The sequence below is a fragment of the Oryza sativa genome, chromosome 7 (assembly GCF_034140825.1).
Source record: "Oryza sativa Japonica Group chromosome 7, ASM3414082v1".
In the NCBI taxonomy this organism is placed as follows: Eukaryota; Viridiplantae; Streptophyta; class Magnoliopsida; order Poales; family Poaceae; genus Oryza; species Oryza sativa.
Window position 1 is genome coordinate 17,011,009 of NC_089041.1, and position 70,074 is coordinate 17,081,082.

General features: G+C 42.6%; 5 protein-coding genes and 1 long non-coding RNA gene across 8 annotated transcripts; 4 read left to right on the plus strand and 2 right to left on the minus strand.

Moving 5' to 3' along the window:
- The first annotated feature begins 11,537 nt into the window (after nt 1–11,537).
- On the plus strand, nt 11,538–17,035 carry LOC4343195 (probable plastid-lipid-associated protein 12, chloroplastic). The gene is made up of 11 exons (XM_015789721.3): nt 11,538–11,891; nt 11,971–12,024; nt 12,627–12,701; nt 12,834–12,953; nt 14,541–14,732; nt 14,964–15,047; nt 15,137–15,226; nt 15,802–15,855; nt 15,976–16,055; nt 16,493–16,603; nt 16,677–17,035. Exons 1-11 carry the CDS (start codon nt 11,622–11,624, stop codon nt 16,753–16,755), a joined length of 1,209 nt encoding a protein of 402 aa, XP_015645207.1. The 5' UTR covers nt 11,538–11,621; the 3' UTR covers nt 16,756–17,035.
- Nucleotides 17,036–17,317: 282 nt separating this feature from the next.
- LOC4343196 (uncharacterized) lies at nt 17,318–21,644 on the minus strand. The gene is made up of 6 exons (XM_015789889.3): nt 21,379–21,644; nt 20,231–20,323; nt 18,914–19,049; nt 18,437–18,707; nt 18,232–18,286; nt 17,318–17,744 (listed from the first exon to the last, which is right to left on the minus strand). Exons 1-6 carry the CDS (start codon nt 21,511–21,513, stop codon nt 17,670–17,672), a joined length of 765 nt encoding a protein of 254 aa, XP_015645375.1. The 5' UTR covers nt 21,514–21,644; the 3' UTR covers nt 17,318–17,669.
- Nucleotides 21,645–23,466: 1,822 nt separating this feature from the next.
- On the minus strand, nt 23,467–24,975 carry LOC4343197 (uncharacterized). Its single transcript, XR_001547735.3, has 3 exons — nt 24,856–24,975; nt 24,543–24,703; nt 23,467–24,228 (listed from the first exon to the last, which is right to left on the minus strand). It is a non-coding gene; the product is annotated as an uncharacterized lncRNA (long non-coding RNA).
- Nucleotides 24,859–29,725, plus strand: LOC4343198 (serine/threonine-protein kinase/endoribonuclease IRE1-like). 2 transcript variants are annotated; one of them, NM_001422147.1, is made up of 7 exons: nt 24,859–25,408; nt 25,999–26,194; nt 26,279–27,612; nt 27,895–28,067; nt 28,227–28,473; nt 28,569–28,863; nt 29,386–29,725. In NM_001422147.1, exons 1-7 carry the CDS (start codon nt 25,119–25,121, stop codon nt 29,530–29,532), a joined length of 2,682 nt encoding a protein of 893 aa, NP_001409076.1. In that variant the 5' UTR covers nt 24,859–25,118; the 3' UTR covers nt 29,533–29,725. The 2 variants fall into 2 exon arrangements, with proteins under 2 accessions (NP_001409076.1, XP_015647365.1); XM_015791879.3 differs by having other exon boundaries at nt 24,962–25,408; nt 25,999–26,189; nt 29,386–29,715.
- An 11,589-nt stretch (nt 29,726–41,314) lies between these two features.
- LOC4343199 (protein SET DOMAIN GROUP 40) lies at nt 41,315–44,593 on the plus strand. Of its 2 annotated transcripts, none has more exons than XM_015789317.2 (6): nt 41,315–41,511; nt 41,608–41,761; nt 42,720–42,851; nt 42,934–43,074; nt 43,441–43,698; nt 43,827–44,593. In XM_015789317.2, exons 1-6 carry the CDS (start codon nt 41,393–41,395, stop codon nt 44,460–44,462), a joined length of 1,440 nt encoding a protein of 479 aa, XP_015644803.1. In that variant the 5' UTR covers nt 41,315–41,392; the 3' UTR covers nt 44,463–44,593. The 2 variants fall into 2 exon arrangements, with proteins under 2 accessions (XP_015644803.1, XP_066168688.1); XM_066312591.1 differs by having other exon boundaries at nt 42,748–42,861.
- Nucleotides 44,594–47,723: 3,130 nt separating this feature from the next.
- Nucleotides 47,724–54,594, plus strand: LOC4343201 (protein argonaute 18-like). The gene is made up of 21 exons (NM_001422151.1): nt 47,724–48,887; nt 48,969–49,312; nt 49,414–49,544; nt 49,641–49,762; nt 49,847–49,953; nt 50,074–50,206; nt 50,312–50,428; nt 50,530–50,637; nt 50,729–50,800; nt 51,432–51,554; nt 51,641–51,803; nt 52,110–52,234; nt 52,325–52,459; nt 52,544–52,647; nt 52,742–52,804; nt 52,900–52,963; nt 53,156–53,288; nt 53,384–53,457; nt 53,573–53,667; nt 53,769–53,800; nt 54,171–54,594. Exons 1-21 carry the CDS (start codon nt 48,021–48,023, stop codon nt 54,323–54,325), a joined length of 3,267 nt encoding a protein of 1,088 aa, NP_001409080.1. The 5' UTR covers nt 47,724–48,020; the 3' UTR covers nt 54,326–54,594.
- The last annotated feature ends 15,480 nt before the right edge of the window (nt 54,595–70,074 follow it).

Genomic DNA, 70,074 nt, shown 5'->3' on the forward strand with positions numbered 1-70,074 from the left:
TGGCGAGCTCGAGGGGGGGCGGCGTTCGTGGCAATGGCGACATCGTCGGCGGCGGCGGCGGCCGCGTCGATCGTCGGCCGTGGAGAGAGAGAGAGATCGAGATCGAGATCGATAGAGATCGAGAGAGAGAGGCAGCGGCGGCTCTCACCCAAGAAGTGCGGCGGCGGCGTCTGCGGCGGAGGCGGCGAGGACCACCGAGCGACAGCGAGAAACGACGGCGGTGTCGGCGCGGGATTGCCCTAGGCATGGTGGCGGCGAAGGAGAAGCCGAGATCGAAAAATGGCTAAGTGTTGGTGGAGAAGATGAGGGCGCAACCGGAATATATATACCCCCGGATCTTTAGTCTTTAGTCCCGGTTGTTGTCAACAACCGGGAGTAAAGATATCTTTACTCCCGGTTGTTCTCACCAACCGGGACTAAAGATCTTTTCCCGCTATTTCCAAATTCTTTTTAAACCCGGTTAGGGTTAGGAACCGGGAGTAAAGATAATAGCAGTTCTACATATGTGTTTCTATAATAGTAAATAATGTATTAAAATTATTTAAATTCGAACAATTAATGATAAAACCTTCGAAAAATTATTGTTGTATGTAGTAGAATACGTGGATAATATATAATAAGCACATGAATGATTTAAAATTGTTAAAAATTCTAATTAACATATGTAAATAGCACATGCATGATTTAAAATTAATACAAAATCTAATATCATATATAACTAGCATATCATGATATTAAATTGTTAAAAATTCTAATTAACATATGTAAATACCACATGCATGATTTAAAACCTTTAGAAATTCTAATAATCATATATATGTAGCATATGGATGATTTCAATTTGACTAAAATTCTAATAATCATACATAATTAACAAAAAATCTAATAACCATATATAACTAGCATATGGATGATTTCAATTTGATAAAAATTCTAATAATCATACATATTTTACATATGCCATACAACAATTGATTAGTATAGATATTCGGTACATCCAACGTAGTTTACATCGTGTACAGAACAATTACGGCAATACATCGGCGGTGACGGTTGACCGGACGTACTTTCTCCTCACTATTGTTCCTTCCTTGTGATCGCTACGTGAGTAAGGGGTGTCTTCATTTGATAGGAGGATGCTAGGGTCAATTGTCATCGTGAAAGGGGGTTGCCCATCAAACTAATCGTAATCCTAGTCAGTCTTGTCCTCTACTCCGACGATTTTTCTTTTTCCCGGGAGAACCACGTGGCGCTTCGACTCGTCAGTCACTTTGCCCTTTTTTCCTTTGCTAGACATGTTCTTGATGTAAAAAACTTGGGTTACATCATTGGCAAGGACAAAAGGTTCGTCCGAGTATCCAACCTTGTTAAGGTCAACCGTTGTCATCCCACTGTCATCAATCGTTACGCCTCCACCAGTCAACCTAACCCATTGGCACCGGAACAGAGGGACCTTGAGAGGTCCATAGTCAAGTTCCCATATGTCCTCGATGGCACCGTAATACGTGTCAGTCGTACCATCGTGTCCCATGGCATCGATACGAACAGCACTGTTCTGGTTCGTGCTCTTCATGTCTTGGGCCCTCGTGTAGAATGTGTACCCATTGATTTCATATCCCTGGAATGTCGCGATCGAGCTAGATGGTCCCCTCGCCAGGAAGGCCAGTTGTTGGTTAATCGTCTCGTTACCCATGAGATGTTGTCGCAGCCACGTGGAGAAAGTATCAATGTGATGCCTTGTAATCCATGCATCGGACTTACCGATGTTTTTGGCGCGAATTAGAGCCAAGTGCTCTTCGATGTAGGGAGCCACCAATGAAGATTGTTGCAGAACCGTGAAATGGGCTTTACGGAATAAATTGTTGTCTACCGTCATTATTGCTTTCCTTCCAAAAGTCCCCTTTCCCCGTAGTCTCCCTTCATGGCGTGATTCAGGTACCCCGATTGGGCGAAGGGCTTCGATAAATTCTACGCAGAATTCAATGACCTCCTATGTTCCATACCCCTTGGCAATGCTTGCCTCTGGACGAGCACGGTTACGAACATACTTCTTCAGAACGCCCATGTACCTCTCGAAAGGAAACATGTTGTGTAGGTACACAGGACCGATAATACCGATCACTTTGACAAGGTGACAAAGCAGATGCATCATTATATTGAAAAAGAAGGTGGAAATATCAACTCAAAGCTGACAAGACATTGCACCACATCATTCTGCAGGGCTTCTAATCTATCAGGATCGATGACCTTCTGCGAAATTGTGTTCATGAAAGCACATAGCTTTGTTATTGTTGCCCGGACATTATCTGGGAGGATACCCCTTATTACAACTGGTAGCAGCTGTGTCATCAACACGTGATAGTCATGAGACTTTAGATTTGTGAACTTCTTCTCCTTCGTGCTTATTATTCGCTTTATATTCGTGGAGTATCCAGACGGTACCTTGATGCTCTCCAAGCATTCAAACATACTTCCCTTCTCTGCCTTGCTAAGAGTGTAGCTGGCTGGACTCAAGTAATGGCTTCCTTTCTCCTTTGGTTCCGGGTGAAGGTCACCGCGTTGTTCCATATGCTTCAGATCATTACGTGCTTCTAGTGTATCTTTCGACTTTTCATATACACCTAGGAAGCCAAGAAGGTTTACACAAAGATTCTTAGTGAGGTGCATCACGTCGATTGCGTGGCGGACGTCCAAGAATTCCCAATAGGGTAACTCCCAAAATATAGAGTTCTTTTTTCACATCGCCGCGTGACCATCTTCGCTCTCTATAGGCTGGCTGCCAGGCCCCTTTCCAAACACTACTTTAAGATCTTTAACTATAGCAAACACTGTTTTCCCGCTGCGATGTTTAGGCTTCGTACGGTGGTCCGCCTTATGTTCAAAGTGCTTGCCTTTCTTCCGTACCAGGTGGTTTGCTGCAAGGAATCGAAGATGACCCATGTACACAACCTTCCTACAGTGTTTAAGATACGTACTTTCTGTTTCATCCATACAGTGAGTGCAAGCCTTGTACCCCTTGTTGGACTGCCCGGATAGGTTGCTAAGTGCAGGCCAATCGTTGATGGTTACGAACAGCAGCGCTCGTAGGTTAAACTCCTCCTATTTGTCCTCATCCCACACGGAGACACCTTCCTTCTTCCACAACAGTTTAAAATCTTCGACCAGTGGTCTTAGGTACACATCGATGTCGTTACCAGGTTGCTTGGGGCCTTGAATTATAATCGGCATCATTATGTACTTCCTCTTCATGCATAGCCATGGGGGGAGGTTGTAGATACACATCGTAACGGGCCAAGTGCTATGGCCGCTGCTCATCTCTCCAAAAGGATTCATGCCATCCGTACTTAAACCAAACCGTATGTTTCGTGCGTCCTTTCCAAAGTCTTTAAATTTTCTGTCGATGTTTCGCCACTGCGAACCATCGGCGGGGTGTCTCAGCATCCCGTCCTGTTGACGCTCTTCAGCGTGCCACCGCATCATTCTAGCGTTCCCCTTGTTCTTGAACAAACACCTTAGCCGTGGTATTATAGGGAAATACCACATCACCTTAGCAGGAATTCTCTTCTTCGTTAGCTGCCTGTCAACTTCTCCTGTATCATCTCGTCTAATCTTGTATCGTAGCGCTTTGCAAACAGGGCATGCTTCTAGGTTCTCGCACTCCTCACCGCGATATAGGATACAATCATTCGGACATGCGTGAATCTTCTGAACTTCCAGTCCTAGAGGGCACACTATCTTCTTAGCCTCGTATGTTGTCTCGGGCAACTTGTTTCCCTCCGGAAGAATGTTCTTGACGAGTTTCAATAAATCGCCAAATGCCTTGTCACTAACACCATTTTTTTCCTTCCATTGCAAGAACTCCAGAGTGGTATCCAACTTTTTGTGCCCCTGCTCGCAACCTGGGTACAACAACGTTCTGTGGTCCTCTAACATCTTGTCCAATTTATGGGCCCCCTTTTCACTTTCGTAATCCTCCTTGGCGTCCTGCAACATCTGACCAAGATCATCCGCAACGTTGTTACCATCAGCATCCCTTTCCTCCTCGCCCGTTTGATTTCCTTCAAATCCAGCGTACTGAGCAAAGTCCGGAATATTGTCGTCTTCCACTTCATCTTCTTCCATTTCAACACCTTACTCTCCGTGGGATGTCCAACAATTATAGCTTGGCATGAACCCCGACTCAAACAAGTGAAAATGAATAGTCCTGGATGCAGAATACTCCTTCTGATTCTTACACTTATTGCATGGACAACAAATAAAACCCTTTTGCCTGTTAGCTTCGGCCACTCTCAAAAAATAATGCACGCCGTCAATAAACTCTTTGGACCACCGGTCAGCGTACATCCATTGCCGATCCATCTACATGACATGAAAAAAAATCGTACACACATAATTATTCGTACAATAATGACAGTCATACAATAATTATAAAATAATTACAAACTCTTTCAACAGTCACACAATAATGACATATCATTATTCATACAAATATTATGAAACATTACACCGAATAATTATATATTTACTATTTATAAAGTTTTAAACTAATATTAATGTGTTGTACTTATTTTAATTTTTCATTTTACTTTGTTTTCTATTATTCAAGATTAACTTTCACTATATTTTCCTTCTCAACTTTTTTATAAAACATTCTTTACCAAATAAACTAAATTTCTATATATTCTTTCTTCTCCACACAAATTTTCTCTCTCATCAACTAACAACAAAATTTTGGAGACAAAAAAGTGTGCAAAACATAGCTCCAAATGTAATATGAAAAAAAAATATTGGAGGATGAAGTTGCTAACCTTTTAGGCACCTCCGATTTGTATATAATCAACACAATAAATTCACTAGAAATTTTGGCATGACCTCCCCTCTTTTTTGAAGAAATTTTGAAGCTTGCTCGGGCTGGAGGAGGAAGAAGACATATATATAGGGGTGGGACTTTAGTCCCGGTTGGTGTTAGGAACCGGGGCTAAAGATCGCCGGGATCTTTATTCCCGGTTGGTAACACCAACCGGGACTAAAGTTATGATCTTTAGTCCCGGTTGGTGTTATTAACCGGGACTAAAGATCCCGGGGGGGCTGACAGGCCCTGACAGCATTTGAACCGGGACGTGTTACCAACCGGGACTAAAGATCAAATATGTCTGTTACCCTTTTTAACCGGGACTAAAGATCATCTTTAGTCCCGGTTTTTGTTGCAACCGGGACTATTGTGGAATTAGCCCGACCGACGAAAGATGGTTTCTCCACCAGTGATGATAGACATAGTTGTATCTCTAATATTGAAAACAGCCTAAAACGAGTAGAGGCGGTACATCATAATTACCTTTTGGTGTTATTTTCTCTTACAGCTCTATATGTTTGCAGAAAAACTTACAGAAAATAACATTTCTGGGTAAACAGCATGAACCGACACTTAGTTGAGAATGGGTGGCGATAGGAATACATACCAAAAAAAGATGTGGCTCGAGGTTAGTTACAGAAGAGAACTTAGGGCGTCATTTGCTGCCCTCCATAGCTAAAAACTACTCGAGAGGACCGGAAGGATGCATCATGCATGGTTGAAGAACTCTCTTGTGTTGCTTTCAAGTTGCAACGGTGGGGATGGGTGGGGATGGATCATCCTGTTCAGTCACACATACATTCATTTCGTTGTAATGGGCGTGTTTTCATGGGGCAGCCCTCACTTTTTGCTTGCATGAAGTACCGACGCTGTAGCAAGCTGCACCGAACATATGCCCAATAGGATTATTTACCGTCTTTTCTCATTAATATTTTCTTCGACTTTATGCTTCTTTGCCGAGTTTGATCAATCTATGTGCACAATGAGCTATACCCAAATACTGTCAAACAGAGCGGCGGGTTGCAAAAAAAATAAAACCTTTATTTAGTACCACACCAAATTATATATTTGCGACTTACATATTTAACTTTTTCCCCACACGTTAATTATAAATTATATATGTACACAAAATGAATAGCCAGCTGCTATATGTAAGGTATACTATCAGTATTTCTTTATGTGCTGTCTTTGGCTACTCCTAAAGGGAACACAGAAGAAAGAAAGCTAAAGCTGGGCCAAAGCTTAGCCAATATTACTGCATACTCGTGAGTCGTGACCGCACACAAGTTAATTAATGGACATATTTGTGCTGTTCTCCTTTTTTAGATTTTTTATTTTTTATGAGTGAATTTAGGAGAATTAATTTCTTAGCTTTTTGCTTGGCAGAGAATGGGTGGCACCAGGAATAATCTTATCATGTTGGCATCTCAAAAAATGGCAACAGTACAGAACGTACCAACAAAATAGTCCTGTGTACGTCCTACATCAAAATTATAGCAACAAGAGAGTACGGTGTAGCAAAAACACAGTTGTGATATTACCCCTTATGGCTATAGGGATCTTATATATCCCTTCATACTACATAAAGTTATCACCCACTAACTGTAATTATGATCCTAAAGCTCAAATATCAATGCTCCACATCATCGTCAATTCTCAGCCGTTGGATAAGTAGATTAGATCGGCTCTAAACCGTTGGATGGAAAACCGCAGCATATGATCAGATTAAACACAACCCAACCCATCTCACACACAGCCACCATGTGAGACCCATGTATAGCTTCGACCACGGGAAGCCCATCTCATTCCATCGCAGCCCAATTTAATAGTGAGGGATATAGGGTTCAGTGGGGTCTCTGTTGGAAATTTGGTCATAATTCGGCATATTTTTATCCAAAATATTAAGAAAATAAACATGGCATTTGCAATTTGAGTATATCTAGTGACAGTGGTGGATGTAAATAACTTGAGCATGCTTAATATAAAATAAGCATCAACATAGATATGAGAACGCAATAACATTGCGCCTGACAGTAACAGGAAACGAAGAATGAACAGTAACAGTAAAGGATTGTGGCAGTATTGTCTCCGTTGGTATTGACGGGAACCTCCTTCTCCTTATCTCTAGTGTTGTTGTTGTCTCCGGTGTTCAACATGTTGATGCAGAGGAAGAACAAGAGCAGGCGAAGACGAACAAGAACGAACAGTAGGAGCAGTCGCGCGCGTAGCGCTCCCCAAAAACTTGATCGCCCGCCTACCCGTGCAGGTTCTCAAGCGGACGGAGTTTTGGAAGCATGTACACCTGTGCATGCAGGTGAACGGAACCGGAGAAGCAGTAGCAGCACAAGAACAAAGGAGTAGGAGGAACCTGAAGTGCAAGAGTCTGCGGGAAGAACTGATGAACTGCCATCCCTCTGCGGAGTTTGTATATGAGCGAGAGTAACGTTCGGATCTGTTTAATTCCGTAACCAACGCGCTCATGTTAACAGTGAAATTTAGTAAGCCCCTAAGAGAATTATCACGTCGCCAATAGCCGGATTCCTGCTATATTCGGTTAAGGAAATTAATATGTTAAAAGGAATCTTATCTACAAGTGATCGAGTTCAAGGAGGATGCGGCATGGCAGTTTATCTATTAATTAGGCAGTATTTGTTAGTTTCGTTTTATCTTTAGGAAAGTGTGTTTAGTGTCCTATAAGGACTTTATGTTCTCATTTTTATCTTTTAGGAAAGTTTATTTCTTATCCTACGAGGACTAGTATCTCCACATGGGTATAAATATGTATATCCGTGGTCATTGTAAAATATATCCACGATCAATACAATTCGGCGCATCGCCACCTTTTACCTTTTCTACCTTTTTATTTATCATCCGGCGGGACTTAGCACCTGACGCGGGGCTGCATCGGCGTTCGATCTCCGGCGAAGGGGTAAGTCCAATGTTCCGTTGGTCCAAGCAATTGTCTCATCTACGTCGGCATCGTTCAGGGCTACATCAGTACATTCGACCTCTTGGATTGCTCCGATTTGGATGATATATGTGTCTGCCTATTTATCATATGTCTTAGTTAATTTAGTCTTAGTATCTCAATTTAGCTCTATCGGTTGTCTCTCGCTTTAGGGTTTCTACCGGTATCGGCTAAATTGTTTTACTAGATTAGATTAGCCAAGGCATCTACCACCCTAAAAATCAGTCAACGGCTTGATTCTCTAGATATTGTGTTTCTTTTTATACTTAGTGCCGCATCAATTAAGTTTGATCTACTAAGTTGTGTTTAGACCATAATCCCTAGCCTGCTTTCTGACAGCCAATAAGGGTTTCATCGGGGTTTCAGCTAATGAGGTATCTAGACGTTGCATTGGCTTACAAGGATTGCATATAAGTTGGATTTAGCCGATGGTAACAAAGATTTCACCGTTTAATCTAATATGTGGATTTTATGACATCGGACCTCCAGCCGATGTATTCTTTAACCTTCAGATCAATACTTGTTCTATCATATCATTGTTAGCCGATTGGTTTCTACTTGATTATATTGCTATTTTATTACATCAGTATCAGCCGAGCGATTGCCTCTATATTGTTATTTACATCATGTCAGAATCTACATTGGATGTATAGCCGATAGCTCAAAACCCTATCGATATCGGCTGGACTACTTCATCGGCTTGTCAGTCGATCGGCTCGATCAGCTCACTGGTCTTGTCAGTTGTAGGATCAAACTGACTGGCACGCCCGCACCTCACCAAGATTTGGACCTGCACTGGAGCTAAGCAGATCTCCCAGGCCAGTGTGTATTTTTCGCATCAACAGCTCGTTAACACGAAATCAATCCACGGCGATCTCTGTGTTTATTGCCGTCCGTTATAAAACGAGCGAGAGATAGATAGATAGATAGATAGATAGATAGATAGATAGAGAGAGAGAGAGCAGCCGCCGCCTGCCTTGCCTCGCCCTCATCGGCTCGGCTCGCGCGCGCATGTGGCTATCCGCTCACCATCTCAACCGGTTAATAGAGATTCTCCACTATCTCCATATTTAAGTTGAAACCTCTTCACTTAGAATTCCAAGATAGTATTATTACCCATAGCACTAATGTGGGCCAATGAAATTTATTAGGATTTGATTGGGCCTAGCCCATTAATGTAACAATCCCCATCAAATTTCATGGCTCACAGGAAATGCTCTTGATTCTGATCCTGTTTGTTATACCAGTGTTTCGGTGGAGACAGTTAAGTTGAACTTCCACCTAGGAGAAATTCTGATCATGTTTGTTATACCAGTGAAGAAGCAGTAGCAGCGCAGGAATAGAGGAGTAGGAGGAACCCGAAGTGAAAGAGTCTACGGGAAGAACTGATGAACTGCCATCCCTCTGCAGAGTTTGTATGCGAGCAAGTGCAAGAGTCTACGGCGGAGTTTGTATGCGTGCAAGTGCAAGAGTCTACGGGAATAACTGATGAACTGCCATCCCTCTGCGGAGTTACAAAACAAGAGAGAGCCGCCGCCTTGCCACGCCAAGTCGGCCCGGCTCGGCGCGCTCGCGCGCGCTTATGGCTGATCGCCCACCATCTCAACCGGTCAACAGAGACTCTCCACTAGCTCCATATTTAAGTTGAGACATCTTCCCTTAGAATTCCAAAATGGTATTAGTACCCATAGCATTTAATATGTGCTAATGGAATTTATTAGGATTATTGGGCCTAGCCCATTAATCTAACAGTCTCCTCCTCCCGAGTCAGAGTGGCAGCGGCGGTTGGTTCTCTCGGTCTCTCCATCGGCGGTAGGCGGGGCCGTAGCGCGCACCACGCGTGGTGCAGCGCTGGCTAAGGGTAGCGCACAACTCGTGGCTAGCTCTGGAGCGCCGCTCATCCGTTCAGGAGACAGCTCGGTTGCGGGAGGGTTTGAGCGCGCGCGCTATGGCGAGCCCTGGAGCGACGCGCCAATGGAGAGACACGTGGATGTTTGTTTCTTTCTCGGCGCAGATCCGTGGAATGCCTAATGTTGAGCCACCTATCAAGCCATCATGCAGTTCATGATGGATTGCAAGTTATGGTCTAGACTCATGACCAGGCCGGTGAGGTACTTTGTATAAAGTTTAATCAGGAATCTAAAGAACTGATTTCCAACAACTAGATCAAAAGACGTTTACACGACGCTATATTCATATTTCTAAAAAACCTTGAGAGTCATGATATATTATGGTCTCCTTTGAAATGCATGAAAATTTATTGCATTTTCATAGGGAATAGTTTAAATCCCTTGCGATGTTCCTCCGCTGCAAAGGTGATCAGGATTAAGCGTTCAATTATGCTATTTCAAGGCATAAGACTTGACTCCGACATAGTTATGTTGTGCCTCCATTCTATTATGGATGACTTTATTCAATTTGGAACCTAATAATGATTGAGTAGTGTTTTGCTGTTAGCCATGGTTCTGTCCAAGCACTTCTGGTTGAGATATCAAAGAGAGAAACGATATGCAAATAATGTGAAAAGTTTTCGATCTACGGATGTTTGCTTAGGGATGTTGCACCATGCGTGTGAAGCACATAAAGCCAAAGGTATTGTTATATTGAGATATATATAAGGTTCTCTCTCTTTTTCTGGTTGACAGTCATTTAATAAATATATTGGTTACAACTTCAATATTGTGTGCATTATATTCCATATCTCTTTATTTCCTTCTCTATAGGTTTTAACCATTACATCTTGCATGGTTGGCTACAATCAATTTTTTATTTAATTTGTGATTTCTCATCATTGAATATGATCGAAGAAATAATTTATAAAAGCTCTTTTACCCCCAAAATGTCACAAATAGAACTTTTATCATGATTGCTTCTTAGTTCTTACAATTTCCGCAACAACGCACGAGGTATCATTTAGTCATCTTGATATTAAGGATCCATAATTTTATTGGGCAGATAGACGAAAACTTTTACTGGCATGTGATACTTAATAAATAATTAGCATGTGATTAATTGAGTATTAATTATGATAAATTTAGAAATAAATTATTTGTAAAGAAACTTTATATATTTTATCAGAAAATACATTGTTTAATGGTACAGAAAATATGATCTACCACTCTAAAAGACTCCAATGGTGGTGGTGGACCACCACTCACTATCACATGGGTCCTTGTTGCAGTGTACCAATCGTATGTTCAAAATTCAAACAACTTTAGAGTGATCAATACCCAATATACTTATGCATAACTTCTAAATTTTACATGATTCTCCAAGATAGCAAGTGACCGTCCCCTCCGTAAGGAATGAGGTCTCTTAAAAAGGTAAATGGGTTATTTTTTAGATAAAATAAAGTTTTCCAACTATAATATCTATATTGATTAGGCACATAGTCGAATTAAAACTGATGTATGTATCAACTAACAACTCTAACATGTCCTAGTCAAAACTCCTACGATTTAGTCTATAAGAAGACACATATATTTTTTCTTATAGCTTTGCTGGGTAAAATTTTGCACTTAGTCAGCATAGATTTTCAAAATATTTCCAAATATCTGAAATTTCCAAATCTCATTGTCCTCACAAAAGAAAAGAAAGAAACAAAGAAAACCAACCAAGCCAAGGATCAGCCACAGAAGTGCAAATTAACAGGCGCGTTGGCGAGAGACCAGACAGAGGCTAGAGGGGATAACGGTCGCCGAACTATCCTCCATCCACGTGGCACTCACCTATTGGTCCACGAATCGGCACCGCTCATCCATTCTCTCTCTCTCACCTCTTCGCTCGCCGCCGGCCACCGTCATGGCCGCCGCCGCCGCAGCAGCAGCAGCAGCCGGAGGCCTCCTGCACCTGGGGGCTTCTCGCGTGCCGTCGCGGCGGCCCTCCGCTGGCGCTGCGCCTCGCCTTCGTGGGGCCTCGTGCGCGCGGGGCCGCCAGCCTCGGCGGCGGGCGCCGCCGCCGCTCGCGGTGGCGGCCGCGGAGGAGGCGTACACGGGCGCCGAAACGGAGCTCCTCGATGCTCTCGCCGGGGTCCAGGGCCGCGGGCGAGGCGTCGCGCCGCGCCAGCTCGAGGCAAGCATGGAGCGCACTAGGTGCTTGTTGAAATGCTTGTGCGGTGTTGCTGACATTTCGAGTTGTTACGTGTGCGCAGGAGGTGGAGAGCGCTGTTCAGGCTCTGGAAGCACTGGGAGGTTTGCCCGATCCGGTGGGTGCACGGTGCCTTTTCTTTTCATTTGTATTGTCTGAATTATACTAGTATTTAACTAGGTAATTGTTGGGTGGCTAGAGAATATAGCAGTAGTTAATATTGAATTAACGATTTTATAAGGCGAAGATTTTAGGTGAGGTGCATGCATCTCAATAGTTAACGATCTGAATTTAATTGAGAAACAAGCTGTTTTGCATCTTGATCAGTGCAAGGTAAGCTTGAGTTTCTTGCTGAAATAAGTTGAAGCTAAACAGAGAACTTCTGGAGTTTGAATCGTAAGATTATATGATAAATATGTTACAAGTGAAGCTTGCCAGTTGCCATTGAAGTGATTCATAGAGCATAGTAGAAAGTACTTTCTGCTGAACGAGCTAGATGGCATCTTGGACTTACGGTCAGAAACTCCATAAATGTGATGATGTTAGGGTGTTACTTTTACTTACTATGGGAAAGTATGTTCTTATCAAAGTTTGATATGATTGGCTTATCTACAAAATTGAACATAGCTAGTGCTCCCATTATCATACATGTATTTGACGTAGCTGGAAAGTTTCTATGCAACAAAGGCTGTCGTCTTATCTTTCATGGTTCATATGCAGACCAACTCAAGTCTAATTGAAGGTAGTTGGCAGCTCATATTTACTACAAGACCAGGGTCGGCATCCCCCATTCAGGTAAAATACCAGCAGTATGCCCCACTGAAAATAATGTTCAGTCTCCCATTTATCTCTATTATTTTTTGGATTTTCAGGCCGACCGCATATAGATAAATGACTGATTTTATTCTTCATTCACATTGCCTGCAGAGAACATTTGTTGGAGTTGACTCTTTCAAGATCTTTCAGGAAGTATACCTTAGAACAGATGATCCCAGGGTGATTAATGTAGTGAAGTTTTCAGAATCAATTGGTGAACTGAAAGTAGAGGTATTGATTAGCCTACAGTAAACTTGCAAGAGATACACTACTAGGAATGATTGAATCAATAGTATGACAAAAAGAGACACATGATTAGCAAACAGAAATTCTGTTGACCACTCCTGTTTGTTAATGTTGTGCCCATGGATTAACCTAGCCAGCACACAGCGCCAGCAACTCATCAGATTGTGCCATGACTGGTCTGGAACAAAGCTATTGGCATGAACCGTGCATGAACAGAGTCCAATTCAATAATAAAGTCCTCTTAGTCTACATTTAGCATGACTCGTGCAGTGCCTCTGGTTGTCTCGTTGGTTGTTCAAGTGTGGATATGTTTGCAGGTAGAGTCTTAGTTGCATTACTTGGGGCTTGTTTGTTTGCTACCTTCAATCTGCCTGAGGATTGTTTTGGTTGGTACCCTGAGATCCTCCCTGACCAGGCAACTTCATCTAACTTCCATGAAGATCCTCCGTTGCATCACCTCCATGGACAAGAAAAACCTCACCCAATTTCAGATTCTCGCAAGAGCACTGCTATCTCACTGGTCTTCTTCGCCAGCACTGACCACACATTGCTACCCTGTCCCGAAGCACCTCCACCTCAGCCATCTTTACTGGGAAGTTCGACAGGTCACACTGATCCCTGTTCACCCTTTCCTTGATACCTGCCAATGAGTTGTCTCTGTCACCAGTGTTCTGTCTCAGCCGCTGCGTGTAACCAGTGAAGTGTCACCATGCACCTCTGGGAGAAGACCATCACACTACAGGATGCCCAACATACTGTTGCATCCTATAGGAATCTGCCTACATTTGCGAAAGGGCATGTAGCCTAATGGTTGCAGTGACCTAAGTAGCACCCCAAGATCCTGGGTTCAAATATCCATAGGAGTGAATTTCAGATTGAGTTGTTTGCGGGGCTAAGTTCCCAATTTAAATGGCTGCATATATCCGGATGGATGTAGAGGCTAGGTAAAATATTACCCTTCTCTAAAAAAAATAAAAAAAAAACATACTGTTGCATTCCTCTTGTTAGGGATACACTTAGATAAATAGAGTGGGTCATCATCAGTAACAAGTTCTTCCAACTAGATATCTATAGCACACTCTCTATTTCTCTAGTGATCCTCTAATTGCCTATTGCTTCCCCATTTTATAGTGTGCCCTCCTCCAGCTCCATTTCTTCTCAAGCCATTTAATTTATCATCTAATAAATAGTAGTTATCTTGTCGGGAACAAAAATCCTGACGACCTTAAGACTGATAGTTCTGGAGGGCTGGGCATTATATTGAAGAACAATATATTGTACATTGCTCCGACTACTTGGTAAAGCCGAAATCAGAAACATCATTGGCATTTTTATCTTTTGGGAGACTTCATTGTTTAATTAATCCATTCCATAGTAAACATGGAATAAGTTGGTAAGAGCAGTCTCTTACACTCCTAAAGAGAGTTGACAGAACAGTGTGCTTATTCTGTATGAAGGGGGATAAATACTTCTACTAGTCAACTAACTTCGATTACTGCTAGTTGCTAAATTTATAGTGCTTTTACAATGTTCTACATGACTTTATGATGAGATTTATTTAAAATATACCAGGCAGAAGCAACTATTGAAGACGGAAAGCGCATTCTTTTTCGTTTTGACCGAGCAGCATTCAACTTCAAGTTTTTGCCATTTAAGGTTCCATACCCAGTGCCATTCAAGCTTCTTGGAGATGAGGCAAAGGGTTGGCTTGACACTACGTACTTGTCTCAAACTGGGAATATACGTATTTCAAGGGGAAACAAGGTACATGCTACATAGTCTTGATGTTATTTTACTGCCTAACTTGCAGTAAGGTTTTCACAACTGAAACCATGCAGCAACGCATTTAAAATTTTGAATTGTATAATTGATTTTCTCTTTTTTTATGAATCTACAGTACAGAAAATTGTAATATCTTTATAGTTTGTAGAAATCTTTGCTTTTTCCCAAACCTGTTTGTACTTCATTAGCTTTTCAAAACAATCTGTAGTGCAGGGAACCACATTTGTTCTCCAGAAAAGTGCAGACCAACGGCAATTGCTGTTGTCAGCTATATCTGCAGGAACAGGAGTAAAAGAGGTATGTTATTATAGCTTGAATTGTCCATTGTGGCAGTACTTTGAGTATTTGACAAAGTGGTATTTACAACATATTTGCTTGCTAAAAAGGCTATAGATGATCTCACTTCAAGCAGACAAGGAATTGAAGCTGATCTGAACACTCTAGCGGGAGAATGGCAGCTATTATGGTCCTCAAAGGTTAGCATTTACATTTTCATAAACAACTCCAAGCAATATTTCATATTTCTAATGTCTATGCATCATTTGGCAATATTGTTTTTGAGCAATGGTTGGTTATATTGTGAAATATTTGACGTGCGAATCAACCACATGGCAGTACTAGATCAGACCTGCGCAACTAACCATGTTTTATGTATATTTGTTCTTCTTTCCCTGTAATTTATCTTGCACAAGTTCTGATGCCAACCACCTGGGCTTTAATCGTTCAGGCAGGCATCTCACAGTTCTATATTTTGTTTAGTATTATTTATATTAGGTTTACTATCAACTGTTTTATATAAAATCTGACTGGGAGAAGTATTTCTCTATGGAAAGGAAATTAGGACTCTTGGCAGCATCAAACAAAACAGATCCTTTTCTGGTTTGTGAAAGGACTTGACAGCTGCTGCAAATGTAATGAGAAATGGTTATTCCTGCATACACCTTCAAGCGTTACTAAAATAGAATACCACAGCGTGCCACGAAGATGAAATTTTTCATCCAATTCCTATAGCAGAAACGAACGGGACCTATAACCAAATTTGTATGCGCAGACTGAAGATGAAAGCTGGTCATTTGTTGCATCTGCTGGTCTGAAGGGTGTCCAGGTTAGTTTCAGAACCACCTCTGAAGGATTTGTCTGAAGACTGAGCAAAAAGATGAAATGTCACTCTGGTTTTTTACTTGCACACGATATGGCTTACAAATGATATGGGCTTTTCAATCAGATCATAAAAGAAGATGGGCAATTGAAGAATTTGGTAAGACCCTTTCCAGGTGTCAGCCTCAATGCAAGTGGCAACATATGGTAAGCTCGAAGAGCTGTATGAATGCTGTACTTCCTGTTTGGGAGAGTTTACAGCTTTGAAGACCTTTTTTTTTTTTTTTTGAGGAAACAAGACCATATATATTAGAACACAGTTTGTTACCACCTACTTATCTACATATAAAAATCCACATTACACTCTTGAAATTGTAAATTTTGATCATATACCCTCTCCTTGGATTGAACTTGAGGATTCACCCTCCTGACCCACATGTGACCTTAAATGACCCCACATGTCATTGGCTCAAGAGGGTAAATCCTCAATTTCCAATCTAAATTTAACTTCCTTGAAATTTCCTATTGGATCTTGATTGTTATCTTTATTACAATACTACTACAACTACCAAATTGACTGTTCATGTGGTGTTTTGTTCAATACCGAGCTTGCGAGCTAAGTATTTTCTTTATTAAACTTGCAGTAAAAATGAGGATGGCAATAACTTTAACTTGTCCATAAATAAAGGAGCTATTCAAGCTGGTGGGTTACAGTTTCCCTTGGATGCTCGAGGAGAATTTGCCATGGAAATATTGTAAGTTTGGGTTCACATTCCAACAACTGAAACAGAATTGATGCTTGTCTGATATTTGTGAAATTTCATGCAGGTATATTGACAATAAGATAAGGATATCTAATATTAACCAACACAAGCTTGTCCATGTACGCATTGCAAATAGAACATAAAACTAAAATGTAGGGATCTATGAAGAAATCGCTTGACTTCATCACTGAGAATCTTTGGAGACTTCATCACTGAGAATCTTTGGATTCAATGATCAGATGATGTACACGTTGTAGTTGACCGCTACCAGTACAATAGTAAGATTCCTGTAATTATAGATTCGCATGAGGTTTGCAGATGCTCAATCCTTTTCTCCAATGATACAACATTACACATGTTTTGGTGATAGACCATGATAATACATATTATAAGAATAAGGTTCTGCATTTCTGATTTTGGAAACCTTTGCTTGCAATTGGCTTGGACGTTCACTCAGTTCTTTATATAAATATCAACTGATTTAATTAAGAATTTGATAAGGGTAGCAGCTGCCTGTGCTCATTAATCAGTCAACAAAAACCATGAGGAAACTGTTGAGAATGCTTATATCGTAACAAGAGATTGTTCAGAACCTACAAGCAAATTAAGTTCATGTGTACACAGGAGTGCATTCAGGCATAAGAAAACGTCCACAGTATACAAATATACAGGTGGATGCGTGACAAGAAAATCGCAGATTCCAGATTGACCAAAAAAGCTTGATTACTTCTGCATCAGCAACAATGATTGTAGTGTACTCAACTAATATTAATATTCCAAATAAACTAACTGAATTGGGTGGTACAAATAGTTTCTTCCTAGCTCTAAAAATACAACAATGACCCTGTGTAAAAAATGTTACATGGTACAGTTTCCTCCATTATTGATCAACTTTTGGTTCTATCGTTTTGTTCAAGAACAAAGCAGTTCTTGGTAGCAAGTTGAGTTTGGAGGCAGATGTTGATCGGCGGGTGACAAAACGTCCAGGGAATTTGCCAGTATAAAGTTAATCTGTGGATGAACGAGACCACAGTAGCAAGGATTTTATCACAATTGTTTATGCAGAGGCCAAACTATCACATAATGTTTGGTATGCTGCACTGCAGTGCTTGAATTTCTCCTCTGCAGTAGCCTGTCCATTTAAGGAAAATCATGAGTTACATAAACAAATAGGTGTAACAGTATAAGTGATTCTGGTAGTTTTAAGATATAAGCTCAAAACATCAAAAAAGACAATATTCCATTGCCAAGAACTGCATCTGTTCGTTCAAACAATAATTTCATACCATGCCTTCTATTGAATCAGATACAGGTACGTTCAGAGAAAGAAAAAAAAAAAGAAAGGAAGATGGTGGAAACTGGTAAACTTGTCTCTGTGTGAGCTAATAACCAATCCTTCATATGAAGGTTGGAGATGCAAATGAAATACTGAAGATATAGGGGATTTTGGTCCGCAATTTCCATTCCAGCAATTTATATAATCATATCCAATTATCTTGTGTGAACTCGAGATACTTGTGGCAAGACTATCTAAACAAGTGTATTATTCACCGAACAGCCTGGCATACAAAAAACATGCAAAGAGAAAAATAGAATAAAGTCAGATGTGACAAGTTCACCTTCGTTGAGCCATTGTGACGATCTGGGTGCCATCTAAGTGCACATGTCCGGTATCTAGTATGAAAACAAACAAAAATAAATAAAGGATAAAATAATCTTGAAAAGGAAAATAAGTGAAATCTACTAAGGTTCATGGCTTCATGGTCTAATATCACAAAAAAACACATAAATCTTGGAAAATGTTGAAAGCTTGAAAGATCTTACGCGCTTTTAACATCTTCGAGTTTCAGTGGACCAGAAGTACTCAATCCAAGTGCCTGCCGTGCCAAAGATACCTCCGTCTGTGCGGGTGTTTCATCCTCATCATCTGTCTCATAACTCCAACGTCTGGAACTTTCTGAATGAGAACGTCTGTGATTTCTCTGACAAAAATCATCAGAATCAAAAGACCAATAAAATGTCTGTTGCCCACGGAAAGCATTGCGAAACACCGTTTCCGGTTCATCTTCATCACTTGTGCAAAACTCAAATCCACCTGTTCTCGAAACAAGAAACAACAAAATTCTATAAGGTTCACCTTATGCATTATGCATGTGTCATATCCAGCTAAAATATTTCTTGTAACTGAAATATTTATAACATAAGCAGACTACATTAAAAATATGTGAATTCTGAAAATAGAAGTGCTAAACAGGACAATAATTTGCTAATAAGATAGAGAAAATGAATGAAGTAATGTACCCCTGCTTCTGAAGTTTCCAAAATAAAAATCATGTGGGCGGAAACCATTATTCTTTGGATTCCTGACCCAACGGTGTCCCCTGAACCAAGAAGGTCCACTTGATTCATCATTTTTGTCATCTTCATCCCGCCAACTCTGAAAATTAATATAAATAAATTTGTGGTCAAGAGCATTCTACATCAGCATTTAATTATGGGAATCAATTGGATTAAAAAACTGTAACCAACATTACAGTAAGAACAAAGTGAAAAGGAAAATTGCATTAAAGGCTGAAGAAAAAGGTCTATTTTACAGCAAAACAAAAGACCAAAGGTAGTGGAGACTTGTACTAAATGGGCTGCCATGACAGCTGAAAATATGTGTTGTCTGTTAATGTGGCAAAAACAACTAGCAGCTATGGATGAGAAATGATGGTTTTATAACAGTTTAATGTAATAAAATGCTTTTGTAGTTCAGACTTTGCAATAGTTAAATGTTGTAAGGTAGACTTTTCCAAAGCTGAAATGGTGCGACTTATGGTGACAGAACCACAGAAAAATACAAGTAACCAATTCAGTTCTTATAATCCTTAATTCCTTCCAAAATGCCAAGGGAAGAAAAACAGAAGTTCTATACCATTATCTGATTTTTTTTTTCAATCCTGCGTGCCACGACTGTGTTTTTAATGGCACCAATCCTAGAGTTGCGACAGTCTTGCAAGTGATAGAAAATTAGGGTAATCTTTGGTGTATTGCAGGAGCTTTTTCCCTTCAAAAGCTCCTTAGTGGGACGGCAAACCTGGGCAGCTAAGCTCTCCGGGTGGTCTTGGGTGTGTGGGTCTCGGTAGGAGGGCTCGGGTCCTCCTACTTTGTAAATATCTTTGTTTTTGTTTTTTCTTCCCCTTAATGAAATGAAATGCAGCTCTCCTGCATTTTCGAGAAAAAAAAATCCTGCGTGCCACATAAAGCTTAGTCTAAACTGTAGAGTGTTAACATAAAAACCTTATCCACTGTAATCTTCTTCATAACATCCAAACAATATTGCAGGGTTTCACATGGCACTTATATTGTTCTTATGCTTTCCAGAACCATTTCTTTAGACTTTAGCTTTGTTTCTGTATTACGTAAGATGGAATTAAAAAATCAGATAATGGTAATAATGGTATAGGACTTCTGATAACAAAGGATAGTAATAATGTGTTGATCCAAATTTAGTAACCACAAGACCAGTAGATTTAGAGGATTTGTGATGGCTAAAAGTCCTCATCTATTTACTTCAGTTACACCGAAAAGAAAATTCAAAGCTAAAAGATGTGTCAAAATTTTAATTATATTGACCTGGAAGAGGTACTCAGCATATTCAGACATATTCCGTAGCATGGTCCTTTTTGATTCTCTATTTCTCCTGCGCTTCTCATAATAACTGAACCTCTGTGGGGGAGCAAAAGAAAAAAATGTTAGCTCTATTCATCACATGAACTACTTTGCAACAAAAAACAATAATCCCTTGTCAATTGTTGCTACTTTAAACATCGAACATAACAAAGGGATAGAGGATAGTAAAACTTAAAGCATGATTACGTGATGACCAGACAAACTGAAACAAGCAAACTAAAAATAGAATCAAGGAAAACCAATCATTTTAATAAGCACAACAGAAAATTAACCACGCTCGAGCCTCTGCAATCAAGTACAATTAGCTAACAAAGTCAGCAAATTACTACCTCCGTTTCATATTATAAGACTTTCTAGCATTGTCCGCATTCATATATATGTTAATGAATCTAGACATATATGTGTGCCTAGATTCATTAGCATCTATATGAATATGGGCAATGCTAGAAAGTCTTATAACCTGAAACGGAGGGAGTATCATATTACAAAATGTACAAAGTGCAGATCGCAATATCAATGTTCTAAAAGGTAGTGCGATGTTTTGTTTCAGGCATTCCACTTTATAGCGCTCATGCGGTACCTTAGGGGTGGTACTAGGTCAGGACAACCGTTCCTTCAATCTATGCAACCTTGTAGACCATTTTTCTAAGAACACTGAGCAATACACAAAACAGCCTAACAATTTACCCATGGGAACACACACGAGCACTGACAATAAATTCCTCAATTTTCGCATGCATTATCCCCTGCATGTCAGTTATAACGAGAATCAAATTCAAACGCCAATCAGTTCCACATCCAAAACCCATCCCAGCAGATGAAACGCAGGAGCTACACAGCGCGAGCTCACAGATCTCCTCGCGCAAAAATTCATCACGAGCGCACGAGAAATAAAACGACTGAATTCGCAAGGCTTCCCCCACCCCCCCAATACACACAGGCGTTTCATCGAACACCTTACCGACCAACCCAACCCACACCTTCCGGCAGATCAAAACAAAAAAGGGAGCAATCTTTTTTTCCTCAACGGAGACGAGGATCCGCTAACAAACACAACAGAGAGAGGGGAGGGAGGAAAGAAGGCGGATTACGTGGTGCCACTGCGTCTTGCGCTTCCGCTGGAGGGGAGGGGTGGAGTGGAACGAGGCGGCGGCGGCGGCGGAGGCGGCGAGGTGGTGCGGGCCGCGGTGGCCGGAGAGGAGAGCCGATTTGACGTGGGTGATCATCGCGGCGGGCCGGCGGACGGCGTCGGCGGCGGCGGCGGCGGCGGCGGTGGCGGCGAGCGGCGTTTACCTCCTCATGGGGCAAAAGGCCGCCGGCGATGGCGGGGGACCTCGCGAGGTGTTGTGGTGGTGGCGCTCCGTGAGAGGAGGAACGTGCATGCTTGGAATGGTCGCTGGTAACTGGGCCCCCAGCCCAAACGAGCCCTACGGCAGGGTAAGGCCCAGTTTGATTTGCATCACTGAGCAAATTATTACCAAGGATTATCTACTCTATTATAATAAATTAAAAGGTAAATATTAGTTTGGAGTACCCTTTAATGAATGTTTTTTTTACTTTTGAACCGGGTAAATTTAACTTTGTGGTACTTTATACCACATTTAACTATTTTATCCATATGCATCAACTCGTTATATGTTAAGTCAATTGTTTAAGTATAGCTGTGGGAGTTCATCGATGAGTAGGAGCCGATCTACTTGAAATTGTTTATATGCTTGATAAAAGAGTCAGGTAGTCCAAAGTGGAACAAAGGTGAGATTATTCGATTCTAAATAAAAACAATGGTTAAAGGGTTGATCCAAAGTAAAACACTAGTAATAAAAGGTGATCCAAAGTGAAATTTACTTTAAATATTTATCTAAGAGATAATTTGTTTTATTCCACAAAGTATATACACGCACACACCATTACACGCGTAACATCACATTCACGCACCCACAGATATGCCCCTAACACACGCTCGAAGAGATGGAAACCAACGGTATATTCTTGGTCTTATTAAAATTCTGTTGAAAGTTCCATATACATATGTGTGATTAATTTGAACGGAGAGAGTATATAAACTTAATTTTGTAAAAGGATAGACCTTTGTAGCACCATATCTTTAAAAAGGGACGATATATTATGTCATGTTCGTTTCATCTAGCTGCGGCCAGCGGCCGCGGCCGCTAGTTAGCAGACACAATACTCACAAGGCTCAAATGACTCAGAGAGAAGTAACGCAAGGGCACACAAGTTTGCAATAGGAATAATAGCCCTCTCAAGGGGAGAGGTGAGGCTATTTATAGCCACAGCACAAATTCTGTCCGTTAGAGCACAATAAAAGTGATTTTCAGAACTTTCGAAAATCATTTTCGGAACTTTCAAAAATTTCAGATCTGAGAAAAACAGAGTCAATGCAATTTTTCGGAACTTCCGAAAAGTACTTTCAGATATTTCTGAAAATATCCAAAACCCAAAATACCTTATATAGATTTTTGGAACTTCCGAAAAATATTTTCAGAAGCTTCCGAAAATTTCCAGGAGCATATTTGGCTCGCAGACATTTTCGGGAACTTCCGAAAATTTCCTGAAGGTTGAAATTTATTCTGTGTATTTTTGGAATTTCCAAAAATGCTTTTCGGGACATCCGAAAATTTACAGAACACACCAAACAAAGAAATGCTTCCAAGAAAAATAGATTTTGAGCACACGCATCACTCCTTATATGTCTATGCATCATCCCCCTAATAGTATGGCTTTCCTATAACACAATGCAAGGTAAAATATGCAATATACCATTTGATCATTGTCGTATTACGTCCTGATATCGCATTCAATGGGGTATGCATCACATTACAACACGTCGAGGACATATCTACCTTCACATTTACTTGAATAGAAAAGTTAGTCCTCCCTAATCGAATTGTAATTAATCATCAAAATCATTTGGTGCCTATATGCACTTTCAATCTCACCCTTTTTTGTGCTTTATAGCAATACAATTAGATTACAAGAGAGAATGAATATAATAGATGATTTTGGTGCAAAGGTTTAGTGAAAGCTCTCCCTAGAAGTGTGCATTAAAGAAAGTGGAGAGCTCCCCCTAAATCTTTGCATCCACATTTAAGCTCAAGAGATACAAATCATTTCATAGCACATACATCTCATTTCATGACTCATTCATCACATGCACAATATAAGAAGGAAATAAGAACATTTGCACCATATGAATATAACACATAATTGTCATTACATCTCACACATCCATAATTAAACAATAAAGTCTTATAATATGGCAATAACTTAAAATCCACACATAGTCTCATAAAAAAAGCCAACCATGTTCGACTAAGATAGCTAAAGCTAAATAAGATAGATAGGTATTCTCTCCCTTTGGCATCGAAGCACCAAAAAGGAAGGATGACGAGACAAAGACTCAAGCGAAGGGCGCCTGAGGAGGATCCTCTAGAGGAGGATAGCCATAGCCATGGCCAAAACCAAAGAAATCATAGTCTGAAGGTATCCCAGCAAAAGGATCCTCGATCTCTTCCTCCTCAGGCTCATCGGGCTCGGCCTCAAAGCCCGGTGGGGAGGGAGGGACATCCACGTGAAAATGCTCATTGAGTTGTGCCTGTATGTTCTTGATGCGCCGAGCTGTCTTCTTGATCCCATTCCGCATTCTGCGGTTCTTTTTGGCCTCTGCGGCGCAAAGGTCAAAGAGACTTCGCAGAATGCGGAATAAGGGAGACGGCTCACGACGAGCCATAGGAGAGGGACGCTCACGAGTGGGAGGAGGCTGAGTGGAACCCCGAGGAACACGTGCCACCTGAGGGCCGGTCTCCTCTTCCCCTTCCCCGGACCAAGCATGGTCCGAGTCCTCCGCGGAGGATGGAGAAGGAGTGGGAGACCGATCCCGAGCGCGTTCGGACTTGTGAGTGAGGGACTTGCGTGCAGGCATCCTAAGTCAAGAAAAAGAATGACAATAAGAATAAGGAGACTAATGAGATGAAATACAAGCAATTTGAGACAAGAATCATGCGAAACCAAGGTTGGAGGGTTCAGACATGAATTTTCGGAACTTCCGAAAATAATTCCGAAAATTTTCGGAAGTTTCCGAAAATGCCTAGCCGAACACTACAACTCAGATCCCGCACAAATCCTCCAACAAAAAGTTGTGAAATTGAATCTACAAGTCTTATGGCACTAGAGGAACAACTCCACCGAAGGAAATCACAAGATTTAACTCGAGGGGATTTGATTTTGAGATAGATACCTCAAGAACACGAAGAACACGTGAAGAGCTCGGTGAAGAACGACAATCTAGCCTCCAAGAAGTGCCCCAAACTTGCTCCCACGAGGATGGAGTGAAGAGGAGCGCCAGGGAGCCACCAGAGAGGAGTTGGTCGCTGGAGAGGAGCGGAGTCGCAGAGGAATCTGTAGGAAAAGGAGTGAAAAGAGAGAGAAAAAGAACCCACGGATTGGAAGAAGATTTTATACCCCCGAGATTTTTCGGAAGTATCCGAAAATTTTCGGATGTACCGTTTTCAACCTCTAAAAAAAGAAAAACGTTTTGGCATTCTCTGTACTTTGGCTGTCACGCACGCACGCGTGGGCGCGTAGCAAAGCAAAGCAGCGAATCCGGCTTCACTAGTCTTCTTCCCCCCCGCCGCCGCATCGATCCCCCTTCCCCTCGTCTTCCTTCCCTTTCCCCCAATCAGATTGCTTCCAGAAGCCTCCTTCCCCGCGAAGCAACCAACCCCTTCCGGATCCCGACTCCATCCAAACCCCCATCCCCTCCCCTCTCCCCTACGCTCGAAACCCTAGGGAGATCCATCCACATGCCGCCCCGATGAGGTCGCTCCGCCGCGTCCTCCTCCAGCTCGTGCTCCTCGCCGGCGTCGCCTTCCGCGGGGTCCGCTTCGACGACGCCGCCGACGCCGCCGCCGCCGCCCAGGGGTCGTCAGACCTCTTCGAGCTCCCTTCGCCGTCCCCGACTCTCGCGCTCCCCGGCGGCGGGGATGAGGGGGCCTCGACGGAGATCATCGCCGCGCCGTGGCCGGGGCGCCACGGCCTGTTCACGCCGCCGCGGAGCACGTCCCAGCCGGCGAGAGCGGTGGTCCAGCCGGCCGCCGACTTCGGGTGAGCTTCTTGGTCCCCCTCCCTCCGTCTTCTTCCAGTTGCGATGCTGTTCAGGAGGAGGCTATGGAGTCTATAGGAGGTGGATCGATTGGCTTGTGCAGCGGGACAGGGTGGGGGGGGGGGGGGCTTTGCCTCCTGTTCTTATCCTTGGCTTTTGGAGGAGCGAAATGGATTCCCATCCCGCCAAGTGTTAAAGAGGGTTTCTTGTAGTTAGGGAGGCTTGCTATGTTCCTTTGTCACTTTCTTGCTTTCGTGCTGCAATGGAGTGGGGAAATGCGGGGAAAAGAGAGCTCTCTAGCTGCTTAGGTCATGCATGATCCATGGTTGGAACAGCATCTTCTTGCTGCTTTGGTAGTTCTCACTAGCATTAGTAATGACATGACTTTGCTTGATTGCATTGCACTTCAATTTTAGTATTAGTTACGAATTAATTTATGGAAATGAGCAGCTTTTGCACTTACTATTCCTAGTATAAGAGGTGCTACTTATGATTCAAATTGAGCTGTTTGGTTCATTTCTTATGTGTGTACTTTCCATTTTGTCCCGCCATTTGAAATTGCAACTTATTTGCTTGTTTTTATTGTGAACAGCTCCCAACTCCAGTTTTACGACAATGGTACAATTCAACTAGTGGACCTTCTATCAAAATTGCCTCGGTGGCAGTTCTCCACCGGACCCCCTCTTTCGAAGCATATCACTACTTCGAAACCTGATTTGAACTATGTCATATACCTTGATGGGTCAGAAACATCGGACCTTATAGAAGTTCATAATGGCAGTGGTGTGGTATGCTTTGCACAATTGCGTTAGTTCTCAACATCCTGTCTAGTTTTGCTTTGTTTCTCACCTATCACTGGCTTATTCCTGTAGAGACTTCCCTGGAAACTGGAGGAGTTTATTGCTGAGACTCCATATATACGGGATTCTTTTGTTACGATTGGATCAAAGGTTTCAACTACTTTTGTGGTCAATGCTGATAGCGGTGAGATCATTTACAAGCATAGCTTGCCAGTGGCCTTGAACGAGGTAGGTGGCCCCCTGGTTGAGGAAATTCCATCCAAGTTAGATGCTGCTAGAAGTGGTACAAGTGCTAATATCATAGTGGTTGTGAGAACTGATTATTCTATCAGTGCATCGGATCTTGGGGAACATTTGTTCAACTGGACAAGAACTTCCTTCACTGCAAATTACTATGCGAGGTATGGCCACCAAGACATGCTTGCCCAATCGTCCTGTCTGCGAGGAAATATTCCATGCATTAGGACTGAGGGTCCACCAATTAAACTTTATTTACCTGATTCAAGTTCAGATAATGCAATTGTCTTGAGACCTGTGAACGAAGTTTCTGCTGTGGATGCTCTGGAACCACTTCTACCTCCAAAGAAGTTACCACAACCTGCTGGCGAGTCTAATGTGGCCTTGGATAGTGCTCAAAACCAGACTGCTGACATTGCCCTAGGTCATTTTGTGCCTGCTGACACTGAATTGACCAACAGTGTCACTAAATTTTCTTACAGATGGCTATTCCCCACGTTTCTCATGTTGTTGATCATGGCTTGTCTAGTGAAATTGGCCGATGCAAGCAAATATTGCAGGCAATTTGTGATTCGATTTTTGAAGCCATTTATGCGTGATGAGAAATTGATGGACCCAAGAGGCAAATCAGAGGGAACATCAAAAAGAAGGAAGGCGCGGAAGAAAGATGGACTTATCAATAGCACTCAGATCTTTTCAGCATCTGATAAAGAGGGGAATGGAACTGGTGGATCAACTGAGGCACAAAGTAATAAAGCACATGATTCAACAAATGTGGAACTCCCTAATGGCCTCAATGGGCGTCAGATTGGTAAGCTTTGTGTTTACAGTAAAGAAATTGGTAAAGGGAGCAATGGTACAGTTGTCTTTGAAGGCTCCTATGGTGGTCGGGAAGTTGCTGTGAAACGTCTGCTGCGCTCTCACAATGATATAGCCTCGAAAGAGATTGAGAATCTGATTGCATCTGATCAGGATCCTAATATTGTTCGAATGTATGGTTTTGAGCAGGACAATGATTTTGTTTATATCTCCCTTGAGAGGTGTCGCTGCAGCTTGGCTGATCTAATCCAACTGCACTCGGTACCACCATTTTCAAATACTAAGGGAACAGACATTGAACTTTGGAGGCAGGATGGACTTCCTTCGGCACAACTTCTAAAGCTGATGAGGTATGTGACAACTGGTCACTGGTGCCCTTTCATGTTGCACACCATGTTTATCAGTATATGCATGTGTTGTTTACTTTGAGATTAATTGACTAAGGTCACGCTTATGCATAGCTTAACTTGATGCCCTTTTGCTAAGAACACTTTGCCAACAACCAACATCCACCATTTGCTATTACAAAGTTCCTTAATGGCTGATATTATTTGCCTGCCTATTCTTGGTATTGTTGCTAGCGTGTCCACCAGACCACCACTGATGTTGCCCTTGTGAATTTTCATGTGCAGAGATGTTGTTGCTGGTATTGTGCATTTGCATAGTTTGGGAATTATACATCGTGATTTGAAGCCTCAGAATGTTTTGATAAGCAAGGAAGGACCTCTCAGAGCAAAACTTTCAGATATGGGTATCAGTAAGCGTTTGCAGGAGGATATGACTTCTGTTAGTCATCATGGCACTGGTAAGGTTCAAAGTTGCTTGCGAATATGCAATATGAGAAATTACTTTCTGTATCTTTTTTATGGTCAAGGTCAACTTTCTTAAGTGCATTTTTTAGTCATTGCGATGCTCTCTCTCTCTCTCTCTAACTAGCCATTTCATCCCTGTCAACTTACTGCAGGATTTGGAAGCTCTGGTTGGCAAGCACCTGAACAGCTTCGTCATGGTCGTCAGACTCGAGCCATAGATTTATTTAGTTTGGGCTGCCTTATATTCTATTGCATTACTAAAGGCAAGCATCCGTTTGGTGAGTACTATGAACGGGACATGAAAATCATAAACAATCAATTTGATCTCTTCATAGTGGATCACATACCAGAAGCAGTGCATCTTATTTCTCAACTGTTAGATCCAGATCCAGAGAAGAGGTAAGAATAATTTGGTATTTTGACATCGTTAATGCCCTGAACATTTAAAAAGGCTTCCTGATTTTCTGAATGCATTTTTTTATTAATGTTAACAGACCAACGGCCGTGTATGTGATGCATCATCCTTTCTTTTGGAGCCCTGAGTTGTGCCTTTCATTTCTACGAGATACCAGTGACAGAATTGAGAAAACCAGTGAAACTGATCTCATAGATGCTTTGGAAGGCATAAATGTTGAAGCATTTGGTAAAAATTGGGGAGAGAAATTAGATGCTGCCCTGCTTGCAGACATGGGACGTTATAGAAAATATAGTTTTGAGTCCACTCGTGACCTTCTAAGATTGATCAGAAACAAATCAGGACATTACAGAGAATTTTCAGATGATCTCAAGGTCTGTTGCTGCATTTCTTGTTTTGTTTGCTTTGTTTTAGTTTTCCTGCATACAGCTAAACTATGGGTCAAACAAGAGGTGGTGCTGTAGTATGCATGAATGCTGTTGTGTGTTCAATGGATGTTCATATTAGTTGCTGTGCATGAATGTAGTATATAGGAAAAGTAGTTAGTTGCAGTCATGAATGTTATATTAGTTGCTTCTGTATTATCTTAGATAGTTTCTTAGTTTACTTCTTTTATGTAAGGTTCAACTAAACTATGTAGTGTGCTAGTTTGTGATGATTTTGATTCTACAGTCTTATCTTCCTCACAAGGGTGGGCACTACTGCTGACCTCCTCCTAGGAGTTAGGATATATCTCTGCCTTTTCGGTTTTCTGGAGAATATTAAAAGTTTGAGATACTATTTTATACATTTTCAGTTTTCTGAAGAATATTATCAAGTTTGAGATACTACTTACAGATTGTGACCATGCAATCATCATCCCAGACGCTAACATATTCATGTTAATAAAATTCCAGGAGCTACTTGGGTCGCTGCCGGAGGGATTTGTTCAGTATTTCTCAAGCCGATTCCCAAAGCTGCTAATTAAAGTCTACGAGGTCATGTCCGAGCATTGCAAGGACGAAGAAGCTTTCAGCAAATATTTCCTTGGAAGCTCGGCGTAGCTGTAACCTGCAGGAGGGGTGAAGGCCCTGCCCTGCCTAGTGTGTACACTAACACTCTTCTAGCAAAAATGTATGTACATGTGATTTGTACCATATATCATAGGGTAAAGAAAGTTCAGCCTGTACATTGTATTCCACAGAATTGTGTATTACTTATAGTAAATCAAATCTTTTACCTGACTATATGGACTGCATTATCAAGGTTTTTTTTTTTTTCAATTTTGTTTCGTCTTGTGATTGTGTGCTGTTAGTCCCCTTGAGTTGTTCCAGAAGATGAATTCATCCTATTCATGTACGGAGTACATTTGCAAGATTTGATTCCGTTGTTAGATTCGTTTAGACAGGTGAGTTCGGCTTGTTAAAAATCATGAGTTGGTCTATGTCAGATTGTCAGCATGCAACATCTCTAGAACTGGTGTAATTAGAACAACTGGTGTCATATCTTTTTGTTTTCTCGTTCTCCTTCCGTATGTTCCATCATGTGCGGGTAACCATAGTATCTGTCACGTCCTGATAAATTCATCCTGAAATAAAAATCATTCCCTAAAAGGAATAATAGAATTAATTAAAATTCGAAAAGAAATTGGCAAACATTAAAATGCGTACAAGAAAATTTTGAATGTGGTCCAGAGAATTTTTGTTAAATTCTCTTTGGTCTAAAAGGAGCCCTCAAATTTTACTTGAATTTTCAGAGCACCGGAAATAATTATTAAGCAACAACAACCTTGATCAATGTTTATTAAAAAGAAAAAGCTAAAAATAAATCCTCCTTCCTCCTTTGGGCCAAGCCCAGCCCAAAGTCTCCCTCTCCTCCCTCTCTTTCCTTCCTCCTCCCGGCCCACCTCTTCCCTCCCCCTCCCAGCCCAGCTCCCTCCCCTCCCCTCTCTCTCCCGGGCCTGCCTCTCCCTCCTCTCCTCCTAGGCCGCCTCCGGGCCCAAGCCGAGCGGTGCCCTCCCGCCCGTGCCGCGCATGTGCGTGCGCTGACCGCGCGCCTGGCCGCGTGGGTCCCACACGCCGGGTCGTCGTCCTCCTCCCGCCCAGCCTCCTTCCTCTCTCTCTCTCTCCCGTGCAAACCCTAGCGCCAAACCTCCCCAAAATCCAAGCGATTCAAACCGGGGTTTCCAAAATTGATTAGGGGTTTTAATCCCCATTGATTCCTCTCTCTTTCCCCCATATTTTCCCCTTGATTCATGGCCCCAATCGTCGGGAACGCCCGCGCCAACCCCGGGCACCTTCCATGGCCGCCGGCCACGAATTCCGCCGCCGTTCCCCGTCTCTCCCGTGGCCGGCTCCCTCCCCTCTCCTATAAAACGGAATCTCCTCGCTCCGTTCTATCGTTTTAGCCCCTTCTCGAGCTCCCCCACGGCCACACCACCTCTCCCCGCCTTCCCTTCTCTCTCTCCGGCGCCGGCCGATCTCCAGCCGCCCCTGCCGCCGCGTCGGCACGCCGGCCGGCCGTGCCGTCACCTCTCCCGGCGTCGCAGCTGCCTCCTCTTCCCCGGCTTCGCCCCCGTTTCGCGGGGAAATCATCGGAGACACGTCCTCGCCGGCAAAACAGTGGCGTTGCCGCCACTGTACCTCCTTCAGTCGCCTCGGTCGCCGCGCCAGAGCGTCGGCCGACGTCGCCGTCTCCTTCGTCGACGTCGCAGCATCGTCCTCTCCTCCGGCTGCTCCTCTGTTTCGCTAGAACACCGCCGTGCCACGCCGGCCTCTCCATCCGCCTCGCCGGAATTTCCCCGGTCGGCCCTTCCTCCACCCGTGCGCCGTCGGCCGCGCCACCACCACCTCCGGCATCGCAGCAGCAAGGTCGCCCTCGGCCTCGCCTCCCCTTCGACCGAACCCCGCCGGTGTTCGTCGTCGTCGTCATCGTTCCTCCTCGCCGGCTCGTCGTCTCGCGGCGCCGCCTCCGTCGTCGGATTCGCAGCGGCGTGTTCCACACCGTCCTCGTCTCCGTGCAGCCGCTGCCGGCTGCCCTCGTTGCCTCCTCGCCGGTCCCGGTCGTCGTCCTCATCGTCGTGGCGTTCGTCCCTCCGTCAAGCCGTTCTCGTCCGTCGTCCGCGTCCGTCAAGTGTGCCGCTGCAGCCCCGTCGTCGTCTTCGTCCTCGCCTCCGCGTCGCCAAGCGTTGCGTCGGCCGCGTCTCGCCTTCGTCCAAGGATCGCCGCTGAAGTCGTCCCCTCGCCTTTCGTCTCCATCGTTCCTGGCCGTCTCCGCCGCGCCCGTTCGTCGTTGTCGTTCCCTCGCCTCGTCGCGTGGTGGTAAGGATCTCTCCTTCGCTGCCCCGTCCTCGTCCTTTCGGTGTCGCCCGTGCCCGTTGTGCGGTTGTCGACCCCGGTACTCGTGTACCAGTGTCGGTAGTCGTTCGCTTGTGCGTGTGGTGACCGTGTTAGTGTGCCCGCTCGGTAGCCGCGTGGTTTCCACGTGTGCAGGCCGTGTGGTGTCTAGTGGAGTCCGTTTGTCGGCCACTCGCCTCGGTTGAGACACGGGGTCCGCTTCCGTCGACCTGTGGACCGTCTCTGTGTACCCGGTCTGCCGTGGTCCCTTAGGTTGACATGTGGGGTCCGCATGTCAACAGCGCAGCCTTCCTGTCTTTTCCAGGCTAGCGCTTACACATGTTTTATAATTGCAAAACCTAATCACAATAATTCATAAATCTCCATGTAACAGCATTAAACTTCAGATGATCATATCTTGGTCATACGAACTCTGAATCGACCCGTTCAAGTCTCCTAATGTTTGTTATAACCTAAAGAACCATGTGCTTTCATTTTTATGTATTGTTATTGCTTCTTTATAGGCTTGTAGCTTTGCTTGTGTGCTTCGCGTAGCTTCTGTCGTTCCGGAGGTTCCCGAAGCGTGGTTCGTGGTCGTCGCCGAAGGTTCGGAAGGCCGTTCTCTCTGAGCAAGGCAAGTCACATCATCCTTGAGCATATTGAATCCCAGTTTGTAAAATTATTTTGATTTAAATTAATGCATTATCGCTTTATTTAAATTCCCGCGTTATCACTGTTTTATTTAGCCATGCCTATTTATCTTTGTTATGAACTTATCATTGTTGTTATTGTTATTATTACCTTGTTCACCCTAGGATAAACAAAACCCCAACTAGTGAGTACTCTATTTATGGTTCCACTAGTACGAACTTAGGTAGATGCTTCGCTGGTTAATTAGGCAACATTAGGTGGTTTTATAACTTTAGACTTTGGGAATTCTCATATCATTTGGACACTATGGAATGGTTGGCTTATGTTGGAATTGGACACACACCTCCCCCTCTATTCAAAACCCCCAAAATGGTTTTAGGCTGGGCTCGAGGTGCGTGGTTGGGTTTTGTTAGTCGTACCTCGGGTTCTATAAGGATTAAGCTCGGGCCTCTGTTGCAAAGCACTACTGTACTTGCACATGTCTAGTGGGTAAGGCTTAGTTTGTGGCTCAGTCTAGTTATAAACAAAGGTACACGGATGGAGATGGACGAAGTCGGGGGTCGATGGACATCTCTAGGACAAATGAAGGCTACACGAGCTGTGGCCCGGTAGTCGAGATGTCATGGCACAGGGCTGGTGTCCTGCTGCTAGGGACTCAATCCTGCCTGCCTGTCCCGGAGGTTCCGGCCGTAGGCGGGGCTGGGTCGATACTCTTGTTTATGGCTAGGATGGGTTGGAACTATGTCACGTCTTCCGTCCGTATGCCGTGGTGGTATGTGGCACGTGGTTACACGTGAGGAAGATGTGTCTTGTGGGTAAAGATGTACACCTCTGATCAGAGTAAATCTATTCGAATAGCCGCGCCCTCGGTTATGGGCAAGCCTAGCAATGTACCCAATTTAGTGTTTTAATTCTTAAAACCTGCTTAACAACTAAAATGTGGAATGGTTGGCCTGGGTTGGCTTGGGACGAGCTGGGACCCAGGGTCGGGTTGCCAGTTCGGTCTGAATCATCGTAGGCCTTGGGTTAAGGCAGGTTCGTCAGGGTTCACGGCTTTGATTAATAACACTATGTAGCTCTAGGATCGTCTTTACAAAGTAGCTTTGGGCAACTAAGTGACTTTTAAATGCTGTTTACTGCAAAACTTAACCCCTATATTATTACCCCTTGTACCTCCTTGCATTAATCATGTATCTGCCAGTGTGGCTTGCTGAGTACTGTGGTTGTACTCATTCTTGCTTAATCTTTCCCCCCTTCAATAAGAGAAGCTTTGGAGAAGAAGTATTAGGTGGAGTCCTGGCTTATACCCCAGTTGAGCGCTGTCACACCCCGAAGTTCTCCTCCCAAGCCTAAAATTTAATTTATAAGAGACCCTAAGAAAATACCGGTGCAAAGCAAGAGTAAACCCTTTTAAATCAATGCAAATAATAATCGGAGTGGGCATGTGGAATTTTTCTTGAGTTCTACATGTCGAAATTCACTAACAGGATTTTTAGTGGAATTTTCAGAGCGCTCGAAATAATTTTACCCAATTAAAATTGAGCAAGCAATATTTTAATTCCAGGGAAAATTCTTTTCTCCTTTTTCTTTTTCTTTTTCCCTTCCTTTTCCGAATGGGCCGCTGGCCCATTCTCTCCTTTCCTCCCCCTCCTCCCTGCTGGGCCGGCCACAGGCCGAGGCCCAGCTAGGCCGCCCCGCCGCCCTCCTCTCCCAGGGTCTCCGACAAGTGGGGCCCACCTGTCGGGTCCTTCCCCAACCTCCCGTCGCTCCCGCCGCGCCGCCGCGCCCGCAACCGCAGCCGCGCCCACGTCTCCGCCTCCTCCGGGCCACGTCGACCACGCCCGCGCGTGCGCCGCGTTCCCCGCGCCCACTCCCCTCTCTCTCTCGCTCGCGCCCGCGCCCGAGATGGCCGGGATTCGATTTTCGAATCCCGTCTCTCTCTCCTCCCCCACTTCCCCCACGTTGGCCGGCGAAATCCTGCCTCTCCCGGCCACGTCCGGCCCCCTCTCTCCCTATTTAAGCTCTGCCATCGCCCCTTCTCGCTTTTTCCCCATTTCGCCGAACTCTCCCGAGCTCCCCATCGCTCCCGCGCCGTGCAACCACCCGCCGCCGCCGTTTCCGCTACTCCGGCCGCCGCTAGCCGCCGCTAGGCTCGCCGCCGCACCGCGCCGTCGCCGCCGTCGGGTTTGCGTGGCCGAGATCCACCCCGTCCAACCCTCCTTCGTCGAGGTCCGCCGCCGGAGCGCCATTCCCATCGTGCGACGGTGAGGGTTGCCATGTCCGCCGCCTTTGGCCGGCATTCCCGTCTCATATGGCCCCTCTCTTCCTCTCTAATCTATTTCTTTTCGTTCTTTAGGTCGTCCCGGTCGCCGTCCGCCGCGTGTCGACCTCCCTCCGTCGCTCCTCGTCGCCGGTCGCCGCCGTCCCCTTCGGTGAGGACTCCCTCCCCTTTCTTTTCCTTCCCCGATTCCCCGTGCGTCGCCGCCGCCCGCGCTCGCCGTCGCCTTCGGTCGTTGCCGCCGTCCGCTGCCGCCGCTTTCGCGTCGCTTTTGCGCCGTCGCCTCCGCCGCCGGATGCCATTGCCGGCAACGCGTTCGCGCGCGCGTGCCGTCGCCGCTAGCCCTGGCCGGCCGGTCGGCTTTGATGCCGAGCCGAGCCTGGCGGCCGCCTCTATCGCGGCCCGTCCGATCGGCCCGAGGACGATCTGGGCCGTCGGTCCCGTGGACCGGCGGTGGACCACCTGCGTGGTCCCGGTCCACGGTGAACCGCCCCCCCTGAGCCGCTGACCAGTGGGCCTCGCTTGCCGGCGCCGCACCCTCTCCGTGCTGACGTCAGCCCTGGGAATTATTGCGCAATAAATGATTTAAGGTTTTTTTATAGTAATAAACACAATGAATCTTCTAAAATTCATAACTAATTCATCCGAGCTCCGTTTAAGCCCATTCAAGTCTCAGTAAATCAAGAAAAATGTGTAGAATCCATTAAAAACGGTTTTGTTCCCTGTTTCAGTAGTCTTATAGCCTGTTTGCAATGTTTGCCTTGTATGTCGCTAGATTCCGGTTCCTCCGACGCTCCGGTGTACTTTGAAATAGTCGCCGAGGTTCCTCCAGCAGCAGAGCAAGGCAAGTCATGCTTGTCACTTGAACATGTTGATCCTATATTGCAAATGCTCTATTGTTTTCCTTCAAATACTGCATCGTTTTATAATGTTACTAAGGGGTGTTTACCTATTGTCATAGCCATGCTATTGTTGTACCATGTCCCTTTGTCAGCTTGGGGTTATAACATGACTAGAGATTGGACTAGGGATTGCTTAGCCATGCTTAGTTCAACTAGTGCACAATGGGGAAAATCTTATTAATGTTTAGACTGTTGGTTCTAATGGTATTGTTGGATTAGTGCCACCGCTTTGGTGTTGGTTAAGTAAAATAAATCACATGGTGGGCTGTGGGTGCATGGTTTTGCTGGTCGCACCCATGGCAGTTAAGGACCGGTTCGCGGGATGCCCTGGAAGAACTTATCGTACTTACCACAAGCCAGCGTGGGCAACGGTTGGGCTTGTAGCGTAGCTTTCTTCTAGCCGACGCATCCAGGCAAGGGTGGGCGTGATGGAGTTTGGATGGGCCCTGCGACGGCCTATGCGGCTTCCGGATTCACCTAGGCACGAGAGGGGACTGCCCGCTGCCTTGCGAGGAGTGGGGGTGAAACCTGAGGTGTGGTGTGCTTGGTTAGAGGGGGTTATGCGAAGGGTCCTGTCACGGCCTCTTTCCGGTATGTCGTGGTGGCATGTCGGCGCACGGAAACGTGTCGTGGGGCTGTATCTTGTGGGTACAGTTGTACACCTCTGATCAGAGTAAAACTATTCGAATAGCCATGCCCGCGGTTATGGGCGGTCAACCAGATTCACCGTGATTAGTTTCACCCTAGTGTAATCTTTTGAATTTGGATAGTTTAGGTGGATGGTTGGGCCTGTTGCAACGTGGAATAGCGTTGGACAGTGGATAGTTAATATTAATTAATTATTACAACTGTTTAAATCTTTCAACTTCTGTTTATAAGTGCTCGCTTTATGCAAATGAACCACTCTAGCTCTTCTGTGATAATTCCCTGCATCATACCCCTATTCCGGTATGACTTGCTGAGTACAGTGGATAGTACTCAGTCTTGCTCTATTTTTCCCAACCCCAGAGTACGAGTATGTGTCAGATGGAGGTGTCTCTGAGGAGTAGGCTTCGTCCGTGCCGTCGAGGATGCCTGTTGAGTGGTGTTCCCGCTGCAGTTCTAGTCAAGGCTTAGCTCCTGTTGTCTTTCTTTTCTTCCGCTGCATTTATATAAGACTTTTATGATGTTTGTAAGACGTGGATCTGAATGTCAACATTATCGTTTGTGTACCCCGGCCGGTCCTGGACGGGGATTTTAATGCACATCCTGCTTGGAATTCTATTCGGGAATTTCTGGGCGTGACAAGCGCGTGTGAAGATGGAACCGTAGGCCCGCTAGTCTGCTGCTGTTTATTTTTGATTGTCAGGCCTTAAGTGCCTTTGTAATAATGTAAATATTATCGATATAATAAAGATGTGTCTTTTATATCATGTTTGTATGGTGTACCCCGGCTTTTCCTAGGACGGGGATTAATACACTAGCGTTCGGGAAAGTGCAAATTTTCTCGGTCGCGACAGTATCATTATTTTAATTTTGATTTATCCCCCCTAACCAATCTTAAATTATACGGTTTGGAAATATGTGAATAGTAAAAGTATATTTCCAAACCGAATAATTTGTAATGGTATGATCTAATTAACCCATTTTGTATTGGCTTTCGCTTTGTACTTTACTGTAGCAAGCCACAACCACGATTGATTGAAAAGTGGCTCAAACAAACGAGCTCAATATCTCCAACCTTTTAGATATAATAAATAAATTATGAAATTAATGGACTGGATTTTAGTACTTATATCAACCGGAGGGATACTTGTATTAAGCTGGGAAGGAAGTTATCATATTAAACTTAATAAAAATAATTTAAATAATAGATATCATTTTTCTAGTAGCTATATAAAAATTTGACAGGTTTTGAAAAAAAAACTTTCAAAATATAAGTATAGTATGCTTAGAATGTAATAACATTATAATTACATTGCAAATTATGTGCATGCAACTAGTATGCACAACTAAAAATTACATCTAGGTAGTAGGCTAGTATAGCATGCTTGCGCCGAAGATGTTCATGGGTTTTGTACCTGCCTTGTGCGTGTGACGTGAAATATTTTTTTTCACCCTTTTTTCACAAATCTCAATGCATCCGATAGTCTACAACTTGAAAGTTTTGGTGAAAAAAAACTGTCAACGATTTCTTAGCACATCCGTTTTTTTAAGTGTTGCAATCCTTTTTTTTTTCTCGTTTTGTTGCACTGGTTGTGTATGAGCGTTTAACTCTCTTTTTATTTGGACCAGTAAATAACTAAATATGCCATGCATTGCACGGCCAACACTATTGGGAGTGGGTTAGTCGTAAATTTGTCATATATCCTAAAAGCACATGATCTTTCTGAACTAACCGTTTCTTTTTTTTCTATTTTTCTCCATCAATATTTTTTCTTTCTATTTTTCTCCATTAATATTTTTTCTTTAACTAATCGTTTCTATTTGAGCTGGGGCTAAGTCTTCGGACTGAGATCCTCTATTTTAAGTCAAGTAACTTTAAAGTCACTGACATGTACATGGATCCATAGCAAAGAAAGTCCATATCTTAAGCTCAGTTCGTTTCCCATGGTTCCCAACTCCCTTCTCATTTTTCGCGTGCACGCTTTTCAAACTACTATTTTGGTGTGTTTTTTTGCAAAAAGTTTCTATACGAAAGTTGTTTAAAAAAATTATATTGTTCCATTTTTGAAAAAAAAATGAGCTAATACTTAATTAATCACGTGCTAATAGATTGCTCCGTTTTCCGTGCGGAGGAGTTTGGTTCCCAACCATCCTAAGCGAACACAGCCTTAAGTGACTTAAAGTCAGAGGATCTCGATCCCAAGTCCCTCTATCTTGCTAGATCACCATAGAGAATAAGAAAAGAAAGGGGAGGAAGAAGACCGAAGAGAATCAGAGCAAACCCTCCAAATTCAAAGTTAGATCTACCCCTGGATATACGTTATGGGAGGAAAGAAGTACGACTCCGTTTTTACAGAGAATGTTATGTTTGTGCCTTATAACGAGTCAGATCCATATAATAATGGGTTAAATAGATCCATACCATTACAAATTATTTGGTTTGGAAATATGCCATTACTATTCACATATTTAGAACCATACCATTATAATTTTTAGCTATTTAAAATATGCCACTACATACCCATCTGATGCATCCAATAAACATTTTAGACCAAATTACCCTTTTCTTTTTCTACTGTCCATCTTCTTCCTCTCCTTTCTTTCTTTTTGGATTTGGATCTGATACTGGCAGCTTATCTTTCTCCTCCTCATCTACTCACCCATTTTCGCTTGAACCTAAGCAAGGCCACTCATGTACTCTCGCACCCAAAGGAAGGTCCAGCAACGACATCGAGCCATCATCAACAACTTCCCTGTTTATTTTTTTCTCGTTTTTGTTTCTCTAGAATTTGTACTAAAGAAAAAGGAAACAAGGACCACCCACTCCACCTTTGGCCCGACGAAGATCAAGCATGCGTGCATGTGAGCAAATATCGCTGGCGGTCATGCCTTGTGCGACTCGCAGCCGCCTTGCACAAGTACGAGAGCACCTGCTGCTTCGAGAGAAGAAGGGACGAAGGAGAGAGAAGATAGAACATGGGAGAGAAAGAAGAAGAGAACGAGGAAGAAGATAAGGGATAGTTTGGTCCTAAAATTTTTGCAAATATTTTGAAGAGGTAGCTAGTGGCATATCTCTACTACTTAAAAAATAAAAGTGCTTCCATTGTCCGTTAAAAAAACCGGGCGAAAAAACCGAATCTATCTGATCCAAAAAAACCGGGCCAAAAAAACCGGAAAAAGAAAAGAAAAACCAAACGTCAATAAAAACCAGTCGTTAAAAAATGTCCGATCAAAAAAAACGGGTGAAAAAAAAACTGAAAAAAGAAAAGAAAACCGAATCGGTTCGATCCAAAAAAAAAGGGCGAAAATAAGTGAAAAGAAAAACGAATCCGACTCTGTCAATGCGGTAAAAAGAGGGTGAAAAAAATATGTCCGATTCCAAACTCTGCATTGGTGAAAAAAATTGATGTGCCGGATTGAAGATCTTTTTGCAAAAACGGAACATACGTGTCGAGAGCATTCCATTTTTATATAATTTTTATTTTTAGTTTGTACTTTTGCATTTAAGTCCCTGTAATTTTTATATTTACATTTAAGTCCCTATAATCTTGCAATAAGATACTTGAGGTCGTTTTTGTTAAAAAAATAATAAAAGAGAGAGAACAAAGGCAGAAAGGTGCATTAAAAGAAAAATAAAAGCTGCACAAAAAAGAAAATAAAGAAAAACAACAACAACAACAAAAGTCTTTTTCCCCTAAGTGGCGAAAAATACTGTAGATCCGAACGGAAAAAAAATCTGATTTATATAAAAGGCAAAAAAAAAGTGGTAAAAAAAATGCTAGATCCGATTCCTTTATAAACGGAAAAAAAGTCTGATTCCTATAAAGGCCAAAAAAATTCTAAAAAAATATCTAAAAGAGTTCGGCCGATTCCCTAAAAAAATGGTGAAACAAAATCCAATTTCTAACCAGTATATATCTCTTCTCTATCTCTAATCTAATCTAACTATTTTAAAAGAGAAAATGTACGAGAAAATAAAACGGTTCAAAAAAAATGTGTGAGGCAAAAGTCAGAAAAAAACACCAAAAAAACATGCTAAAAATGTTTTCCATCTTTAATAAAAAAAATAAAAAATGCGCGAGAAAAATTATTTCTATCGTCGGTAAAATATTTTTTAAAAAAACATGCGAGGAAAAACCTGTCTGAAATAACGCGTCATTTCTAAAAAAATGGTTTTAAAAAACCGCACAAGAAAAATAACACCGTCTACTAAAAACAAATTGCTTTAAAAAAATTGTCAGAAAAAAGATAAATTGATGGACGCTTGAATCGAATAGGATCATTGATTTTTTGCCAACTACTATATGGCTTTATTTCGTCATATATTCTCTTGTATTGGAAAAAAGAGAAAAAAAGCATTCGAAAAAAACAAGCAAAAACAACATGCAAGAAAACAGGCAAAAAAACACACGAGAAAAGAAAAGCAAAAAAAGGAGAAAAATATAGTTTTCTTCATCAGTAAAAAAAAGAAAAAAACATGCTAGGAAAAAACTTTTAGAAAGAAATGCGCCATTTCTGAAAAATGGTTTGAGAAAATCGCGCAAGGAAAAAAATACACTGTTTATAAAAAACAAGCCGCTTATTAAAATAGAAACATTGTCATTGACATGATTATGCATGAAAAACATATATTATCATTAGAATTTTTTTACCCGTTACAATGCACAAACATTTTTGCTAGTAACAAATAAGTGTGAAATTATAATGGTATAAATTCAAATAGCTGAATAGTAATGATATATTTCAAAACCGTAAAAATTATAGTGGCATAACCCATACAAAATACTTGCTGTACTAGTTGCTATGGTTGTACAGCTATGTTTGGTTTCGAAACTACTAATGATAATCAGAATTTTCAAAGTTTAACTAAATCTTATCCAAATATCGAATATTTATAACTGTAGAGTACTTCATATATAACACATATTAGAGTTATCAAAAAAAATTCAAGGTGGAAATTACAGTAGCAGAGTAGAGCCAACAACAAAATAATTCAGCTTGGACAATTAGTAGTAGTGACTAGTGGGCTTTACACAGCCAAATAATTCAGATTACCGTAAAACCTCCGCCCCCAGCTAGCGGGCTGGTGTTTCCTCCGCCGCCGCCGCCGCAAATGGAGGCCCTCCTCCGGTGGGCGGCGGAGCTGGGCGTCTCCGACTCCCCGTCCGCGCCCTCCCCCTCCTCCTGCCTCGGCCGCTCCGTCCTCATCGCCGACTTCCCCGACGCCGGCGGGTAAAAACCCCTCCCTCTCCCTCTCCACCCAAACCCTAATCTGCCTGTGTTCACCGCCTTTTGCGCTTCCTCGCGCCGTTTGGTTTCCCACCTCAGGAGGGGCTTGGCGGCGGCGCGGGACCTCCGGCGCGGCGAGCTGGTGCTGCGGGCGCCGCGCGCCGCCCTGCTCACCAGCGGCCGCGTCATGGACGATGACCCCAGGATCGCCTCCTCCGTCGCCAGCCACCTCCCCCGCCTCTCCTCCGTCCAGGTAATTTCATATGCCTATGTCAGGCTGTCTTCGAATTGACTTGAGTTGTTGGATGGTTTCGATTTGGAGTGCATTGCTCTCGTTGTTTCCGCAACAGTGGAGTGCGTTGCTCATGGTGGTGGTAGGTTAATACCATATTAAATCTTTGGATGCACCGGAGAATTCGCAAAATGTGCCGGCACGATAAAGGCATCATGAATACTGGAGTTGGAATAACCATATGCTTCTCACAATAAATCTTGTGAAATAAATTTGTGCGAAGAGGCACGGCCTTGGCTTTGAGAAGACCAGAAACAAGTCTGGCCTTAAGCGCACCGCAGTTGCAGGAACCAAATGCTGCAGACAGTTGGTGTGCTAAGAGCAGGTACAATAGCAGGCTATAAGCCAGCTGCAAACATATTTTAAGGAGATAAATCAGGAGAGAGAAGAGCAGCGGGCTACAGATTTGTAGCCAGCTGTAGCACGGACTCCAAGACGCAGTGTGTCTATGACAGTTGGGGCTAGGTATTAATAGTGTAGCATGTAACTATTGTATAAATGAGCTATTAGATTGGCTATAGATGAGTTGGAGTTAGTAGTTGGCTAAACTATTGAACTTGCTCTAATCCATTAGATTGGCTCTACATATGTTGAATTGGTTTCACTATTATGTTTCAGTTTGGACAAAAAGATTGGATGGATTTGGCAATTTTGGGGAGGGTAAAAAGATCACACTAACACATACTAGTAATTTACTAGATAAAATGAAAATGAAAATCTTCGACACAAATAACTCTATCGTGATGTCTTGATGATTCTATTTTTTATTTGACTTCGAAAGTGTCAACTCAATCTTGGCCTTTCTATGCCCCTTTTGATCTTGTAAGGGCAATGAAAGAAACTTTCATGCTTGGTCTCCTTATCACATCTTTTCAATTGCTTCAATGCTTTCACTGATATTCCCTTTGTATCTGAGCAGACCCTGATCATATGTTTGTTGTCTGAAGTGGGAAAAGGGAAGAGTTCAAATTGGTATCTATATTTGTCTCAGCTGCCCTCCTACTACACTATCTTGGCTACCTTCAATGATTTTGAAACTGAAGCTCTCCAAGTACAACTCGGTAGTTCTGTCTACAAAATTTTAGTTTTCCATTTCGATTGCTTCATGTTACATTCAGCTTACTTCTTTTCAGGTTGATGAGGCTATTTGGGTTGCTCAAAAGGCTCTTCGTGGAATAAGATCAGACTGGGAAGAAGCAACACCACTGATGAAAGGGTTGGGATTTAAACCTAAGCTTTTGATGTTTAAATCATGGATCTGGGCTTTTGCAACGGTATAGTTTTTTGAATTTTAGCTCAGTTTATACCAGTTCTCTTTGTTGTTTGACATACCAGCTTTGCTGTCTAGTTTTTTGTAAGGGAGTTTGTCGTCTAGTTTAGTTACTGCATAGAATGAAAGTAATGGAACTCACCTTACCTTTTGTTTTTTAACATGGCTCTGAGTTTTGTAACGTTACATTTATATATTCCTTGCACGGGGATAGCCTTTCTCTTTCATATTTGACATGCTAGCTTTGTAGCCACTACAATGAATCTCTGCTGACTCAAGAATTTTATAAGTTTGTTAGTCTTAATTTCTGTTCTATATTTTCATGGTGGAAAGGTATGAGGTTTCTGAAGTTTCTTTTGACAACTTGAAGGTATCTTCAAGAACATTGCATATAGCATGGGATGATGCTGGTTGTCTATGTCCTATTGGTGATTTGTTCAATTATGCTGCTCCTAATGATGACAATTCATCAACGGATGAAGATAGAGATGATATGATGCATCAGGAGACAAATAAGATGTTGGACCAGACAGATTTTGATTCATCTGAGAAGTTGACAGATGGGGGATATGAAGATGTTAATGAATACCGTCTGTATGCTCGGAAAAGATATAGAAAAGGAGAGCAGGTTTCTTCTGATATTTGCCTAAAATATATGCCCTTTTTTGTCTATAGGATGCTCATGTTCTCCCGTATCACATTATCTGCCTTCTTGTTGTTCTGTACTTTTGAATTAAACTTTGTCCTTTCGTACAGGTACTTCTGGCTTATGGAACGTATACAAACTTGGAACTTCTTGAGCATTATGGTTTTCTTTTGGGTGAGAACCCTAATGAGAAAATCTACATTCCATTAGATTTGGATTTATGCATGATCGGTTCTTGGCCAAGAGATTCCTTGTATATTCTGCCAAATGGACATCCCTCATTTGCATTGCTGTGTGCATTAAGGCTTTGGACAACTCCCAGAAATCGTCGGAAAGCCTTAAGTCATCAGATCTACTCTGGATCATTGTTATCTGTTGAAAATGAGCTGGAGATTCTGAAATGGTTGGTCAAGAAGTGCAAGGAAACTTTGCAGCAATTACCTACGACTATAGAATTTGATGATAATTTGCTCGTCCTTTTATGCAAGCTACAGAACAGCACTAGCTGCATAACAGAAATGAACCGGTCAATCTTTGAGCAAGAATTTGCTCCATTCTTCAGATTTCATGGCTTCAAGCTGGATTGTTCTATACACAGTAAACTCCCAGTTCGTCTTCTACGATCCCTGGAAAGATGGGGATTAGCTGTCCAGTGGAGATGCAACTACAAAAGAACCCTAACCAAGTGTATTGTGCACTGTAAAAGTTTAGTTCACGAGCTTTCGTTGCAACAAAATCAACAATAGCTCAAAGATTCAAGCTAACTATGTTCTTTAGAATGCAGAAGTTCTTGATACAACAAAAATCAACAATAGCTCAAAGATTCAAGCTAATTATGTTTTTTTAATGCAGAAGTTCTTGATACATTTTTGCTTAACAGCATGTCAAATTGTCAACACTCGATAGCAGGGCGAGGTGCTTTCATAGTTCCATGCATCACACTTTTTGGGGTTGCATAGTTTAAGCATAACAAGCGTTCTGTGGAATGCCTTCTGTGGAATGCCGCTGAGATACTGATAATTGATTATCAGGCATGCATATGATCTTGTCAATTACCTCATTCAAAGTGTTTTTATGGCGTGCTTATTTTGTTTTCTTTCACTGCTTAAACAGTTATTTTTATGATGTTGCAAGCTTTTTAAAACACAATACTGTATGTAATTGGGAGTTTATTTTTTGAAGTGAACTTTGGATATTGCACATACAAACAAAAACTTATGTATTTTAGAAATTATTTAATTTTCATCTAAAAAGAGAGAAGTTATTTAATAGCATGCTTTACGATTAATAACAAATAAAAATCTAAGAGGCTCTACATTTTGCTATCGACAAGTGTCCGGTTTTACGAAATGTTATCGATGAAATCAAGTTATACACAATGGTATGGTACAAACGTCTTTATCTTGTTTTTGCCACCATCAGGTTTCTGTCACTTTGACATTAGTTTGTTTTTGTGATTGTGGACACGCCTGACCTGAGGCCCGATGTCCTAGCGCTAGCAGGCACAGTTGGATTTATTTTCTGCATACGAGTACCCGAGGGATTTTAGCCCATTCTTACATCTTGCCCTATTTGATCCATGATAGTAGCCATATGTCCATATATATGCTATTGTGATTGGAACCCTAGCTGGAGCCCCTCCTAATCCCCCTCCCTCCCTACTTGGTCCCATTTGTAGTCTCCCTCCCACAGCGACGGCCATTGCAGCGGCGCAGATGGGCCATGGACGTCGCCACGTCGGGCCATGGATGCATAGATGAATATCTTAAGATCATTTGAGTTTGATAAATGTATTATGTCAAATATGTGGCCGGTACCCATCGGTTTCTAGGAGCTTGACGGGCACAAGCGTAGTTCTATGTTGTGCCATCAGAGGTGTCAGGTTTGGGCCGGGCACAAGTACAGATATATTCGTGTTTGACCTGAGCCTAACCCAACTCTTTGCCATCTCTAATCCTGGCACTATTGAACAAACCTAAACGTTTTGGATGACCTCACCATAAAGACCAACATTTAAAAAGGTAAGTGGGGACCACTTCAGGACCCTTGATTCTTCCCCTCCCAGCTATAAATACCACCCTAGTCTAGGACTCCATGGTGCAAAACTCTAAGCCACAGAGCTAGCGACAGATAGAACGCCTGCAAGGCCAGGAGCGGAGGTGCTCTTTGACCAGTTCGACCGCACGCTCTCCCTTAGGCTTCAGGCCAAGGTGACAATACGCTCACCTCAAACCCCATGTTTCCATCGTTCCCTTTCTTTTTCCTACCTAATTTTTTGATTCTTCATGTTCTTTTTATGTGGATCCATGTTGTTGTTCTTGGATGATGCATTTTTGCATCAGAAGTGGATTCCTCTCGTTTAGTTTGATATGATTTTCTCGATTATACTTTAGAAGGGTTGGACTGATTAGGGTTTTTTTTGTTTTGTATGATGGAAACAAGTTCTTTTTTTTCCTCTTGTTTTTCATAGTCCTCGTTGGTTCCTATGGTGGTTTTTCAATCGTCTAATATATATTTGGGAATCTTGAATTTGGTACATAGTTTGTTTGTGTCGATTGGTTTTTTTATAGATCTATTTATCTCTTTTTTTTTGGAAGTAAAACTCGAGAGGAAGGACATGGTTTGTATTGAGATGAATAGATCTATGTATTGTTACGGTTGTTTGTATGTTGGTTATGTCGTAGAAATGATAGCTTGGCTTGACTCTTAGGTGAACGAGATTATGGGATATGTGAGATAGTTATATTTTCACGGTATTAGATTGAACAAGGATGCACCAAACGGTTTTAACCAAAGATGTTGGAAATTTGGAGGGCAACGACAGCCATGCATGGTAGATGAGGCCATCATAATATGTGGTGATGGTGGTAGCAAAGGTGAATGTAATTTAGGAGGAGAAAACTTGCGGTAATAGAATATGGATATATGGGATGAGGAAATTAATTGTTGAAAAATATGGTGACGGCCACGGTGGTGGCGGCGGCGGCAGTGGAGGTGGAGGCGATGATGAAGAGATTAGGAAGGGGTGGGGATTTTAAGGTTATGGAGGGGTCTTGTTGGGCCGGGCCTAATATCCATGCCTAAAACGGTAGGTTCACATTGGTCTTGGGTTATGAAGGGTTACAAATCTCAAAGGATGATCAAATGGATCAAAATACACTCGAACAAAAATTGAAGGCCCTTCATTTATAGAAAATTATAAACAAAGGACTCCTGATATATGACAGTAGCCTAAAATATACTCCTTCATTTATCAAATGAGCTAGATGGATTAGATTGTGGGATATGTGAGGTTGTAATAAATTCACCATATGTTGTAGTTAAGGTGTAGGGCAGATGGAGCAACACCAAACATGTACTCCATTGATCGAAGGAGTTACGCAAATTAAATTATCATTATATTAGAAAATAATATTTTACTGTCTAGTTATAATAAGTTAAAAGGTGACACAACCAATAGTTTTGGTACAAGGATGGTGCAAAATTAGAGACAAACACCATGAATAACAGATAGAGGAGACTAGGAATGTAGGGAGATGGTCTTTTGTGGGTTGAGCCTAACTTTTTACTCCTCGTAATAGTGATCTTTACTAGAGTTGTCGTGTTAGGGGGTCATGATGTATGCAAACATCGTTTCATTCCGCTATAGTCTCGTACACCCTATGTCACATAGTTTAATCACTAATAAACACATGCATAAAACTATTTATTAGGAATATATAACTGACCACATAAATCCCAAGTCCCCAACTAAGCGCTGCCATATACCAAACATGCCATACATCCAGGAAGGCGAAGAGGTTTGACTTCACATATTGACTTCCTTCCCTTCATTTTTCTTTTCCTAGTTAATTAATTAATTAGTTCCTCAACCAAGATGAGAAAGAACAAGAAGAAAGACACCAACATAAATTTGATGTTGACGTAGTCGTGCCAACCGTGCACACATGACGTCTTTAGATTTGGAAATTACTGGAAGGCCTTTTCTTCCTCTTCTTTTTTTTTTTGAAAGAAACTTATTTGGAACTTGGAAGGTCTTTTCGCTCTTTAGGAAAGCGCGCCCGCTTCCATCCCAGAAAAATTTCCACGAAGGCCACGACCCGCGTCGCGCGCGCCCGTTTCCATCCCAGAAAATTTTCCTGTATAAATAAATAAGACCCACACGAAGTCCACGAACCGCGTCGCGTGGGACCCTTCCAGAAGCAGAGCCCTTCCTGTAGTCGTCGTCGTCGTCGTCGTCTCCTCTTCGCGTTGGGTTTGATTCCTCTTCTTCTCGTCTCCCGCAGCGGCGGCCGTCGATCGGAATGGCGAGCCGAGGAGGAGGCCAGCACCAGCGCCACCAGCAGCAGCAGCAGCAGCCCGGCGGGTACGGACGCGGCGGCGGCGGCGGCCGCGGGCGCGGCCGGGACGGGGCGCCGTACTCGGGTGGTCGTGGGCGCGGTCAGGACGGATCGTACCCTGGCGGCCGCGGTGGGGGCTATGGCGGTGGTGGTGGTGGAGGTGGGCCGCCGTACTATGGCGGAGGAGGTGGTGGTGGTGGAGGAGGAGGAGGCCAAGGGCGTGGGTACTATGATGATGGCGGCGATGGCCGCGGGTACCAGCGGGGCATGGAGGGAGGCGGAGGCCGTGGAGGTTATCGCGGGGACGGCGATGGTGGCTACGGACGAGGCGGTGGCGGTTATCACGGGGACGGTGAGCGTGGCTACGGCCGAGGCGGTGGCGGTGGCGGTGGAGGCGGCGGCGGCTATCGTGGGGATGACGAGGGTCGTAGCAGCTACGGCCGAGCCCGTGGCGGTGGCGGTGGCGGTGGCGGCTATCATGGGGACGGCGAGGCTGGATACGGCCGTGGACGCGGCGGCAGGGACTACGATGGCGGCCGCGGCGGCGGAGGAAGAAGAGGAGGACGCGGCGGCGGTGGTTCGAGCTACCACCAGCAGCCGCCCCCCGATCTGCCCCAAGCTCCGGAGCCGCGCCTCGCCGCGCAATACGCCCGCGAGATCGACATTGCCGCGCTCCGGGCGCAGTTCAAGGGGCTGACCACCACCACCCCCGGCGCCGCGTCGTCGCAGTTCCCGGCGCGGCCTGGGTTCGGCGCCGCCGGAGAGGAGTGCCTCGTGAAGGTCAACCACTTCTTCGTCGGCCTCAAGAACGACAACTTCCACCACTACGACGTAAGCATCCACACTACTACAGTCCACAGCATCTCCATTCCCATCTCCTCGTCGATCACCTCATCACCGTTTGTTTTGCAGGTGGCGATCGCGCCGGATCCGGTGCTGAAGGGCTTGTTCCGCACGATCATCTCGAAGCTGGTGACGGAGCGGCGGCACACCGACTTCGGCGGCCGCCTCCCCGTCTACGACGGCCGCGCCAACCTCTACACCGCCGGCGAGCTCCCGTTCAGGAGCAGGGAGCTCGAGGTGGAGCTGTCCGGCAGCAGGAAGTTCAAGGTGGCCATCCGGCACGTCGCGCCGGTCAGCCTGCAGGACCTGCGGATGGTCATGGCCGGCTGCCCCGCCGGCATCCCGTCGCAGGCGCTGCAGCTGCTCGACATCGTGCTGCGCGACATGGTGCTCGCCGAGCGCAACGACATGGGGTAGAAAGAACTCGATCAGCTGCCTCGATTGAGATCTCTTGAGGATTTCGTAAACTGGGAATTGATGAATTCGTGTAATCGTTTTCGTTTTGAATGTGCAGGTACGTTGCGTTTGGTCGGTCTTACTTCTCACCGGGGCTCGGATCGAGGGAACTCGACAAGGGCATCTTTGCGTGGAAGGGGTTCTACCAGAGTTGCCGGGTCACGCAGCAGGGCCTTTCTCTGAACATAGGTCAGATTTGTGTTTCAGTTTGTTTCTGAACTTGTACTTGATCGAGTTTACCTGCAATTCATGAGAATGATTAGGTGATGGCATTTTTTTTTGCAGACATGTCTTCGACTGCTTTCATTGAACCTGGTCGGGTGCTGAATTTTGTAGAAAAAGCTATTGGACGTCGAATCACTAATGCTATTACTGTGGGATATTTTTTGAACAATTATGGGAATGAAGTGTGTAATCCAAATGCTTTCCCCCATGATTTGTTTGCGTGGAGTTGATCTTGACTTGTTTTTCCGTGCTTCGTGAATTTGCAGTTGATGAGGACCCTTAAGGGTGTTAAGGTTGAAGTCACTCACCGAGGAAATCTACGCAAGAAGTACCGCATTGCTGGCTTCACCGAGCAGTCTGCAGATGTTCAGACGTAAGGAGCCTAGCTTACCTTCTCCCTGATCTTAACAGTTTCTGTGTAATGTTGCTATTTGAATTCTCTTGCATAGCTTAAATCTTACCAATTATTTTGTTGGATCCCAAAACTATTAAGGTTCACATCATCTGATGGTATCAAGACTGTCAAGGAGTATTTCAACAAAAAATACAATCTGAAGTTAGCTTTTGGTTATCTTCCATGCCTGCAAGTTGGCAGCAAGGAGAGACCGAATTACCTGCCCATGGAGGTTCGTGCATATACTTCACATTTAACTGAAATGTTCGATTCTTTTCTACATCCTCTGCCTTTACACATGCTAATTCTTTGTGTTGAAATTTGATTTGGATTTCAGCTTTGCAATATAGTTCCTGGACAACGATACAAGAACCGGCTCAGTCCGACACAGGTTTCCAATCTGATTAACATAACCAACGATCGTCCTTGTGACCGTGAGAGCTCCATTCGTCAGGTTCCTGCTTATGCTTATTTTCTGTGATATTTTGTCAGGTTTTTACTGTGTGGGTAAATACGTTTTTTATTTCTCTCTAACCCATCTTTCCTTTTTCTTAGACTGTTAGCAGCAACCAGTATAACAGTACGGAACGCGCAGATGAGTTTGGCATAGAAGTTGACTCTTATCCTACTACTTTAAAGGCTAGAGTTTTGAAAGCTCCAATGGTAATCCTACTTATTTTTTTCTCATCAGTATCTCCTTTTGTTTTTCAGTTTTTCCGTACTTCTGTCCTTACATTTGTGAGTAATGTTGTAGCTGAAGTACCATGATTCTGGAAGGGTGAGAGTATGCACGCCAGAGGATGGGGCGTGGAACATGAAAGACAAGGTACATCATGTTGAACTGAAACATTTCTTAAACTTTTTCTATAATGTTTTGTAAATTTATTACTATATCACAGAAAATGGTTAGTTTTAGTGATGGGGTTATTGTTCTTCATCTCTCTAGTTTTCAAATAAAAGTATTGATGACTATTACTGTTCCATTTTGACACCTAACAACTCTTAAATTATTAAACTGATGAACTACCGAAGTTTCATGCCTATATGTCTAAGATACAATACACTTCGATAATACTACTATAGCATAAGTTTTCTTTTTTCTAAAAGAGATGAGTGGTCTCGATGACAACTATTTACAAATGGATGGAGTACCTGTTTATTGTCTATAGTTGAGTGTTGATATGTTGCCAGACAAGCTACAGTTGGTTCAGAGTCTTGGTTCCCTCAAACTTCTTATTTGCTTAAACAAAATCTGTAGAGCTCTTGTGGATTGTTCCCAAAAAGAGAAACTGGTTGGAAGATCCTGGTCTACCAACCCTGTGCAATATTTTGAAGTTTGCGCAAATAGTTTTAGGAACTGATTTCTTTTTAGGTTGTATACTCTGTCTATTCCATTTACCCCCTTCTATATTCTTGTCTTCTCTCCACACTGTTTGAACAATTCTTTTGATGCGCAGAAAGTAGTTAACGGTGCTACAATTAAAAGCTGGGCATGTGTCAACTTGTGCGAGGGTTTGGATAATCGTGTTGTTGAAGCATTCTGCCTTCAATTGGTCAGAACGTCCAAAATAACTGGACTGGTAATTTAGCTTTTCATCATCCTCTTTTTGCTGTTTTGATCATTTTATTTGATGTACTCTTAGCTAATTTTTTACTTTGATTTCAGGACTTTGCGAATGTGAGCCTTCCAATATTGAAAGCTGATCCTCATAATGTTAAAACTGATCTTCCTATGCGCTATCAGGAAGCATGCAGCTGGTCGAGGGATAACAAGATTGACCTCCTACTTGTTGTAATGACAGATGATAAAAATAATGCCAGCTTATATGGTAACTAGCATCCAAATTCGCTCTAATGTGTGGAATAATATTATTCATTAATGTCTCTTTATAGGTTAGAGTTATATTGGCTATTCAATATAGTATCTTCTTCTACCATGCATCTACTCTGTTATAATTTTAGCCCCAACAAAGTTCTTAAAATCTCTCTGATTAAATTGATGTTTTTTTTTTGCTTTTTTTAAAGGAATATGCAAGCCCAGTTTAACAAAATTAGAATTCGAATAGCAAATATATATTTCTTGTCTTGAAGAAAATTCTCACTTGTGCCATGCCTGATGACACTTATAACCACAGGTGACGTTAAAAGAATCTGTGAAACAGAAATCGGTGTATTGTCACAGTGTTGTCGAGCGAAGCAAGTCTACAAGGAGAGGAATGTTCAGTACTGCGCAAATGTTGCTCTTAAGATCAATGCCAAGGTAAACTTGATCACCTCCCAGAATCTTTGTTTCGCAAAGCTTATTGAACCACAAGATTCAAGATGTAATATATATTCACCATGTCTGCAGGCTGGAGGAAGGAACTCGGTATTTCTTAATGTAGAAGCAAGTTTACCGGTTGTTTCAAAGAGCCCAACTATTATATTTGGTGCTGATGTTACCCATCCTGGGTCCTTTGATGAAAGTACCCCTTCCATTGCTTCGGTAAGATATATATATTTCTTTCTATCAGAAAATATAATTGCATCTATTACTGTAACAGCTTTCATCTGACGGGGTTCCATTTAGGTTGTTGCTTCCGCAGACTGGCCTGAGGTGACCAAGTATAATTCTGTTGTTCGTATGCAAGCTTCTCGTAAGGAGATTATACAAGATCTTGATAGCATTGTTAGGTGAGATCTTCATGCTGCTCAGCTAAATTCTAGAATTGCATGCCAGTGTGCCACCATTTGGCAGTTCTTTAATTTCTAAAATATAAAATTGCAGGGAACTTCTCAATGCATTCAAAAGGGACTCCAAGATGGAGCCGAAGCAGCTCATTTTCTACAGGTTCATATTCTCCATGTTTGTTTTTTTTTCTTAATTGTACGTGCTCCTTTGTTGATCATACCGAGACACTGATAATTGTCCTGTTTCATCATCAGGGACGGCGTAAGCGAGGGTCAGTTCCAGCAAGTTGTAGAGAGCGAAATACCGGAGATAGAAAAGGTATAAGCAATTTTTTTCTTTTCCTGGTTACGACTCTCCATGGTTGTAATCTTGTATTTTTTTCCTGCTCTATCAATAGAACTTCGCACCGTCTCGTGCGAGTCGTTCAAAAAATTTGATGACTGAACAGTGCAAAACGTTTTAACCATCTGGTTAAAAAATATTTGTTATCGTAATTCACTGTTTCTTCAGGCTTGGAAGTCTCTGTATGCTGGCAAGCCACGAATTACCTTCATAGTGGTGCAGAAGAGGCATCATACAAGGCTGTTCCCCAACAATTACAATGATCCACGCGGCATGGATGGGACTGGAAATGTTCGTCCAGGTTGAAAATCGATGGCCTCTCCCGTAAACGTTGTTTAATTACCCTGTTTGGTCAATTGCCTAACTCGTTTTTCTTCTTCTGTAAATAAATTCCAGGCACAGTAGTTGATACAGTGATCTGTCACCCTCGAGAGTTTGATTTCTTCCTGTGCAGCCAAGCCGGGATCAAAGTAAGATGCCTATTGCCTATAGCACGCTGCAGAGTACAAATGAGTGAACTGTCCTCTAGTCTAATTACTTAATACAAGAGGGTGCCCTAACGATGTTTAAATTGTAAAATTGCAGGGGACAAGCCGTCCTAGCCATTACCATGTGCTGCGCGACGACAACAACTTCACCGCAGATCAGCTTCAGTCTGTCACAAACAACCTGTGCTACTTGTAATTGTGCTCTGCTCTTCTTTGCCGTGATTGCTGATGTCTGCATTTTGCACTCGCGCGGTTGAATGATGACTTCTTTTTTTTTGCTGTTTACTCGACAGATATACAAGCTGCACTCGCTCGGTGTCTATTCGTAAGTCACTTCTCTCTTAGCTATGAGCTCTGTTTTATCACAGAAGAGTATTCAAATAAGCTTTTCTCCTAAAAAACCATGAATGTCTGCATTTTTGATTCTTTTCTCCTAAATGTCCATTGTGCTGCAAAGAACTTGAAGTTTTTGTACAGTCATAAGTCGAGTGAAATTCTATCAAACTCAAGGGTAGTTAAATAAATGATAGAACTATTGGGCTTTCCAAAGAACATGAAGAGGGATTTAGGAATGCATGAATGGAACTAGAGTTTTTTTTTTAAGATAGTCGATAAAGTCCGGCCTTTACTACTGCTACAACTATCTCAATTTGTCATGCTGTTCTGTCTTAACATTGTCTTGTTTGCTGTTGCAGCACCTCCTGTTTACTACGCTCATAAGCTCGCATTCCGCGCTCGTTTCTACCTCACCCAAGTTCCCGTCGCCGGTGGAGATCCAGGTGCTGCTAAGTTCCAGTGGGTACTTCCAGAGATTAAGGAAGAGGTGAAAAAGTCCATGTTCTTTTGCTAGTCGTCCTTGTGCCCCCCTGAAACTGAAGCCTGGAGCCAGCCGGCAAGCTCTGGAAATGCTCTGAATAATCAAACTTGGAAGAATAAGCACCTGCCCAGGTTGCCATTCGTTTCCATGTGGCATGGAGGATGGCATCCTGAAAAGGATATTGTCATGTTTGTGTGGTTTTTAAACGACATTGAAGTTTATCTCCGGTGTTACTATCTCAGCACTTTGGATGTTTTATTTTGTTATGTCTGAAGATATAGACACAAAACTTCATTTTTGTTTCTGTTTCTGGTGATTCTGCTTGCCGTTTATTTTTCTGGATATGCAAGCTAATTTATGCGTACCACAAAATTGTTTTTTTAAAAAATATAAAACCTCAATTTGTATTTAACCATCTAACCTTGGCACCTCGATTGTGTTTAGTATAAATAATTTCTAAAATTTAAATTCTTTAGCCATATGGAGAGACCTAATAACAGGCAGCAATATGGTCAAGATGGACTCTTGTAGAGTTGTCTGTTGTGAAGACAAAGGGCTCCACCAACGTCATTTCCATTTATTTCCCTTCTTCAGTTAGCAAGAAAGTGGCAGTGACAGCTAAAGAGAAAAAGCCTGCTTGTATAATTCAACCGTTTGCTGCCTTGGAGTCAATTATCACTTCAATCTCCTGCCTTTTTCTCTTTGATTTTTCCTTAGATTTTGTCTCTCTTTAAGAAAGGAATGCTGGGCCTATCTTTCACTTTGGCCACGTTTGTCTTCTTGGGGTGAGCTAGTATAGCAGCTCCAATTTAAGCCCTTTTCTTTTCAATTTTTAGCAGTAACATAGCTACTGTAATGAATGACCAATTCTTAGCAGTAGCATAGCATTTTAAATATAACATCTAACAAAGGTGAAACGATATAATCGTGCCTGTAAAGAACATTGAGATAGATGAATGAAGATAGCTTAGGTTGAACTACATGCATGCACACAAATACACGATAGTGTTTAAGGGGAAGGGGCCGGTTTTCCCAATCCGCTGTTAACACATGGTAACTACGATAACTATGGCAAACTGTATAAAATTTATCAAAATTTTAAATTATTTTTAAAATTTATTTGAATATAAGGAGGTTACCGTGGTTTTTCTTTTACCGTACCCTTTCAGTAAGCGCGGTAACCATGCGGTTACCAATGGTTTGGGAAACAGGATGAATTTTCTAGCTGGTTAATTTGATATTGATTTGTCTTCGAAAGTGATATGTGTTTAACTTGAAATCCATTTTAGAAATTTGATTCTGTTTGAGATGAAAGGAGTTTTGAGCACCACTGTACCATGGCACAATTTCTGTAACTGAAACTCTGCCGGCAGAGGTCATTACATTCAAGGTCTAATTATCTATCGGTAAAGGCTTCCCCCGACCATTGTCCGACAGAACTTGTGGGGTCATGGTGTCATGTAGTACTCCTCATGGTTAGGGCATGCAGCTTGAAATAAGTGCTAAGTACGGTCGATCGATCGATTAATGCAGTTGCATAAATCAGGACATACACATCCACGAAGGCTCTACATATTGAGTGTTATGTTTGGTGTACACAAAAATGTCATTGTACCGTGGAAACTGTATTACGATAAAACCTTTTCTTTTAAAAAAATTCATAACATACAGACAGGGCACATGGGTACTGTTCTTTTGTTTTACCGTAAGGTTATAGTTTTCAGATAAAGTGATACTTATCTAAAGTTATAGCAAATTAGTATCCTATGGTTTGAAGGCTATCTCATGTTTACTTAATTATATGGACGAGGCGTGGTTGTTACAATAAAATGACCAAATCTCTCTTCGTAATCGATATACTATACCTTGAACGTAAATCTAATTTGTTTACTTTGGACATACAATATAATATTGCAAATCATGAAAGGGTCTGTAGCCTAGTAGTTACAGGAGGTTCCGTAGCACCTGAGGTCCTGGGTTCGACTCCCTATAGGAGCGAATTTTTCAGGATTTAACGGCGTTGCGCTTTCAATGATTTTTCAGGATTTTAATGGCGTTGCGCTTTCAATGGTAGGGCGAGGCGCGAGTCTTCGAAGATGTTCATAGGGGTGAGTGCGCGTGCGTTGTGAGTTTCTGTATTGTACTGTGTAATTCTAAAAAAAGGTATAATATTGCAAATCGAAGTGTTTTCTTTCATACTAGTATGTAAAAAACCAAATCCTAGCTATGTGTGTCCAGATTTCTAGCTAGGATTTTTTTTTTACGGAGAGTACTTCTTTAACTAGACAAATCATTTTGTATTGGGAGTTGTACCTGTCACTAGTGCTGGTAAAATTCTATCCATTGAATCCTTAAAATTCACAAATCCCAGTTATGTGTGTCCAGATTTTTAGTTAGGATTTGATTTTTTTTTACGGAGAGTACTTCTTTAGGCAGACAAATCATTTTGTATTGGGAGTTGTACCTGTCACTAGTGCTGGTAAAATTCTATCCATTGAATCCTTAAAATTCGTATATTAGAGATACTTGCCGCGTCCTTGAATAGATATCATTTCAGAGTGCATATATATGTAGTGAAATTTAAAATCTTTGCCCCGCTCCCCCTAACACGTTTCGAATTAGTACACTAAATTCAAATGTGCATACTAATGAAAGATGACAAAGAGACACTTTCCTGGACCACATCACACTACTACATGATTGATTTTCTTGAACGCCCCCCATAAGTGAAATTACACGGAAAAATAGAGGGACCGACACCAGTTTATCACCCGCACAGGAAAATCAATTTTCGTGTACGGGCCACTTAACAGACCCACACGCAAAAATAATATGTGCAGGTCTGCTAAGTGACATGCACACGAAAATAGCCCACCCCACAAAAATAAAGTGGCTCCCTCCACCCGGCTCCTCCCACAGACCCACACTTATCCTCATCCCTCCCACACTTCTCCCTCTCCTCCTCCCCTCCTCCCATCGCGCTCTCCCTCTCGTCCTCGGCGACGGCGGTGCCCTCGGCTAGGGTGGCGGAGGCGGCGGCATCGACTACGGCTCCTCCCCCCTCCCATCGCCCTCTCCCTCTCCCTATTGTCCTCGGCGACGGCGGCGCCCTCGGCTAGAGCGGCGGAAGCGGCGGCACTACGGCAACGGCATCGGCTACGGCTCCCCCCTCCTCCCATCGCCCTCTCCCTCTCCCTCTCATCCTCGGCGACAGCTATGGCTAAGGCGGCGGCGGCTGCATCGGCTAAGGCGGTGGCAGAGCGTATCCGTGGCAGACCACCGCGGGGAGGCCGGATCCGTGGCCTGCCACCGCGGGGACGACGGCGACGGGCTTCGGGAAGGCGGCGACGATGACGGCAGGCTTCGGGAAGGCGGCGATGACGTTGACGATGTTGATTTTTTATTAGGGTTCGTGGGTGGATTTTGATTCTTTTCCCTTTTTTATTATTCCGTGCGGTTGGTATAACATGACCGCACGGGATAATCGATTATCCCGTGCGGTCAGCCCGCCCGCACGCAAAAATGGCGATTTTTCCAGACGACCGGCTGCAAACGGGCCGGACCCCCGCACGGGATAATCCAAACACCCGCATGGAAAAATGGGTATTGTAGTAGTGTCAACCAAAAAGGAGATACATTCTTCATCCAAAATTGACGAAGATTTTCATGACCGTTCTAAACTTCAAGCATGCAAAAATGTATGAATTTCTTGTCGTTATCACACCTTAATTTGTTATATGAGTATATTATTTAGATAATGGATAATCCGACGTTTACTTCAAATGAAGATATAGCCACTCTTATTACAAAGTTCTTAGATAAACCAAAAGCAAAAGTTCAACCCAATCAAGTTGACGAGAAGATATACTTAATTAACCACAATCAACCACACAAGGAGACAATTTGTTCAGGAAAACAATCCTATTATTATATTTATGAATATATATACTGAGATTGGAGAGTGAGATAAAGTGATATATGTGAGTGCATCACCACTACAGATTCTATTTTTCAATGCAGCCAAAATCGATTTTTTAGGCGAGTGGGTGGCCCGGTGTCTGTGAAAAATCATAGTTTTGCATGTGGGTAGAGACGATTTTCGCATGAGGTCACTTATAGCGACCACACGAAAAAATAATTTTGGTGAAACAAAAATAAGATTCCAAAACAAAAAAAAATCAGTCGAAACCCTAGCCTACCGCCAGCAGAAACCCTAGCTTCCAAGGCGTCGTCATCATCCTCGACGCAACAACAGTCAACGAGGGCTGGTGCCACCAGATTCGCCGCCCCTCGCCGTTGTCGTTGTCATCGTACTTATCCTCGTCGCTCGAAGTAATCGACGGATCCTCGCGTGAGGCAGGGTGGAGTAGTGGCGGCGAGATCCATGCGGGAGGGGGAGGGGGCGCCGGATCCGCCCTGGCGTCGCTGCCACTGGCAGATCCACACGCGTAGGGGCCAGAGAGGTGGCAGAATGCTGGAATCCACGCGGGAGTTGGAGGGGCCCTAGATTCGTCCCTCCCATTGCCGTTGCCAGCGGATCCGCTTGAGGGGGGGGGGGGGGTAGAGCGGCAGCCGAATCCAGGTGGGAACTAAAGGGGGTGGGATCCCTCTCATAGTCGACCGCCACCGTTGCTGCCGCCGCCATTGCCCTAGCCCGCCTCGCTCGAGCCTACGAGGAGAGGGGGAGGTGCATGGGGGAGAGGTGGAGTGGAGGAGAGGAGAGGGATGGTTGTGAGTAGTGGGGAGAGTGAAGTAGTGAGGTGGATGAGAGAACTTACTGGGAGAGAGAGGAGAGGAGAGGAGAAAAAAAGAATGGGAAGAGAGAGGAGTATTTTCGTATGCAGGCCACTTAAGAGGCCCGCATGTGAAGATAAACTTATTTTCGCATGCAAGCCTCTTAAAAGGCTCACTTGCAAAATTTGATTTTCATGCGATCTTTAATCTCTACACGGGAGATTGAGTTTTGCAGGTGGGAACAATTATGATCCACATGCAACCTAAAGGGGTTCGTTCAGAAAAATTGATTCTGTAATACTGCATTGTCAGATGGGGAAGGTCAATGTGGAATCTTCAATTTATACCTTCCATATATTGGTGTTATCAATCAGGCAAGGTATGGCAGAGGGGTTGTTGCGTTGTTGTCACAAGTTCTTCCACATTTATAGTTAGAGAAAAAAGATGAGTAGTTTTCCTAAAAGAAAAATACTCAACTACCGTATCTGAATGGAGCAATTATATATCTGATGTGTCAGTTTTTTTCTTGGGTTGTTACACAAAGCACAGTTTTTCTTATTAATTAGCAATCAAAAAGGAACATATATATATATATACATATAATGTACACCTCACCCACACTAGAAGCTTGAACCTATTATTGATGTTCATGAATCTTACGGAAGGCATATACTCTTCTCTCCACAGCTTTCCTTCAAATTGTTAATGGTCATGCAAAAAGAGGAACTCTAATCCAATTTGTTCTTTTAAAAATTCCTACTTTTTAAAGACATGGTAAGTTGATGATTAATATCGATGAAACGTACTAATGGGCTATGTAAACAACAAGTAAAACTTGCTCTTTGGGTTCATTTTTGTATGCACCTGGTACCAAAGATTAAAAAAAAACTTGAGTCTTTTTGTGCGCATCCTTACTACCAATTATTGTTTTTTACAATTTAAAAAGTTAAAGTTCACTCTTCCGTATGGTAAGGGGTCTTGTCCTTGTCATAAAATGAGGGCATTTGGATTATAGAGGGGTACCCTTTAGAACAAGAGAAAATCCATAAAATGCCATTGACAAACACTCTAATCCCAAAAATGCCATTGACAAGTGCAACTTCCTTAAAATACCATCGTACAAACGTTTTTCTCCCAGAGATGCCATCACAGCCATACTGCTGTTAACTCCTCCCCGTTAAGTGGTATGAAAAGACAATCTTACCTCTGGGTAATCCTTTTGCTCAAACAACATCATTTTGTATTGTTTGCTCACACAATATTATTTTGAATTGATGCCTATTTAAATTCACAGACGTGTATTATTTAGATATCAATCAAAATATTTCAAAATTAAATATCTTGAATTCACATACGTGAATATTTTGAATTGATGCATATTCAAAATTCACAGACGCGCCGCCGCTGGGAGCGCCACATCGCCGTCGAGGGCTGCCACACCGCCGCCTGGGAACCCCGTGCCGCTGCCTGAGGGCCACGCGCCGCTGCCGCCGGGGGACCTCCGCGCCGCCGCCCGGGAGCATCGCCTCGCCGCCTGCGAGTGCTGCCGCGCCGCCACCCGGGAGCATCGCCTCGCCGCCTGCGAGCACCACCGCGCCGCCGCCCGAGAGCGCCGCCTCGCTGCCGCCTGCGAGCGCCGCCGCCTGGGGGCACCGCATCGCCGCCGCCGTCGCCCGATGTTAGGTTTAGGGTTCTTTTTTCCCCCAATTTCTTTTCTTTTACCACCTCTGGATAGTAAAAATTGGAGCGAGGGTAATCTAGTCATTTTGGTAAAAAAAATTTCTAACGGTGTGGACTAAACGGTAAGTTGGCTGTGATGGCATTTCGGGGAGAAAAGCGCTTGTACAATGGCATTTTGAGGAAGTTGCGCTTGTCAATGGCATTTCTGGGATTAGAGTGCTTGTCAATGGCATTTCATGGATTTTCTCTTAGAACAAACGAAAAATATGGAATGCTAGCTAGTGCCTAGTAGATGATTTAAATAGTATGAAAATATATTCCTTTTGAGATAGCCCTTTAAAACAAAGAATTTATTCCTAAAAATTCCTTTGAAATCTTATAGAATGAGCTATATTATAAGGATCTCAGCCAAACAATTTTGAGGATTTATGAGTTTCTAAATAATGGGACATGTCATTCTATTCCTACGTGTTTCATATGTTACTATGTTCCGATGATCTTCCCGTTCCAAAGGAGCCACTTTTAGAGCCACAGCATCATGGAGTTGGAGTTGAGAAGATGAGTTATAATTGACAAGTTTTTCATCTCTATATAAAATATTAGAACCCGAGCGCCAAACATGCATCGGCCCAGGCCCACCCCACCCCACATCCCATCATCCCACTCCTACCGTTGTCGGAGTAAACGATTTACTCCTATCGCGCGGCTCTACCACCCACCTTTATTTGAGTAAACAATTTACTTTGATAATAAAAACAATTTCCCTGCTTCCGATCCCACCCCACGTCCCGCATCATGCTCCGACTGTTATCGGAGTAAATGATTTACTTCGATAAAAACAACTTCTTTGTTTCCGGTATATATTCTATTTTTCCTGTTCCCAACCAACCACTCTTGCCCCCACTTCATTTTTTTCTTTTCTAGTTTGATTACATGTGAGTAATTTTATCGCTTGTGTGTGATTGAGCCTGTAATTTTTTCATTCATATGACTATTTTGTGATACAGATCAACAATACTCTTAGTATCAGTTTTTACTCTTATACTGTATATTGAACTCATCAGTAAACATATTACTACATGGTGGCTATGAGATGATGGCTATATCGAGAGGAATGTGGTAATTGTTTTACTCGCAGACCAGGAAATCTCAATTTTTTCTCAAATACTGTGTATTGAACACATCAGTAAACATATTACTACACGATGGCTACGAGATTATGGGATATATCGAGAGGAAGGCAGTAATTGTTTTACTCACAGACCATGAAATCTAAATAATATTTATAATATTGGTAAAACAATTACTAGCGTTGTAAGCTGGTAGTAATTATTTTACGACCATCTAGGTATGGCGTCATACGATGTGAAGGCATTCATGCGAGTAAATTTGTTACTTTTGAATGAGCAGATGTGGGAGGCTGGGAGTAATGAAAAACTCCACAGAGTAAATTCATTACTTTTAAATGTGGCGAGATACCAGAAAAATGAAAAACTCGGAAAGAAAAACTAGACGGTAAATATTTTACTAAAACACAAAAATAGAATAACTACAGAGAAAGAATGAAAAACAGAAAAATCTGGATGGTTAATATTTTACCGGGCCTATTGATGAAGCACGGATGAGATGTAAAAGAGAAAAAAGAAACATGGAAGAAAAACAGAAAAATCTGGATTGTTAATATTTTACCCGGCCTATTGATGAAGCGCAGATGAGATGTAAAAGATAAAAAAGAAACACGAAAGATGGGGAGATAAAATAAAAAAAAACGAACCAAGAAAAGGTGGGATGCAAAGGAAAGGTAGGTGGTAAAAAACGGGAAAACCGGACAGAGAGGGGGTTGTGCGGCGCTCGAACTAATATTCCGTGCTGTAGCGCGTGGATTAGCGCTACCGATAAAATATTACTAATATATGTAATATTAGTGCGTACGTACAGGTGAATATATGTAGCAAATTAACTTTTCCATATGCAATTAACGAGGCACACTTGACATTCTCTGATGTGTAGGAACTTGCATGCGTCGATTAAATATATGTGCACATCCACATCATTTAGACATTTACTTTTCTAAATTTTCTCATATTAATCCTTTTTTTATTACTTGCATCAAATGGCTCTTTGTGTGGTCTTTGGGAATCAGGCTATATTCTCAAAGTTAAAATTTCAATTTAAACAAGTCAAAATTTGAGGACAACAATGTGTTTTTTATGCCAAACTTTTAACTTCATACATATGAAATGAAATATTTTCCGGTGTTATAATTTTAATATATAGAACTAAACAAATAACCACAATAATAGCTTCAAACAAACATAGTTGCTATTTTTCTCTTCATAAAGTTAGTGCATGACTTGACGTGAAAGAATGATTCAACGTTGGAATAGAATGTTATTCTTCGCAAGAAGTGATTGGTGCAATAACTTTGTTTCCTTACGAACAAGGAGCTAACAATAAACAGAGGGTATTAATTCCATCTCTTGATATATATATGACGATGGCCAGCACATAAGAATTCCTACAAAGTTTAATAGAAAAATATTAGCTATATATGACAAGTGGTAAAAGGCTCAAAGGTATGCACATGTCTTAGTTAAACGATATGCATGCTATAGAAGGCTTCTTTTCTCATATCACAAGATTTGCTAGTTTGTGGTTAGCTAGCCATAACCTAGCTTTTCCATTATCAAGAAAAGTCATAACCTAGCTAATTAATTAACTGTGGCCTGAAGAACACCCTACCATTGGATTGCCTCCAGAACCCATCATAGCCATCTGATCTTTAGTTTTTCCTAAATAATATTTAGTTTTATATATGATTGTTATGTTTTTATTAAGTAGCCATTGACGGTCCTAAAACTTGTGCATAGGTGTCATGCATCTACATCTATAGACTTGAAAAATGCATCTTAAGCCCCTAAAGATGCGAAATATATTCATGCTTCCAAAGTTCGACTTGGAATGACACAAATGTTAACATGAAGCCTTCATCAACCCAACGCTGCTGACAAGTAGGGCCAGCCATTTTTTCTTTCTTTTTCTCTTCTCCCTCCTCAATCTCTTCTTCCATGGCTAAAGGCAGCTGGCGGACCTGGGCTAGTGGCTTGTGGGAACAAAAAGAGTATCTCAAGTTGGTGAACCCGTGGGCACGTGAGTGGCCTCTCCGCCGCTCGGATTCCGCGGCGGTGCCCCTCTCCCGCCCTCCGCCCCCGGATGCGGCGGCACCGCCCCTCTTCCACCCTCCCCTGCGCGACGGCGGCAACAACAACGACGACGAGATGGCCAGGATCCGGCGGCACGCGCCTCTCCGCCTCTCCCCACGGCGCAGCGCCTCTCCGCCACTCGGATCCGGTGGCGGCGCCCATCTCCCGCCCTCTGCTGTCCGGATCCAGCGGCGGCTCCCCTCTCCCGCTCTCCCCTGCACGATGACGACGACGATGAGGTGGCCGGGATCTGGCGGCGAGGCACCTCTTCGCTTCTCCCCGTGTCGCGATGGTGACAACGACGAGATATGGCGACGGTGACAACGAGACGAGCTGTGGTGGCGGCGACGGCTACGATGACGACGAACGGCGGTAGCAGCTAGGGTTTCGATTATTTTTATTTTTATTTTTTTTGGATTTTTATTTTCGCGTGCGGGCGACATAACCACCCCACACGCGAAAATGCGATTTTCGCGTGCGGGTGCGCTATCCGTACGCAAAAATCATGATTTTTTTGCAGACCTTGGGTGCGTGCGGGCCGCCATCGGCACGTGAAAACCTGTTTTCACCGCGCAGGTAAATCCTTTTCCTAGTAGTGACAGGAGCACATGCATGAGGTTAGAGACTAGTCAAGATGGCTGTTAATATTTCTTAAGGATATTACTAAAAATATAATTCCCAGCAATGATACTAAAATATTCTTGGCATATTATGATTTACAGATATAATCCGCAAGCGTATGAATATACTATTGTAGTATTTCACCCGAAAGTATTCCAAGGTATCGTATTTATTTAATCCCAAGGGAAGATTGATAAGAGAGAACTATGCTAATAATTTATATGTTACTTGTATAAATCAGAGTCTATGCAATGGTTAATTAATTCAAAGGGGTAGGATGACACGAAGAAAGAAGAACTAAGATACTCTCAATAAATAAAGTCTAGGCTAGGTGAAGAAAGAATAAGAAAAGAATTTATTCCTATACTTCTAATATACATGTATCTTTAGTTTACACTCATTAGTATATAATCATGTAGCCAATACCCCCTAACTATGCTCTCCTGGTATTCCTGATTGCCGAGTTCCTTGCGACAATCCATCATGGCCATCCAACCGGAAATATATGGAGGACTACTCATACCAAAAAAGTGCCTTAGGACTATATATATACTAACGTGGAGGAATACCCGTACTGAGCTGTCACCATCAGCAGTCCACCTCTACTGTCCCGCAACATATAACCCCAAATAATGATATCTAATAATCTAAGCACCATGCTCACATTATTAAATACTACTCTATACCTCCCGGCAAGACATAGGGCAATCATTCACATGAACATTAAACCTACACCAATGCGTATCTCTGTTAAGCTAGCTACATAATTATATGGGCATAAGTATGAAGTAAAGTCGTAAAATATGGAAGCTGAATAAAGAAGAATATTCTATTAATTCTATAAGTCTTACAAAAAGAGAGAGAAACTACTAGAGTCATACCTGTATTCTCCTGAAGACTCGAGGACTATGAAAACTATTCTAATTCTATTCCACTAGCATTAGCACTAGAACACTAACTAAACTTGAGAGAGAGCTCTTGTTCTTATTCCTTGAGTGTGTGAGGGAAAGAGTGAGGTAAACCCTTTATATAGCCTCCCAATGACGGTTAAAACGGTTGGAATTGTCGGAAATGCCCAACAACCGCTATTGGGAGTGCATCTAGAGCATTGACCTAACACCATGGCATGTCTGGTACATGCTCATGCCGGGCTCCTAATGGCCATATTCATGAAGATAGCAATAACAAGATAACAATAAAAGATGAGGAGGAAAAAGAAAAATAGGACAAGGAAATAATAAAAAAGAAATTTTGTAAGTGAATCCCACTTGTCAGCTGATTTAGGGTTAGTGTGATATCACGTAAGCGTCCTTGTCGTATGTCACATTGGATTTTGGACGGGTGTTGACACATTCAGTAAGTCTAGGATTTAAAGATGCATTATTTAAGCTTATGGATCTTGATGACAAGTACACATTATTTAAGGACTGTTGGCATATTTTACTCGTTTTTAGTTTCTATCCGACCTTTGGTTTTTCACAACTGAGGGCCCCTTTGAAACATAGGATTGTCAAAACTCGGAATAGGAAAAACGTAGGAATAGAATGTCATGTTTATTGGATTCCTACGTGATTTGAAAACACATGAAAGTTTCCAAACTACCGCTTGATAGTCACACAGGAAAACCGTAGGAATTTAAGACACGGGAAGAAGAAAACATAAGGTAAGACTTCGTGCTAATGTTCCTTCAAAATTCCTCTACAATAGTTCATTCCATAGGAATTTCAAAGAAATTGATATGAACCAATCAATCCTTTCTTTCAAAGGATTTCATAGGATTATTTCCCATAGGATATAAATCTTTTGGAATTTCTATGTTTTTTCTTTGTTTCAAAAGGGCCCTGAACTTTTCATTTATCTAGATCTTTTTACTAGCGATGGTTACCTTTTCTTTTCTTTTCTTTTTAGTTATTGTTTTCAAGGTTTTGCTGCCACCTGTAGGCATGGGACTTGGGAAGGTGGGGGGGTGGGGGGGTTAGACAGCTACAGAGACAACGACCTAACCCTAATTATGGCTAGGGACCTTAGTTTCATCCCAACAAGGTTAGGAACTTGCAAAGTACGTTTTCATGTTGTTTGCAGTACAGTTTTCCGATTATTATCTTTCCAGTTAGTGGTATGTGCTAAGTGCACTCTCAGTTCATCAATCTTATCAACAAAGTGACTCAGATAATCCAAATATATAAGTAACTAGCTAGCTAAATTAAATGCATAGCTTCTCCTTAGTGGTGGTTGACTTTGTTAATTACTTAGCTAGCATGCATGCTTGCGCATGATATTGCAGATAAGTCACATTGACAAGTCAACTAATTAATGACAGTCTCTAGCTGTCGATCATGTAGTGCTATACAGAGGCGGTTAAGTTTTGACACATCGAATTGACCCCTCAATTAGTGAGACTTGAAGGAGGAGACTAATTAATATAAAAGCTTTTAGCTTTTAATTAATCAACCACAGTGGTGTACCGTACATAGTTGCAAGGTAGGAATGCGATGCCATGCACGCTGCATTATCATCTAGGAAAAGTACACCATATGAATGGGCTGACATGGCACAATATTATACTGCCGTTCTTTCTTTTATATACCACCAAAGTAGGATTATGTTGGGTATGAGTGCCTGTTGTAATATTAATTTAGGACAGAATTAAATTAGGGAGGAAGAAAGGTTGTGGCTAAAAAGTTCATCAACATTTGTTTAACAAAAAAAAAAAGCAAATGGTAGAGTGAGATTGATATCCTTCTCACAAACATTCCTTTTGGTTACGGAATGTCTTTCGTATACCTAATTAAAGGTGTTTGTATAATTAATTTCTCACTCTCTTGTACCAGAGGATTTTGAGGTCTATTACGGTGTTTTTTTTTTCTTGCTGGAGGGGTATATTACTGTTACTAGATATAGAGACTTTTAACTAGGAAAATTAATTTAAATCTGAAGTATGTCAATTAATATTATAACCTTGTATGACTTACCATTGAAAATCTCAGTTGCACATAGAGTGTTTGTTTTCCACTCTACCAAGAAAATTTGGGCACTTCTTTCACACGATGAATATTGAAATGTCTGATGAAGAAGCAAAATTAAACATGATACCAAAGCTAGAGAGCATATGTAACAATTAAAGTGCAAGCTCATAGCGACAGGTGAGTATTGTTGTAGATAACTAGGACCTCCGGATTAATAATTGAGGGGAAAGAATTAATTGGCGTGAGACGGTGGTTAACGATGAGCGGAAAGAGATCAAATTTTAGGGGTGTTTAGATCCATGGCGTAAAGTTTTGGAGTGTCACATCAGACACACATTTAAAGTATTAACCATAGACTAATAACAAAACAAATTATAGATTCCGCATGTAAACTGCGGGATGAATTTATTAGGTCTAATTAATCCGCCATTAGTAAATGTTTACTGTAACACCACATAGTCAAATCATAAAGCAATTAGGCTTAAAAGATTCGCCTCGCAATTTACACACAATCTGTGTAATTAGTTTTTTCGTTTATATTTAATACTCTATGCATATGTCCAAACATTCGATGTGACAGGGTGAAAGATTTTGCCAGGGGATCTAAACAGGCCCTTAGGGGAAGAGAGGCCAGAGAGGAGAGGAAACTAAAAGTTAGACTTGCAAAGTGATCATCTGCTCACCAAAAGAAAAGCTCAAGCTATAGATAGTGGAGAAAGATGTCACACGGCTAAGGTTGAGGCTGGGGTAATGTGGTGTGGGGAGCCACCACTCCCCATATCACAACCACCAACCACATATCTATATAGCTCTGGTCTCAAGTAAAATGCCAAGCTTTCAGCAAGAGTGTGAGGAAGCTTATGTGATGGTCCAATTAAAGGAATGCACTGGTTAATTAATTAAACTAATTGAAGTGAACTCCTAGAAAGCATATGGAAGTCTATCACTTTTTGGAGAGGGGCTCATTGCAAGTAATCCATATTCAATTCTAGTGTGTTGACAAAATTGTCATGATTATCAGTGTTGCTAGATGTGTATAGTTATATGAGTGGTGTTTTGAGCTTGCCTATCACTTCTGTGCAAACTAACCACTATGATTGGAGCAAAAGGAATGTTCTCTATGGCTAGGAGAAGAACAATTTGTCAATGTGGGATGGAAACAAAAAGTCATGTCATCAACCTCCCCATGATCTGAGTCCAGATCCCATAGAGAACTCATTACTAAAGGTAATAACAACACAAAGTAGATTTACTGGTCAATTCACAATCAAGTGCAAGCATGCAAAGAACCATATATAGGTTAATTAGATAGTTAGGGAACTAGTCTAAACATGCCCCACATCTTTATTTCAGCTTAATTGGAGGCAGTTTCAATACGAAACCTAACTACGAGCTTTATCGCCTGTTCTCCAAAATTGTCCATGCATGCAGAAGTTAATTAATGGCAGACGGCTTGCCTACATGGCAGTTGATGGAGTCAAGATCAGGGCATATATCATCGATGGGGGCCTACTGGTGCCATTTGCACATGGCAGATAGCCGCTTGGATGCAATCCATCTTTTAAGTTGGGATCCAGCAATGATGCTGCACTAAAGGAGTTGTTTTGGACAATCGGTTATATATGACAGTATCTCCAGTAGCAGGACCCAAAACAGGTTGTGTTGGGACTAGCTATACACATCTGTCGAAAAATTTGTCAGGTTTAAATATAATTCAATCATAGTATAGTTGCATTGTAATCTGTATGTAACTATAATACAATTTATATATAGCTTTAAAAAATTCCACGGTAACAGCGAAGGTTACGAGACTGAATCTCCTAACATGTGTCCATACTATGATTTTTCTTCTTTCCAACTCGCACGAATTTTGAAGTAAATATAACGGTTTGAAATTATGTGATAGGTATATATAAGTTACGCTGTAGTTACATATAAGTTATAATGTAATTATACTACAATTATATTATATTTATATTTAACAAATTTTATCAACAAATATATAGCAATATCAATACCAAATAGTTTTTAGGTTGAGGGCCCAAAACTATAGCCCCAATCCGCAGTTATGGTGGCGGTGGTGGGAGGACATTTCCACTAGCCCCCGCCCATCCTCCCTAATGTGCAGGCACTAGCGCACCGTTAATCCTACTCCAGCGGTTTCAAACCGACTGTTGCCTTCCTTGTCCTCCCTGCATAACCAACGTGCCTCTTGAGCTCGACTGATGACGTTCCACCATCCTAATGCCACGCTAGGAGCTCAGGTGGATGTGCTTCTAGGAATCATCCCCAAGCACCTCCACCTCCCAAGCTCCAAGCCAATCAGCCATGCATGTCACCGCCCTTACCACACTACTACAAAATTGATTTTTTTTTCCGATTGAGACTCCCTCTAGATTACAGTTGGACCATAACAGCCCCCATATGCAAAAATCACTCCCCAAGGATGGTTCAAGGACATATGACAAAATCAATTTTCGTATACGGGCGTCTGAACATGTAGCGCCCGTTCCGTCGTGGCGCCTAGCGGGAAAATTATCTCTTAAAAACCCTAGTTGCGAAATTTGTTTCCTTGCTT

Coding starts and splice junctions, on each gene's coding strand:
- LOC4343195 (XM_015789721.3), top strand. CDS start 11,622: ATGGCCGCCGCCGCCGCAGCAGCAGCAGCAGCCGGAGGCCTCCTGCAC. Junction 15,048..15,136: donor CAGGAACAGGAGTAAAAGAG/GTATGTTATTAT, acceptor CTTGCTAAAAAG/GCTATAGATGATCTCACTTC. Junction 16,056..16,492: donor AATGCAAGTGGCAACATATG/GTAAGCTCGAAG, acceptor TTAAACTTGCAG/TAAAAATGAGGATGGCAATA.
- LOC4343196 (XM_015789889.3), bottom strand. CDS start 21,513: ATGATCACCCACGTCAAATCGGCTCTCCTCTCCGGCCACCGCGGCCCG. Junction 20,324..21,378: donor GCAAGACGCAGTGGCACCAC/GTAATCCGCCTT, acceptor GCTCCCCCACAG/AGGTTCAGTTATTATGAGAA. Junction 18,708..18,913: donor TGGAAACTTCAGAAGCAGGG/GTACATTACTTC, acceptor TTTCGAGAACAG/GTGGATTTGAGTTTTGCACA.
- LOC4343198 (NM_001422147.1), top strand. CDS start 25,119: ATGAGGTCGCTCCGCCGCGTCCTCCTCCAGCTCGTGCTCCTCGCCGGC. Junction 26,195..26,278: donor TTCATAATGGCAGTGGTGTG/GTATGCTTTGCA, acceptor TTATTCCTGTAG/AGACTTCCCTGGAAACTGGA. Junction 27,613..27,894: donor CAACTTCTAAAGCTGATGAG/GTATGTGACAAC, acceptor TTTCATGTGCAG/AGATGTTGTTGCTGGTATTG.
- LOC4343199 (XM_015789317.2), top strand. CDS start 41,393: ATGGAGGCCCTCCTCCGGTGGGCGGCGGAGCTGGGCGTCTCCGACTCC. Junction 41,762..42,719: donor CCCGCCTCTCCTCCGTCCAG/GTAATTTCATAT, acceptor GTATCTGAGCAG/ACCCTGATCATATGTTTGTT. Junction 42,852..42,933: donor TTGAAACTGAAGCTCTCCAA/GTACAACTCGGT, acceptor ACTTCTTTTCAG/GTTGATGAGGCTATTTGGGT.
- LOC4343201 (NM_001422151.1), top strand. CDS start 48,021: ATGGCGAGCCGAGGAGGAGGCCAGCACCAGCGCCACCAGCAGCAGCAG. Junction 50,207..50,311: donor CGAATTACCTGCCCATGGAG/GTTCGTGCATAT, acceptor TTTGGATTTCAG/CTTTGCAATATAGTTCCTGG. Junction 52,235..52,324: donor CTCTTAAGATCAATGCCAAG/GTAAACTTGATC, acceptor CCATGTCTGCAG/GCTGGAGGAAGGAACTCGGT.